This window comes from Coregonus lavaretus (assembly GCF_964263955.1).
Source record: "Coregonus lavaretus genome assembly, chromosome: 3".
Classification (NCBI taxonomy): domain Eukaryota; kingdom Metazoa; phylum Chordata; class Actinopteri; order Salmoniformes; family Salmonidae; genus Coregonus; species Coregonus lavaretus.
Window position 1 is genome coordinate 30,621,997 of NC_139990.1, and position 72,089 is coordinate 30,694,085.

At 42.4% G+C, this 72,089-nt stretch overlaps 2 protein-coding genes and 1 pseudogene across 3 annotated transcripts in view; all 3 read right to left on the reverse strand.

Moving 5' to 3' along the window:
• Nucleotides 1–2,382: 2,382 nt before the first annotated feature.
• LOC311119413 (lysosomal thioesterase PPT2-A-like) lies at nt 2,383–23,806 on the reverse strand. The gene is made up of 8 exons (XM_084157740.1): nt 23,324–23,806; nt 10,178–10,331; nt 8,879–8,974; nt 8,622–8,729; nt 8,350–8,433; nt 5,199–5,283; nt 3,739–3,793; nt 2,383–3,637 (listed from the first exon to the last, which is right to left on the reverse strand). The coding sequence occupies exons 1-8, from the start codon at nt 23,501–23,503 to the stop codon at nt 3,494–3,496; spliced, it is 906 nt and encodes a 301-aa protein (XP_084013866.1). The 5' UTR covers nt 23,504–23,806; the 3' UTR covers nt 2,383–3,493.
• A 3,313-nt stretch (nt 23,807–27,119) lies between these two features.
• LOC311107068 (carnitine O-acetyltransferase-like) lies at nt 27,120–52,273 on the reverse strand (annotated as a pseudogene). The gene is made up of 10 exons: nt 52,263–52,273; nt 44,632–44,769; nt 44,370–44,388; nt 44,194–44,312; nt 37,663–37,785; nt 36,920–37,051; nt 35,605–35,655; nt 35,392–35,529; nt 29,082–29,279; nt 27,120–27,206 (listed from the first exon to the last, which is right to left on the reverse strand). The product of its transcript is annotated as a carnitine O-acetyltransferase-like (transcript).
• Nucleotides 52,274–59,435: 7,162 nt separating this feature from the next.
• LOC311108848 (uncharacterized protein) overlaps nt 59,436–72,089 on the reverse strand; it is a gene marked incomplete at its 5' end in the record, with an annotated part of 19,843 nt that continues 7,189 nt past the window's right edge. Inside the window, 2 exons of the mRNA XM_084151616.1 lie at nt 59,436–62,195; nt 63,136–63,355. Coding sequence (XP_084007742.1) covers nt 62,176–62,195; nt 63,136–63,355 — 240 coding nt within the window. The 3' untranslated portion in view covers nt 59,436–62,175. The remainder of the gene's footprint in view (nt 62,196–63,135; nt 63,356–72,089) is intronic.

Genomic DNA, 72,089 nt, shown 5'->3' on the forward strand with positions numbered 1-72,089 from the left:
CAAAGGGTTCTGATAGGTGCTCCTCCTACAAAATAAGTGTTGAATACAGAATAAAGCATCTGTATGTCCACTCACCCACATCTACTAATCATAGACCAGGAGGTATATCTGAAGTTATAGAAAGGATGAGGGAGAGAGAGAATTTGCCATCAGAGTAGGAGTGCTGATATAGGATCAGGTCCACTCTGTCCATATAATACTAGTATTCATTATGATACTAGTATTCATTGTTCTCTTGGGTCAAAGTGGACCCTGTACATTAATCAAATATGATTAGTACTGAAAATCCATATGCGCATGTACTAAACTCAGCAAAAAAAGAATCCTCTCACTGTCAACTGTGTTTATTTTCAGCAAACTTAACGTGTAAATATTTGTATGAACATAACGAGATTCAACAACTGAGACAAACTGAACAAGTTCCACAGACATGTGACTAACAGAAATGGAATAATGTGTCCCTGAACAAAGGGGGGATCAAAATCAAAAGTAACAGTCAGTATCTGGTGTGGCCACAAGTTGCATTAAGTACTGCAGTGCATCTCCTCCTCATGGACTGCACCAGATTTGCCAGTTCTTGCTGTGAGATGTTACCCCACTCTTCCATCAAGGCACCTGCAAGTTCCAGGACATTTCTGGGGGGAATGGTCCTAGCCCTTACCCTCCGATCCAACAGGTCCCAGATGTGCTCAATGGGATTGAGATCCGGGCTCTTCGTTGGCCATGGCAGAACACTGACATTCCTGTCTTGCAGGAAATCACGCACAGAACGAGCAGTATGGCTCGTGGCATTGTCATGCTGGAGGGTCATGTCAGGATGAGCCTGCAGGAAGGGTACCACATGAGGGAGGAGGATGTTTTCCCTGTAACGCACAGCGTTTAGATTGCCTACAATGACAACAAGCTCAGTCCGATGATGCTGTGACACACCGCCCCAGACCATGACGGACCCTCCACCTCCAAATCGATCCCGCTCCAGAGTACAGGCCTCGGTGTAACGCTCATTCCTTCGACGATAAACGTGAATATGTAAAGTTTTGTTCCCATGTTTCACGAGCTGAAATAAAAGATCCCAGAAATGTTCCATACACACAAAAAGCTTATTTCTCTCAGATTTTGTGCACAAATTAGTTTACATCCCTGTTAGTGAGCATTTCTCATTTTTGCACAGGTGTGGCATATCAAGAAGCTGATAAAACAGCATGATCATTACACAGGTGCACCTTGTACTGAGGACAATAAATAAAATAAAAACACTAGAATGTGCAGTTTTGTCACACAACACAATGCCACAGATGTCTCAAGTTTTGAGGGAGCGTGCAATTGGCATGCTGACTGCAGGAATGGCCACCAGAGCTGATGCCAAATAATTTAATGTAAATTTCTCTACCTTAAGCTGACTCTGTTATTTTACAGAATTTGGCAGTACGTCCAACTGGCCTCACAACCGCAGACCACGTGTAACCACGCCAGCCCAGGACCTCCACATCCAGCTTCTTCACCTGTGGGATCGTCTGAGACTAGCCACCTGGACAGCTGATGAAACTGTGGGTTTGGACAACTGAAGAATTTCTGCACAAACTGTCAGAAACCGTCTCAGGGAAGCTCATTTGCGTGCTCGTAGTCCTCACCAGGATCTTGACCTGACTGCAGTTCGGCGTCATAACCGACTTCAGCGGGCAAATGCTCACCTTCGGACTGTACCAGGCAGATGGCAGACAGTGTGTATGGCGTTGTGTGGGCGAGTGGTTTGCTGATGTCAACATTGTGAACGGAGTGCCCTGTGGTGGCATCCACCGTCATCACCTCATGTTTCAGCATGATAATGCACAGCCCCTTCTCACAGCAATTGAAGAGGAGTGGGGGACAACATTCCACAGGGAACAATCAACAGCCTGATCAACTCTATGCAAAGGAGATGTGTTGTGCTGCATGAGGCAAATGGTGGTAACACCAGATACTGACTGGTTTTCTTATCCACGCCCCTACTTCTTTTTGAAGGCATCTGTGACCAACAAATGCATATCTGCACCTACCCATTTTCCATGAATAGTCTGTTACTGAATGTATGCAGAATATTTTCAGATTTTGTTATCAACAAATGCGGCAAAAAGTACAGTAACTGTAAAATGCACATAAAATCAAGTGTAACGTTTGGATTCAGTCTTGTGTCAGGTGAACTGTTGTGTACTGACCTTTGGTCTAATACTTTTCCCCATTACCTCCAAACTGTTCCCTTCGAATTGCTACTATGGTTATGCATTTAACATTTATTCTGTAAGAAACATTTCGATCTACCCCTATAGGCCAATTCCCTTGAGTGTAAAGGTTTAACACAACAGAGAAATGCAATGTAAAGAACTCAGAGAACACAGAAAAGTATCCCTTTTTGTAATCTATTGATTTATGCAACGTCAATTTTAAAACTTCCATTAGAAGCAGAACATAAACCAGGAAGAGTCTGTGACAATATTAAAATATATACACATAAAACTGCAATGTCAACGGTAAAAATATTTGTACAAGATACAACAATCTGAGTCTCATTTCAAGTTAACATCTAGTTACATTTTAGCATATTACATTTTCAATCTTTGTGCAATGCTTGCTGTCTTAATTCACATTGTAACTTAGAGTACTTTCACTATAGTGCCACAGCCAATCCCCCTTTTCATACAACCATAATAAAAACACCTATAGCAGTAAAACAAACAGTTGAATTAAAAATAAACCATTCCCTTTCTGACAAAAACAGACATAGGTTTGATCAAAAGCCTGAGATATCTAAATGCAACGAGGGGTACAGGTATGTCACATACGTTATGCTCAAATGGACAGGTAAATTACATCATCGCACTGCCACTCTGCTCTTTCCATCCATTCCTAAACCTTCCTTCCTTTCTCATTTTTCTTCTTTTTTGTCTCCAGTATCTCTTCCCTTTTTTCTATCCACTCCCCCTTTTTAGCACAATCACTAGAGGCAGTGTGCCATAGCACTTCGGTTTGTAAACACATAATGGAACACAGACACATGGGTAACATTATAAATTCTAAAAACTTAAGGCATGATTTCTACTGCAGCGGTCTGCTGGATAACTTAGCAACGACCACCATAAGGATTTACTTTACAGGTTAAAAAGACAGACATTTGTTACCAGGTAAAACCAATGGTAAAAGTCACTTTAGCAATGAGATGAACTGGGCAGTAGGTCTGCAAATGTACCTGATGTCACTCAGTCAGGCACTGTTGTGAGATACGTTGAGGTATGTGTGTTTAAAACACAGATACACATGTAACAGTGTATGTACATGTGAGTTTGAGGGTAATGATGTTTTGAATCACTCACAGAAATGTAAGAGTTTCACACACAGAGGAAATATGAGTATCACACTGCAGAAGTAAAACTTTGTGCATGTAGGTGTGTGCATTTCACTGTAACGATTGTATGAAATATTACTGTTCTTGTAATGCTGTTTGGTGGAGTAGTCAGCTCTAGACAAGCCACTTCTCAATGCAGGTGTTGAACACTGTGTAATTGGAGTGCCAATTGATGTGCTCTACTCCAGCCATGGAGCACAGGAACAGGTCCCCGCGAGCATTTAGGGTCTTCAGACCAAACACATCTCTCAAATATAGCTGGGAAAGAAGGAAAATAATGCAAGGAATCATCATTATAAGATTACATCTAGAATCTTGTGTCATATCTATGCACAAGCATGGTCTAAAATAATACTTACATCCTGGTCCTTTATCTCAACGACAGTCTCATTGTCATTGTAAAATCCAAACTGACTACAAAGTCAAAAAGAAGGGAGGGAACCAGTGAGTGGATGACCTTGAATGAATAACACAGACATACACTATATATACACACACAAAAGTATGTAGACACCCCTTCAAAATAGTGGATTTGGCTATTTCAGCCACACGTGTTGCTGACAGTTGTATAAAATCAAGCACACAGCCATGCAATCTCCATAGACAAACATTGGCAGTAGAATGGTTACCTAAAGAGGTCAGTGACTTTCAATGTGGCTTTGCCATAGGATGCCACCTTTCCAACAAGTCAGTTCGTAAAATGTCTGCCCTGCTAGAGCTGCTCCGGTCAACTGTAAGTGCTGTTATTGTGAATTGGAAATGTATAGGAGCAACAACGGCTCAGCTGCGAAGTGGTAGGCCACACAAGCTCACAGAACGGGACCGGCGAGTGTGCGTAAAAATTGTCTGTCCTCGGTTGCAACACTCATGAAGCTTCATGAAATGGGTTTCCATGGCCGAGCAGCCGCACACAAGCCTAAGATCACCATGCGCAATGCCATGCGTCGGCTGAAGTGGTGTAAAGCTCGCGGCCATTGGACTCTGGAGCAGTGGAAACACGTTCACTGGAGTGATGAATCACACTTCACCAGCTGGTAGTCTGACGGACAAATCTGGGTTTGGCGGATGCCAGGAGAACGCTACCTGCCCCAATGCATAGTGTCAACTGTAAAGTTTGGTGGAGGAGGAATAATGTTCTGTGGCTGTGTTTCATGGTTTGGACTAGGCCCCTTACTTCCAGTGAAGGGAAATCTTAATGCTACAGCATACAGTGCATTCTAGACGATTCTGTGCTTCCAACTTTGTGGCAAACATTTGGGGGAAGGCCCTTTTCAGCATGACAATGCCCCTGTGCACAAAGCGAGGTCCATACAGCAATGGTTTGTCGAGACCCTGTGTGGAAGAACTTGACTGGCTTGCACAGAGCCCTGACCTTAACCCCATCGAACAACATTGGGATTAATTGGAACGCCGACTGCGAACCAGGCCTAATCGCCCAACATCAGTGCCCAACCTCACTAATGCTCTTGTGGCTGAATGGAAGCTTGTCCCCGCAGCAATGTTCCAACATCTAGTGAAAAGCCTTCCCAGAAGAGTGGGGGCTGTTATAGCAGCAAAGGGGGGGACCAATTCCATATTAATGCCCATGATTTTGGGATGAGATGTTCGACAATCAGGTGTCCACATACTTTTGGTCATCTAGTGTATAATCTCTAGGAACAAAATGCCTCATACATTAAAGTGGAGAGAGAAGATTCTTCTTAGAATTGTCCATTTAAAACGAAACATATCTTGTCAAGCAGATAGAATGGAAACAATTCTTTAACAGAATATAGATTAGTAAGAATATTACACTCTTTAGGAAAGAGGAACTAGTTACCTGGACTGCCAGGGTGTGATGACTCCATCGTCTGGCCCCCCGATTAAGACCAGCTTCTTGATACGTAGGAAGTTCTTCTTCCACACTGTGTGAATGAGAAAGGATATGATATTCTAACTACAATACCTTCAGAAATTATTCATGCCCCTTGAATTGTTCCACATTTTGTTGTTACAGCCTGATTTTCAAAATTGATTAAATATATTTTTTAAATTCCCTAAACCACCTACACACAATATCCCATAGTGCTAACATGTTTGAGATTTTTGCAAATGTATTGAAAATGAAAATACAGAAATATCCTTTACATAAAGTATTCAACCCCCTGAGTCAATACATGTTAGAATCACTGTTGGCAGCGATTACAGTTGTGAGTCTTTCTGTGTAATTCTCTATGAGCTTTCCACACCTGGATTGTGCAACATTTGCCCATTATTCTTTTCAAAATTCTTCAAGCTCTGTCAAAATTGGTTGTTGACCATTGGTAGACAACCATTTTCAGGTCTTGCCAAATTGATCAGAAATACAGTGTAGACATTGTTAATGTTGTAAATGACTATTGTAGCTGGAAACGGCTGATTTTTAATGGAATATCTACATAGGCGTACAGAGACCCATTCTCAGCTACCATCAGTCCTGTGTTCCAATGGCACGTTGTGTTTGCTAATCCAAGTTTATCATTTAAAAAAGGCTAATTGATCATTAGAAAATCCTTTTGCAATTATGTTAGCACAGCTGAAAACTGTTGTGTTGATTAAAGAAGCAATAAAACTAGCCTTCTTGAGACTAGTTGAGTATCTGGAGCATCAGCAATTGTGGGTTCTATTACAGGATCAAAATGGCCAGAAACAATTAACTTTCTTCTGAAACTCGTCAGTCTATTCTTGTTCTGAGAAATGAAGGCTATTCCATGCGAGAAATTGCCAAGAAACTGAAGATCTCGTACAACGCTGTGTACTACTCCCTTCACAGAACAGTGCAAACGGGCTCTAACCAGAATAGAAAGAGGAGTGGGAGGCCCCGGTGCACAACTGAGCAAGAGGACAAATACATTAGAGTGTCTAGTTTGAGAAACAGACGCCTCACAGGTAAAGTGTTACGGACAGACTAATCGAAGTTTGAGGTGTTCGGATCACAAAGAAAAACATTTGTGAGACGCAGACCAAATGAAAATATGCTGGAGGAGTGCTTGATGCCATCTGTCAAGCATGATGGAGGCAATGTGATGGTCTGGGGGTGCTTTGGTGGTGGTAAAGTGGGAGATTTGTACAGGGTAAAAGGGATCTTGAAGAAGGAAGGCGATCACTCCATTTTGCAACGCCATGCCATAACCTGTGGACGGCGCTTGATTGGAGCCAATTTCCTCCTACAAAAGGACAATGACCCAAAGCACAGCTCCAAACTATGCAATAACTATTTATGGAAGAAGCAGTCAACTGGTATTCTGTCTGTAATGGAGTGGGCCAGCACAGTCACCGGATCTCAACCCTATTGAGCTGTTGTGGGAGCAGCTTGACCGTATGGTATGTAAGAAGTGCCCATCAAGCCAATCCAATTTGTGGGAGGTGCATCAGGAAGCATGGGGTGAAATCTCTTCAGATTACCTCAACAAATTGACAACTAGAATGCCAAAGGTCTGCAAGGCTGTAATTGCTGCAAATGGAGGATTATTTGACACAATTATTATTTATATTAAAAATCATTATTTCTAACCTTGTCAATGACTACATTTCCTATGCATTTTGCTATATTTCCTATTCAAACTCATTTCATGCATGTTTTCATGGAAAACAAGGACATTTCTAAGTGACCCCAAACTTTTGAACGATAGTGTAAGTCAAAACTGTAACTCGGCCACTCAGGAACACTCACTGTCTTCTTGGCAACTCCAATGTAGATTTGGCCTTGTGTTTTAAGTTATTGTCCTGGTGAAAGGTAAATTAATCTCCCAGATTCTGGTGGAAAGCAGACTGAACCAGGTTTTTATCTAGGATTTTGCCTGTGCTTAGCCCCATTCCGTTTCTTTTTTTATCCTGAAAAACTCCCTAGTCCTTAACGATTACAAGCATACCCATAACATTATGCAGCCACCGCTATGCTTGAATATATGGAGAGTGGTACTCAATAATGTGTTGTGTTGGATTTGCCCCAAACACAACGCTTTGTATTCAGGACAAAAAGTGAATTGCTTTGCCACATTTTTTGCAGTATTACTTTAGTGCCTTGTTGAAAACAGGATGCATATTTAGAATATTTTTTATTCTGTACAGTCTTCCTTCTTTACAAACTGACCCATCATCAGTTTTCTCCCATCACAGCCATTAAACTCTGTAACTGTTTTAAAGTCACCATTGGCCTCATGGTGAAATCCCTGAGCGGTTTCCTTCCTCTCCGGCAACTGAGTTAAGAAGGACACCTGTATCTTTGTAGTGACTGGGTGTATTGATACACCATTGAAAGTGTAATTAATAACTTCACCATGCTCAAAGGGATATTCAATATCTGCTTTTTATTTTATTTTTTACCCATTTACCAATGTGTACCCTTCTTTGCGAGATATTGGAAACCCTCCTTGGTCTTTGTGGTTGAATCTGTGTTTGAAATTCACTGCTCGACTGAGGGACCTTAGAGATAATTGTATGTGTAGGGTACAGAGATTAGGTAGTAATTCAAAAATCAGGTTAAACACTTATTGCACACAGAGTGAGTACATGCAACTTATGTGACTTGTTAAGCAAATGTTTTACTCCTGAACTTATTTAGGCTTGCCATAACAAAGGGGTTGAATACTTATTGACTCAAGACATAATTAATTTGTAAAGAAATTAAAAACATAATTCCACTTTGACATTATGGGGTATTGCGTGTAGGCCAGTGACAACAATATCTCAATTTAATCCATTTTAAATTCAGGCTGTAACACAACAATGTGGAAAAAGTCAAGGTGTGTGAATACTTTCTGAAGGCACTGTATATAATATTGTAATTAAATAACAGCAATACTGCACAATGAGCAAAGGGTTCCTATTAAATGCAGAGTAATACAACCCATGATGACATTGACTCAGCAGCAATAGAGTAGACAGACTAACCCTTCTCTGAAATAGTGGATTAATTTAGAACCCACAGCAATTTCGGCAGAGTTGCTGACCTGTTGAATTGGGATTTGGCCTCTCGCTGTTCAATAAAGCCAGATAATCACTGCCGTTCACGTACATGTCCATGTGATGGGGGTCTGCAAGAGAAAACAAACAGTTTAGTCAAACAAAAACTTCTACTCCAACCACATATCATCAATATATCCACAGTTACTCCTTGAGAAACCTGACGCATAGGCCATTGCATATAGAAAATCCATCTACCTTCAGCGTTGAGGGAGTGCACAACCTTTGTATTGCCCAGTCCTCAGCTCAGCCTACTAACCTTTCCAGAAGTTGCAGATAGATATCCTTTGGCCCACCGAGGTGTAGCAGAAATGGAACAGGTTGGACTTCATGAACTGGGGGAAGAGGTACTTCAGGTAGTCTGTGTCTGAACAGAAACAAGAGAAAAGACAAGTTTCTGTTTAGTTCAGGCCTGAGCACACACTGGGAGCCAGGGTGACAATGTACCATGTTTCAAACAATGATGTTGGCTGTTGAGCACAAAGATCAAGTTGATGGCTTCTAGTGAACGCTTACCTCCATACTGCCCAGCCTGAGGTGAGGACAGAGAGATGAAGGAGTGGACATTGTGATCAGGGAGAGTAGATAGGATTCCTCTGCAAATCAGTCCACCTGGAACAGAATGAGAGTGACAGTAAATACAGGTAAATGCCTAAATGAAGGAAACGCCAACATAAAGTGTCTTAATAGGGCATTGGGCCACCACGAGCCAGAACTCCTTCAATGCACTGTGGCATAGATTCTACAAATGTCTGGCACTCTATTGGAGGGATCAGACACCATTCTTCCATGAACAATTCCATAATTTGGTGTTTTGTTGATGGTGGTGGAAAACACAGTCTCAGGCGCCATTCCAAAATCTCCCATAAGTGTTCAATTGGGTTGAGATCTGGTGACTGATGGCCCTGCTACACTACAGCCATAGGGCTTCCGGCATTGCCATCAGCCATTGAAATCAATGAAAGCTGCTATACTGCCCATGTTGCGCTTGCGTTGCATCACGTCCAACTGCAGCTTCCAAGCTCAATAATTGCAGAGGTTCAATTCTCTATAGCTCAAGAGTGCGTTCATTCGATCTTGTGAATTGAAATAATGAGAAATAAAGTTGATTTTTTGTTGCATATGGCCTCGACTATACACCACTGGTTATCTTACTAAGATCTATGAAGTCAAGAAGCTACTAGCAGAAACTCTAGCTAGCTAGCTACATTGACTATGTTCACAATGTAAACACTTGTTACTTGCGTAATTAGAGGATCATTTAGTACAACCACCAGCAACAATTGAATGAGTACTTGCAAAAAAACTGGACCAAAGCTATTGTACTTACACATAATCTATGAATATGGTCCAGTACAGTAGGAGAAAATAGAATAAAGAAGCTCTCCCCCTCTGCTCCTCTCAAAACAACACTGTCTGTGTAGCAGGTAGAACGTTACATTGACGCAACACTGATGGCAAAGCAACATGACGTGTATAGTGGAGCTGAAGTGTAAGACGTCCATGGCATATGGTTTACATCATTTTCATGCTCATCAAACAGCTCAGTGACCACTTGTGCTCTGTGGATGGGGGCATTGTCCCGTCCAGCATTTTTATATATGACCCTAAGCATGACGGGATGTTAATTGCTTAATTAACTCAGGAACCACACTTGTGTGGTGTTTGCATCCCTCATTTACTCAAGTGTTTCCATTGTTTTGGCAGTTACCTGTTCCCATTTCATTGTAGAAACATGAGGTCAAATGATAGCCCCACGTTAAATGTATAAAGATTTAAAATGGAACCAAACAAATGCAAATCATACAATCAAACCTTGAGAGTAGCAGATGAAGTGGACCCCATCTGCAGCGTTCTGCATGACGGGATAGATGGCAGCCTTGAAGCCCTCCACTTGTTTCCATAGTGGCTGTAGGCTGGAGCTGCGGTCAAACAGGTCAAAGACTGACACATTGGTTCCTGGGTGAGACTGTCAGAAGAAGACGAGGATGGGACAGATTAGAGCACTATAACAAAGATAGCTTTATAGAACACTAATTGAAAAGGCTAGGAGTGTGGGAGAGTCAGACAAATGACTGAAAATATGATGTTAATATTGACAAAATAATACCTCAACTGACAGAATTGATTATGCAAAAACAAAAGCCAAGACGTATTGGTTTTTCAGCAGGGGTCAAACAGGCATACTTATATTGGTTGAAATGCCTCAGCTGTTTAAAAAAAAAAATATTGTAAACAAATATTTCCCTTCATTACTTTCCAACCCCACCACCCCTTCCCTAATTGGAGTAAACTAGTGAACAACAACGCTTAGGCCTCTACTTCCAGCTTATGCATACTAATATAAATATATATATATATATATATATATATATATATATATTATTTTTTTATGGACACAGTCAATTTTACAATAATTATATTTTGTTTGTTTTTACTCCTGAACATCTACCCTCAACCTCTCCGATCATTTTCATGATGTCCATCCGGTTTGCTTCTATATGCCATATCTTTCTAACTGTGCTCTTTCACAAAAGCTCACAACCTATAACCTATATACTTATTATGGACACAGTATGCTTTACATTAGTTATCTTGTTGTTATTAGTTGTTGTTATTTGTCCCATCCTTCAGCTCCATTCAACATCTCCCATCTATCTCCTAACACCATCCACATTGGATTTCTATTTGCCATATGTTTTTCAACTGTACTGTGATGTTTCACAAAAGTTCTGAACCCTTCTATTCTCATTGTTTCTACAGATTGTAAATTGAAAATAAACATTTTTGCTAAAAGTATTATATTATTGATCAATTGACTATGACTTTTCAGATTACCCAGTAGTGCTATCTGCAGGGTTAGCTCCAGGTAAATATTGCAATCCTTCAGCCATTCCTGGACCTGTGACCAGAAACAAGCTACAAATGGACAGTACCAAAACAAATGATCTAATGATTCTGTCTCTTCGCAGCAAAACCTGCGGAGCTGGGAAGATTGTATCCCACATTTAAATAACATTCTATTGGTAGCAAGAATTTTGTATAATCATTTAAATTGAAAAATTCTAAGTTTTGAATCCGGCGTCATTTTGCGTATCAGTTCATAAACCCTATGCCATGGAATAGGTACGTCAAAAATCTCTTCCCAACTATTTTGCAATCTATAATGGGAAGGCTGTCATTCCTTTGGTCCTTAAATGAAACTGGTATACTTTTTTATTTATCACAATTTCTTTAACCAATTATGTTCTTTAATGCAGGGCCGACAGACAAGTTCCTTACTTTTTCCCCCTTCCACTTTCCTTTTCCATTTTTGCAGTAATGATGCAATTATTTGGTTGTAATTTTGGGTAGAGCAGACATTTCCATATGTTTTTGTTAGCTGCATGTGCGACAACTCCACCAGTCCTACCTATGATTTAATTTACAAAGATTATACATAAAACAATAAAAAATTCGAAATATGTTTTTTAAAATCAATTAGTACATTTGAGTTTAACCACAATATTTGTTGCATTATTTGTTCTGTTGTTTCTGGAGTATTCAATTGAAATTGCAACCAACTTTCTATGGCTTGTTTTAGAAATAGTGATATTTGGGAGATGATTTCCTTTTCAAATAACTGAAAGTGAGAGGTTGTAATCTGAATAAAAGGAAAAAGACCATGCTTGAACATGGGGTGAGACAATCTGACTAATTTGCTAGAGAACCAGTTCGGATTTAAGTATAACTTTTGTATGACTGAAGCTTTTAGTGATAGGTCTAATGCTTTAATATTTAATAATTTCTGTCCTCCAAATTAATATTCATTATTTAAATAGGCCCGTTTAATTGTCTGGCTTGCCGTTCCCAAAACATTTAATATTTTTCTCTCATACAATTTTTAAAGAACTGTTCGCTAGGCGTAGGCAAGACCATAAGCAAATAGGTAAACTGGGATAATACTAAAGAGTTAATCAGGGTGATTTTTCCACAAATAGACAGGTATTTACCTTTCCATGGTAGCAAGATCTTATCTATTTTTGCTAACGTTATATAAAAATGTATTGGAGTGAGATTATTTATTTCATTTGGGATATGTATTCCAAGTATATCCACATCACCATCAGAACATTTTATTGGTAAACAACATGGTAATGTAAAAATTTTACTTTTTTGTGATCCAACACGTAATATAGTACATTTATCATAATTTAGTTGTAATCCAGAGAGGTTAGAAAATGTATCTAGATCCTCTATGAGGCTGTGGAGGGATTCAAGTTGTGGATTTAAAAGAAAACATGAATCATCAGCATACATTGACACCTTTGTTTTTAAGCCCTGGATTTCTAATCCCTTGATATTACCGTGGGATCTGATTTTAATAGCTAACATTTCAATGGCCATAATAAATAGATATACCGATAGTGGACAACCTTGTTTTACTCCTCTTGACAGTTTAAAACTTTCTGAGAAATAGCCATTATTTACTATTTTATACCTAGGGTTACTATACATGATTAACACATTTTATAAGAGATTCTACAAAATTGAAATGCTCCAGGCATTTATATATAAGCTCCAGTCGTACTTTATCAAATGCCTTTTCAAAGTCTGCTATGAATAGCAAGCCTGGTTTCCCAGTTTTTTCATAGTGTTCTATTGTTTCCAGTACTTGCCTTATATTATCTCCGATGTTTCGTCCATGTAAAAAACCTGTCTGATTAGAATGAATAATGTCCGACAATACCTTTTTAATTCTATGCACTATACTTTTTGCATCACAACACTGAAGTGTAAGGGGCCTCCAATTTTTTTAAATGGACTGGATCTTTATATTTCCCACTTGTATGCTGTTTCAGTAATAATGAAATCAGACCTTCTTCTTGAGTGTTTGATAATCTACCATTTACATAGGAGTGGTTAAAACATGCTAATAATGGTCCTCTGATTATATCACAAAAGGTTTGGTATACCTCGACTGGTATGCCATCCAACCCTGGATTTATCCCGGACTTAATGTCTTTAATTGCATCTAGAAGTTCCTCCTCTGTAATTTCACCTTCACATGAGTCTCTCTGTATGGCTGTTAATTTTACATTATCAATAGAAACAAAATCTCTACAATTAGCTTCAGTTAGAGGAGATGGAGGCGACTGAAACGAAAACATACAGTTGAAGTCAGAAGTTTACATACACCTTAGCCAAATACATTTAAACTCTGTTTTTCACAATTCCTGACATTTAATCCTAGTAAAGATTCCCTGTTTTAGGTCAGTTAGGATCAACACTTTATTTTAAGAATGTGAAATGTCAGAATAATAGTAGAGAATGATTTATTTCAGCTTTTATTTGTTTCATCACATTCCCAGTGGGTCAGAGGTTTACATACACTCAATTAGTATTTGGTAGCATTGCCTTTCAATTGTTTAACTTGGATCAAACTCTTCGGGTAGCCTTCCATAAGCTCCCCACAATAAGTTGGGTGAATTTTGGCCCATTCCTCCTGACAGAGCTGGTGTAACTGAGTCAGGTTTGTAGGCCTCCTTGCTCGCACATGCTTTTTCAGTTCTGCCCACAAATGTTCTATAGGATTGAGGTCAGGGCTTTGTGATGGCCACTCCAATACCTTGACTTTGTTGTCCTTAAGCCATTGCCACAACTTTGGAAGTATGCTTGGGGTCATTGTTCATTTGGAAGACCCATTTGCGACCAAGCTTTAACTTCCTGACTGATGTCTTGAGATGTTGCTTCAATATATTCACCTAATTTTCCTTCCTCATGATGCCATCTATTTTGTGAAGTGCACCAGTCCCTCCTGCAGCAAAGCACCCCCACAGCATGATGCTGCCACCCCCGTTCTTCACGGTTGGGATGGTGTTCTTCGGCTTGCAAGCAACCCCCTTTTTCCTCCAAACATAACGATGGTCATTATGGCCAAACAGTTATATTTTTGTTTCATCAGACCAGAGGACAATTCTCCAAAAAGTACAATCTTTGTCCCCATGTGCAGTTGCAAACCGTAGTCTGGCTTTTTTATGGTGGTTTTGGAACAGTGGCTTCTACCTTGCTGAGCGGCCTTTCAGGTTGGGTCAATATAGGACTCGTTTTACTGTGGATATAGATACTTTTGTACCGGTTTCCTCCAGCATCTTCACAAGGTCCTTTGCTGTTGTTCTGGGATTGATTTGCACTTTTCGCACCAAAGTACGTTCATCTCTAGGAGACAGAACACGTCTCATTCCTGAGCGGTATGACGGCTGTGTGGTCCCATGGTGTTTATACTTGTGTACTATTGCTTTTACAGATTAACGTGGTACCTTCAGGCATTTGGAAATTGCTCCCAAGCATGAACCAGACTTGTGGAGGTCTACAATTTTTTTTCTGAGGTCTTGGCTGATTTATTTTCATTTTCCCATGATGTCAAGTAAAGAGGCACTGAGTTTGAAGGTAGGCCTTGAAATACATCCACAGGTATACCTCCAATTGACTCAAATGATGTCAATTAGCCTATCAGAAGCTTCTAAAGCCATGACATAATTTTCTGGAATTTTCCAAGCTGTTTAAAGGCACAGTCAACTTAGTGTATGTAAACTTCTGACCCATTGGAATTGTGATACAGTGAATTATAAGTGAAATAATCTGTCTGTAAACAATTGTTGGAAAAATTACTTGTGTCATGCACAAAGTAGATGTCCTAACCGACTTGCCAAAACTATAGTTTGTTAACAAGAAATTTGTGGAGTGGTTGAAAAACAAGTTATTGACTCCAACCTAAGTGTATGTAAACTTCCGACTTCAACTGTATGCTTAAAGTACTTTGCTTTCTCCTTCAAAATATAATTTGGTGAATCATGGGTGACTCCGTAATTTGTAACCAGTTTCAGTAAATTATTTTTGGTAGCATTTCTATGTTGAAGATGAAAAAAATATTTGGTGCATTTTTCCCCATATTCCATCCAGTTTGCTTTATTTTTATAATATATTACACTTGATCTTTATTGAATAAGTTTCTCCATTTCTTTTTGTTTTTCCTCTAATTTATTCTGAGCCTCTATGTTACAGTTTTTAATGCTATCTATCTTCTCTGTTAGACCTTCTATTTCCTTTGTTAGTATGGACTCTTTTGACCTAAATTGCTTTTGTTTTCGAGATGAGTACTGAATTGCATGGCCTCTAAAAAGGCACATTTAAAAGTGTCCCATACAATAAGGGGATTTGCTGTACCTATGTTGTCAGAAAAAAAGTGTGGATCATCATTATTTGGTCCGTAAAGGTTAATGAGCCATATCTGTTTATGGTCCAATAACATATTTAAAATCCTCCATCTATGGGAGAAGCATATTTTGCCCCCCCCCCCCCCAGTCCCTTTTCCACACAACTTAATCTAGAATTGTTGAATGAGTTTCCTGTAAACAATATATATTATATTCCTTCTCTTTGAGCCATGTAAATATTGTTCTTCTTTTGTTATTATCTGCCAAGCCATTACAATTATAAATGGCTATACTTATTTTACCACTTGTTTCAAATCTATTTATCATAATATATGTTTGTAAATTTACCAATAAAAAATACCATGGTGATTGAGTGTCCATATAGCTGTACCATGATATTTGCATTGCTACCAAGTAGCAGAGTCCCCAGAGATTGGAAAGCTGCCGCGGTCATCCCCCTCTTCAAAGGGGGTGACACTCTAGATCCAAATTGCTACAGACCTATATCCATCCTGCCCTGCCTTTCGAAAGTATTCGAAAGCCAAGTTAACAAACAGATCATCGACCATTTCGAATACCACCGTACCTTCTCCGCTATGCAATCCGGTTTCCGAGCTGGTCACGGGTGCACTTCAGCCACGCTCAAGGTCCTAAACGATATTATAACCGCGATTGATAATAGACAGTACTGTGCAGCCGTCTTCATCGACCTGGCCAAGGCTTTCGACTCTGTCAACCACCGCATTCTTATTGGCAGACTAAATAGCCTTGGTTTCTCAAATGACTGCCTCGCCTGGTTCACCAACTACTTCTCAGATAGTGTTCAGTGTGTCAAATCGGAGGGCCTGTTGTCTGGACCTATGGCAGTCTCTATGGGGGTGCCACAGGGTTCAATTCTTGGGCCGACACTTTTCTCCGTGTATATCAATGATGTCGCTCTTGCTGCTGGTGACTCTCAGATCCACCTCTACGCAGACGACACCATTTTGTATACATCTGGCCCTTCATTGGACACTGTGTTAACAAACCTCCAAACGAGCTTCAATGCCATACAACAATCCTTCAGTAGCCTCCAACTGCTCTTAAACACTAGTAAAACTAAATGCATGCTTTTCAATCGAACGCTGCTGGCACCCGCCCACCCGACTAGAATCACCACTCTCGACGGGTCTGACCTAGAGTATGTGGACAACTACAAATACCTAGGTGTCTGGTTAGACTGTAAACTCAACTTCCAGACTCACATAAAGAATCTCCAATCCAAAGTTAAATCTAGAATCGGCTTCCTATTTCGCAACAAAGCCTCATTCACTCATGCTGCCAAACATGCCCTCGTAAAACTGACTATCCTACCGATCCTTGACTTCGGCGATGTCATTTACAAAATAGCCTCCAACACTCTACTCAGCAAATTGGATGTAGTCTTTCACAGTGCCATCCGTTTTGTCTCCAAAGCCCCATACACTACCCACCACTGTGACCTGTACGCTCTTGTTGGCTGGTCCTCACTACATGTTCGTCGTCAAACCCACTGGCTCCAGGCCATCTATAAATCACTGCTAGGCAAATCCCCGCCTTATCTTAGCTCATTGGTCACCATAGCAGCACCCACCCGTAGTCTGCGCTCCAGCAGGTACAGTGGGGAAAAAAAGTATTTAGTCAGCCACCAATTGTGCAAGTTCTCCCACTTAAAATGATGAGAGACGCCTGTAATTTTCATCATAGGTACACGTCAACTATGACAGACAAAATGAGGAAAAAAAATCCAGAAAATCACATTGTAGGATTTTTAATGAATTTATTTGCAAATTTTGGTGGAAAATAAGTATTTGGTCAATAACAAAAGTTTCTCAATACTTTGTTATATACCCTTTGTTGGCAATGACACAGGTCAAACGTTTTCTGTAAGTCTTCACAAGGTTTTCACACACTGTTGCTGGTATTTTGGCCCATTCCTCCATGCAGATCTCCTCTAGAGCAGTGATGTTTTGGGGCTGTCGCTGGGCAACACAGACTTTCAACTCCCTCCAAAGATTTTCTATGGGGTTGAGATCTGGAGACTGGCTAGGCCACTCCAGGACCTTGAAATGCTTCTTACGAAGCCACTCCTTCGTTGCCCAGGCGGTGAAAAAAAAAAAAAAAAAAACAGCCCCAAAGCATGATGTTTCCACCCCCATGCTTCACAGTAGGTATGGTGTTCTTTGGATGCAACTCAGCATTCTTTGTCCTCCAAAGTTATATTTTGGTTTCATCTGACCATATGACATTCTCCCAATCCTCTTCTGGATCATCCAAATGCACTCTAGCAAACTTCAGACGGGCCTGGACATGTACTGGCTTAAGCAGGGGGACACGTCTTGCACTGCAGGATTTGAGTCCCTGGCGGCGTAGTGTGTTACTGATGGTAGGCTTTGTTACTTTGGTCCCAGCTCTCTGCAGGTCATTCACTAGGTCCCCCCATGTGGTTCTGTGATTTTTGCTCACCCTTCTTGTGATCATTTTGACCCCACGGGGTGAGATCTTGCGTGGAGCCCCAGATCGAGGGAGATTATCAGTGGTCTTGTATGTCTTCCATTTCCTAATAATTGCTCCCACAGTTGATTTCTTCAAACCAAGCTGCTTACCTATTGCAGATTCAGTCTTCCCAGCCTGGTGCAGGTCTACAATTTTGTTTCTGGTGTCCTTTGACAGCTCTTTGGTCTTGGCCATAGTGGAGTTTGGAGTGTGACTGTTTGAGGTTGTGGACAGGTGTCTTTTATACTGACAACAAGTTCAAACAGGTGCCATTAATACAGGTAACGAGTGGAGGACAGAGGAGCCTCTTAAAGAAGAAGTTACAGGTCTGTGAGAGCCAGAAATCTTGCTTGTTTGTAGGTGACCAAATACTTATTTTCCACCATAATTTGCAAATAAATTCATTACAAATCCTACAATGTGATTTTCTGGATTTTTTTTCCTCAGTTTGTCTGTCATAGTTGACGTGTACCTATGAAGAAAATTACAGGCCTCTCTCATCTTTTTAAGTGGGAGAACTTGCACAATTGGTGGCTGACTAAATACTTTTTTCCCCCACTGTATATCTCACTGGTCATTCCCAAAGCCAACACCTCCTTTGGCCGCCATTCCTTCCAGTTCTCTGCTGCCAATGACTGGAACGAATTGCAAAAATCTCTGAAGCTGGAGACTTATCTCCCTCAATAACTTTAAGCATCAGTTGTCAGAGCACCTTACCGATCACTGCACCTGTACACAGCCCATCTGAAATTAGCCCACCCAACTACCTCATCCCTATATTGTTATTTATTTTGCTCTTTTGCACCCCAGTATCTCTATTTGCACATAATCTCTTGCACATCTAGCATTCCAGTGTTAAAACTATTGTAATTATTCTGCACTATAGCCTATTTATTGCCTTACCTCCATAACTTGCTACATTTGCACACACTGTATATATATTTTCTGTTGTATTTCTGACTTTATGTTTTTTACCCCATATGTAACTCTGTGTTGTTTTTTATTGCACTACTTTGCTTTATCTTGGCCAGGTCGCAGTTGTAAATGAGAACCTGTTCTCAACTGGCTTACCTGGTTAAATAAAGGTGAAATAAAAAATAAAATAAAATAAAAAGTAACCCTCCAATTGTTCTCCACTATTCCCCCCGCTAAAGCCCCTCCCCATCCCAAGTTGGGTTGTCATCCCAGTGATCAGCATACCACCCCCGTCCCCCCGGATCCCTAGGCCCCCGAGAGGCCAGGACCCATCCTTCGAAAACAGCACACAGTGCCACCCACAAAACAGAAGCAGGTCAACCACCAAAAGCATTTCCAATGCTCTCACCTCAATATGTATATAGCTATTAAAAATATATATCTATTCAAATATCTTGCATCTTAATTTCTATCATTATCAATTAATATGCGTAATAATGTTGGCAGCTCATGCAAAGGATTGTTACCTATAACCCGGATTGCCATTGTATTACATTACATTTTTGTCAAGCAATTATTATTTTAGCAAACAATTGTGGTTCATCCTATATTCTCCCTAACATCCTTACCCTCTTGCAACAGATGTGGGATACACACACACATACTCTTACACACTCAACCCCTTTCCTCCACAATCAACCATAAGCTCAGATGCTCAACAGTTGTTACATCCCAGAGCCCAACTCAAGAAAGGATCTGATTTACGAATGCATATACAGTTACAGCTGTTTGAGAAAGCATGCAAGATTGAGCAAAAATTGTCAATTTTTAGATTTGATTAATCTATGTCAAGTCCTAGGTGATGGAGATCATATCCACCCTCTTCCCCTGAAACACAAACATTCTGGTCCCCCGTTGTAACCATTTTTCCCAAGCATCTCCGTGCAGTCAGACCTTTGATTATTTTGTGCCACCAGGGCCACAATAATATGCCCCCTCTCTGATTGTCCGAGTGTGACCACCTCCCCATGGGTTACACTGCAAAATTGAAAGCGCTCTCTCACAACCCCTGCTCACAGACACACGTAGGTTCTGGGATATGCAACCATTTCCTTTCTCACTCACTTAACGCCACACTTTTCCAAACACAAAAACGCACACCACACCTTCCATCACAATTCATCCACACATACCCACATACTGTGCCTTCTATGTCTTCTGTTTGCTATGTTTTTATCTCCACTATGTTGATTGAGTACTTGTGTTCTAATTAGTTATATATGAAGATGTATTATTTAGCTTGTTATCCTTTCTTGTAATGCCGTCTTATCCCTTTATAAAATACTCTAAATGTGTTTTATTATTACAATCCCTACCATGGCTAGTATTGGGTTTATCGACTACGTGAGCAACATGCTTCCCTTTTAATCTATTTTCCTTGAAGATTGGGTACAGAACTTTGCGCCGTTCTGCAATCTCCCTTGGGAAATGATCATTAATGCCTATTTTCGTGCCTGCAAGTCTTTCACCTAGGCTTTTAACTATTACTTTATCCTTAAAGAAAGCACATTTGGCAACGATTGGACGCTCATATCTCTGTCCTCTTTGTCCGAAACGGTGTACACGTTCGAGTTGGATTTTATCGACAGCATCGAGTGGGATTTGAAGGGCTGTAAGAAAGAAGTCCTTCGCAATTTTTTCGGTAACCTCTCCTTCTTTTTCTTGGATACCCGAAAGTACTAGATTTTCTCTCATCGATCTAGTCTGTATGTCTTTTAAGGCTTCTCTCAGAAAGTTGTTCTCCTTTTTAAGTTCCTTAACGTCCGTTTCTATCTTAGTGACTGTCCATTGTAGCCTTTTGTATCTTTCGCCATTATTGCTGCTTTTTCGTCATTCAACTCCTTTACATCCTTACTGACCAACACTAGTATGCCCAGTTTGTCATTTATCGACTTCAACAGATCGCTTTCCACACTTACCAGTCCCAGTGGTGAAAAGCATAAATCATCTGTATCCGTCGAGGAGTCGCGTTTTCTCTTGGAGATTGATTCTCCTCATTTATCCTCCGTCATGTTTGAGTGTTGCTTGTTGTTGTAATATTTGTCGATACATTTCTCTAGCCTTATGATTTGTTTTGTGTTATTATCCAAATTGAATGTTATTACCCACGAGTATATGAAGTGCTAATATTTAGTCTAACTTAATGATATTGAATATTACGTTTTTATCTTGAGGTGATTTGCACCGCTGTGTGTTCAATACGCCATCTTGTCACGTCTGCCTCAGCTTGTTGTTTTATCACATAGGTCTATCCTTTGGAAATGTATTACTACATTACTAATTAATAGGAGGCTATTAAGGTGATGTTTTCGAATATTGATCGTAAGGCAGTTTGGAAGTAGTGGGTGCACTTCGTTGGAGTGTGGGTGTATGTGAGAGGGAAAGAGACGGACACTTCAATCAGTTTTTGTATGATATGTGCCTTTCTGAGTGCTCAGAATTCAAGCTGTAGAGAAGCTTGTGCCTCCCGAGTGGCGCAGTGGTCTAAGGCACTGCATCGCAGTGCTAGCTGTGCCACTAGAGATCCTGGTGCCACTAGAGATCCTGGTTCGAATCCAGGCTCTGTCGTAGCCGGCCGCGACCGGGAGACCCATGGGGCGGCGCACAATTGGTCCAGCGTCGACCAGGGTAGGGGAGGGAATTGTCAGCAGGGATGTAGCTCAGTTGGTAGAGCATGGTGTTTGCAACGCCAGGGTTGTGGGTTCGATTCCCACGGGGGGCCAGTATGAAAAAAAATTAAGTATGAACTCACTACTGTAAATTGCTCTGGATTAGAGCGTCTGCTTAATGACTCAAATGTAAAATTGAACAAGCATGGGAAACAATGTTTAAACCCTTTACAATGAAGATCTGTGAAGTTATTTGGATTTTTACTAATTATCTTTGAATAATAAAGTAAATATAGTATGAATAAAATAAAAAAAATATTTTAAAAATAAATGTATGCACTCATTTCTGGATTAGAGCGTCTGCTAAATGACTAAAATGTAAGCTGATGTGTAAAAGCAGAACTTGATATGACCTCACAGTGTATCAAAAAGCCCCTGTGATACCTTGTAAATTCTCACACCTGACATCCAGTGTGTGTTGCCATCAAGTTACGTATTAACTTCTACTTACAGTAGTTCCCTCTCTGACATTTAAGTTATTTATAGTCATAAAATGTGGTCAGAGGGTTGGGAACCACTTAAACAATGTGGGAGCCAGGAAGAGATCATCTTCAAGGAGAGGGGAAACGTGAGATGATGCTATGTTGAAAACTGCAAGAGCATGCATATCTCCTGTTTAGTCTCCTCCCCATTTTACAACAGTCAGCAAAAAAATTCCCCCCTGCAGCCATGTAAAGTATTTTCAGGTTCAATGAATTGCTGATCTTAAAAAAAGGAGAATGATCCTAAGGATCATAGTTTTCTTGTGCGCTTACCAAGGCCAGGGGTGATGATTAGGCAACATTATGCCAGGAACATTTTGCTCTAGAATCTGGCAATAATCAACAGCCTATTTCCCTTGTATTCATGAAGAGCTCAGCTGATAAGACTGGTGACAAACTGCTGATTTCATATTATAAACTGGGTGGTTCGAGCCCTGAATGCTGATTGGCTGACAGCCGTGGTATATCAGACCTTATACCACTGCTTTGACAAAACATTTATTTTTACTGCTCTAATTACTTTGGTAACCAGTTTATAATAGCAACAAGGCTCCTCGGGTGTTTGTGGATTATGGCCAAAATACCATGGCTAAGGGCTGTGTCCAGGCACTCCACGTTGCGTCTGCTTAAGAACTTGTACCAGCCCTAACGAAAATGGAAACATTGTAGCGAAGTTCTTATAAACCCCCCATGGTCTCCTGCTATTCTCAAGCAGACCACAGTAATGTTTGATATGAGTAAACTGAGGCGTGCGCCCAGGTTCCTGCAGCACAATGGAAACACCATGTACAAACACGGAAATTACCCAAAGATCGCCAGTTTAAGATACTGGTATTAGCCTCCTGTAGCTTAGGTGGTAGAGCATGGCGCTTGCAACGCCAGGGTTGTGGGTTCGATTCCCACGGGGGGCCAGTATGAAAAATGTATGCACTGACGCTCTGGATAAGAGCGTCTGCTAAATGACTAAAATGTAAATGGTATGGGCCTTACACATACATTCTACATAATTCAACCTGCCATATCTGTTCTGTTGTTACATAGCATAGCAGGCGTATATTATTACCCATACCCAATCTTTCCTTAGTTAGATTTGTGGACCGTGGTGATATCTTTTCAAGCACTCACCTGATTGATGAAGCGAAGCAATTCCACAAATTCCCCGGAGCTGTCGAACAACCCATGGACTATGACCACTGGTTTGTACCCGATGACAGCAGCAACAAGGCAGGCACCAAACAGTGACCACAACAGCCTTGTCGCCCCGCTCTTCCTTCGACTAGAAACTGCAGAAGAGGGCCCTTTCATAGTTATAAAAAATAAAAATAAAAATAATAATCTTTGTAAAACCAACGAATACTAAAATATCTTACACTTTTCAAAATTTCCTACGAATCCGGTTAAAATCTTGTTCCTTGCTTTGGCGGTATTCCCTAACCTTTAGACAAATGTAAAAAAAAAAAAAAAAAATTGCTATCTCATGTGCTACTCTTTACTCTCGTTCACCATCATAAATCCTGTTCTAAATTAAACGAACACCCTTGCTGAACGTCTGAATATGACTGGGGTTGCTTAACCAAAACACCGCTTGATATTTGCTTTGTTTGTTCCGGTTCGTGATCAAAAACGCGAGACGACATGAAGTAATTTCCGGTTTCGATAGCTTCTCAAAGGAGCCGCCTGCCACCAGAAGACAGCAAAATATAACTATACTGAAAAAATACAGCATGCACCTTTTCCCAAAATAACACACTCAGGACAACATATCCATTGTAAACAAGGTTGCAACTTACAGTCAGGACATACTCAAATGATAATTCAAGTTATGTTTCACTATATTGGATCACTCCAATATATTGGTATCACTCCGCGGCGGAGGGATATATCCGAGGTCAGGATTTACAGATTTTACCTTACCTGTGTTACGGCTTGGGTCCGCCCTTATATATAGACCCCATGGCCGCGACACACGTCCTCTTTCATTTTCTCGGCGGACGTCGTTATGGTTTGAGGTACAAACTTTTTGAAGTTCACTTGGTAAGTCACTGTTAAGTGTAATATCTTGCGTGGAAGTATACTCACTGGCTGTTTGCAGCCTGGAGCAGCTGGCCTTGTCCTTTCCCCTGCAGAGTGTAAGAGTATCCTGGTGGGCTTTCCACTATGTTGAGACATTAACTTTGGAGTTCCTTAACGGGGTTACTTTGTCATATGGTGTTGGTTTTACTGCTTGGATATTAAACCGGCAAGGTAATATTGCAGTTGCGTAAACCAAAAAACCAAAAAATCATTAACTGGCTGCTGTTTTTTTGTCTGCCTGTTTTTCCCCAAACGTTCTTCCCCGGTTTTTGCAGAGGTACTGGGTAATTTATCCCTCACTGGGTTCCTATTCCTCCAAGCGAGTCACGACCCTTTGTGACAGGTGTGATGGTGGCATCCCCCCCTGGGGATCCGCATACCTCGTGTATGCACTGCCTGGGTTTGAGCCACGCGGAGAGGGCGTGGAGCGCCCTACTGGATGCCTGTTTTGTGTGGTGTTCTCAGCACGCCTGCGCCAGATGCGATTGGAGGCCATGCGCGAGTGGGTCGGCCAGGCTCGGGCTCAGGCTGGGGAGCTCCCTCCCTCAGGAGTGGTGCGCCAGCAAGCTGTTAGTCCCTCTACTGAGCCCAGTAGCCCTCCCAGGAAGCGTGGCCGGAGCCACCGCAGGCAGAGCCCATCTGCTGCCAGTCCGGATGGGGGCAGGAGTCGGACCGCTGGGACCACCTTGAACGGAAGGCGCATGCCCTGCGTCAGGAGGCTGATAGCTTCGGTGGCAACGACAGCTGTTCCCTGTTGGCCAGTGATAGGCTGTTCCTGGGGGACGATGCTGGCACTGTTCACCACTGTGAGTGGGGATACCAGGCTGACAGGCCATCAGAAGCTGGCAGCGGGGCTTCATCGCCCCCAGTGGCTCGAGAGGCTATGATGAACCTACTCACTCGGGCAGCCACTGCACTGGACATCAAACTGGTGGACAGTGATGACTCTCCATCTGTCCCCATCTCTGCTGAGTTCCGCAAGGTCTTGCAGGAGAGCTGGGCCTCTGCCAGGGGGCACTTCCGACTCACAGCAGAGACTGGACCATGGCGTTATGTTGCGGGCGCGGAGTCATTCGGCCTCCGGGAGTACCCGACCATGGACACCATGATAGCTGCCATGGTCCCCCCGGACCGGGAGATTATAGGGTGGAACCCGCGACTGAAGCCGGGTAGCTGCCATGGTCCCCCCGGACCGGGAGATTATAGGGTGGAACCCGCGACTGAAGCCGGGACCCCCCAGAGTCTTTGATGTGGACTTGAAAGCCACATATGGGTCCCTCTGCTCTCCTACCAACGCGGCCATGCTGTTGCAGGCCTACATGCAGACTCTGTTGCCCCGGCTGCAGGAGGGCACAGAGGAGCTCCTCCGGGAAGCGATGGAGGTGTCTCGCCTGCTGTCCCTGCTCCAGAGGGATGTGGCCCGTGCCAACGGATGGGCCATGGTGCAGGTGGTTACCTCCCGGCGCCATCTCTGGCTGGCCCAATCCCGTCTGCCAGCTGCTCTCCAGAGCACATTTGCCACTAACCCCATTGCTGACGTTTGGCCCAGGGGTTGATGACACTCTGGAGCAGACCGATAAGGTTCGTAGGGACCGGGAGACCCTAAGACGGTTCATGCCGCCTCCTCAGGCCTCGGGTCCAAGGCAGACGGACCGTTGCCACCCACCTGCACCCGAACGACGGGGGGTCCCTCTCCTGCCCCATCGCCTCGTGCTGAGGGACGACAGCGGGGACGTGCCATAGAGACGTGCCTGGGGGACCCAGGCGCTCGGGGCACGTGAGGAGAGCCGGGCCCCGGCAGGACCCCTGACACACCCTTCCTCGGCCGCTTCTCCCGGACTCGAAGGGCAAAGTGGGAGGAGGGTGTGGAGTCCCCCTGGGTGTTGTCCACAATGCTCGAAGGATACCGACTCCAATTCCAGTGCCGGCCCCCGTCCTTCAGGGGCCTTCCTGTCACTACGGTGGCCGATGCTCTGGCTCACGATTGGCCAGGGCTGGAGCTTTACGCATTACCCCCTTTTCCCCTGATCCAGGCTGTGCTGGATAGGCCCAGGATGGCAGAGCATCGTCTGCTGCTGGTGGCCCCATACTGGCCCAGACGACCCTGGTTCAGCCTTCTCCTGTCCCTGTTGTCTGGGACACCTTGGCAACTGCTCCTGAGACCCGACCTGCTGTCTCAGGCTGGGGGAACTCTGTGGCATCCGAGAACGCACCGCCTCAGTCTGTGGGCTTGGCTGCTGAACGGCACCAATGGTCCATGTTAGAACTACAGGCTGGCGTAATGAACACCATGCAGAGTGCAAGGGCACCGGCTACAACCGCGGCATACCAGTTGCGCTGGCGGTTGTTCTGCTCTTGGTGCACTGGTATTGAGGTTGTGCCGGAGTCATGCGGAGGGCAGTATGTCCTCCAATACCTGCAGTCTCGCTTGGATGAGGGCTTGGCAGCCTCTACACTGAGAGGGTATTTGGCCGCTATATCTGCCTGCCATGGGGGGTGGATGGACAGGCCAGTGGGGTGCCATCCCTTGGTCTCCAGTTTTATGAAGGGGGTTCGTCGCCTGCGTCCAGCTAGAATCCGCTCAATGGCGAGCTGGGATCTGGATGTGGTTTTGGCAGCTTTGGCAAAGCCGCCTTTTGAACCATTGGAGTCTGCCAACCTGAAACACCTCTCTATGAAGGTGGTTTTCTTGGTAGCGATTACTTCCATGAAGAGGGTGGGTGAGCTCCATGCTTTTTCTGTAAGTTCTGAGTGCTACCGGATGTACCCCGGTGGGAGGAGTATATCTCTCCGCCCAACCCTTCATACCTCCTGAAGGTTCTGTCAGACAGGCATGTGAACATCCCTTTTATCCTGTCTGCTTAAGACCCCCGGCAGTGGCGGGGGAGTCTGGGTCTCCCTCCGGCATGCTGTGCCCTGTGCGGACACTGGCTGCCTATGTGGAGCGGACACGGTCAGTGAGAACAACAGACCAGCTCTTTGTCTGCTATGGTGAGAGAGTCCTGGGGGCTGGTCTATCAAAGCAGAGGCTCTCTCACTGGATCGTGGACACGGTTACGACAGCATACCGCCTGGCTGGCAGGCCAGTGCTGGGATCTGTGGTAGCACATTCAACACGAGGTGTGGCTGCGTCCTGGGCTCTACTGAGAGGAGTGCCCCTCGCTGATATCTGTGCTGCGGCCAGCTGGGCTTCCTCTTGCACCTTTGCTAGGTACTATCGGGTAAATGTGGCACCTTCCTCTGCGGTTGGTTCAGCGGTCCTGGGTGTCGCCTCCCCTTCCGGGGACTGTGCCGGAACCCCCCTTCCACATTGACGGCCCCTGCGTCTCAGTTCCGCGCTGGGACTTCGCCGCTGGCTGGCCAGGTCCCTCTAGCACCGACTAAATCTGGAACAGGTATACCAATATATTGGAGTGATCCAATATAGTGAAACATAACGAAGGTTACATATGTAACCACGGTTATGTGAGCTATATGGATCACTCCAATCCTCTACGGTGCTAGAGGCGCTTCAAAAATGATGTAGAGAACGTGTGTCGCGGCCATGGGGTCTATATATAGGGGCGGACCCCAGCCGTGACACAGGTGTACACATGAGTAAATCTGTAAATCCTCACCTCGGATGTATCCCTCCGCCGCGGAGTGATACCAATATATTGGAGTGATCCATATAGCTCACATAACCGTGGTTACATACTTACCAAATCGATCTGCTGAATGTTCCGGATGTAGCCAAGGCCTGGTCATCATACCAAAGTACAAGTATTGAATTATGTTTTGCTTGGTTACTATTCAGCTCACCCACAAAATCACATTTGCAACATAGTATTTCTATTTAAAATGGGCTTTACTAACAAAACAGGACAAGCTGGGGCATGAATAATAGAGCTCTGCTGAACAAAATAGCTGAATTACATTCATTTTAAAGTGAATACAAGGAATTAAATTACAAAAGCACAGGAAGAACTACAATGCCATGGATACTTCCCCATGCCATAGAGATGACACATCCAGTGGTGCAAGCAGGGGAAGCTCAGCAACAATAATCAGAGTACCAGCTAAAGCTTAAGCATCAGGCATGTATAGACATATAAGCATGTTAACATTTGGTCCTTTTTCAAGAATCTGCCCACAAAATGAATAAGTAATAGCCAGATTGGACATACAGTAAAATCATCCCATGGCATTAAAGAAATATGCATACCATACAGTAAAATAAAACATCTCATGGCGTGTCAATAATGCATTACATTTTACATTTTAGTCATTTAGCAGACGCTCTTATCCAGAGCGACTTACAGTTAGTGAGTGCATTCATTTTTCATACTGGCCCCCCGGGGAAACGAACCCACAACCCTGGCGTTGCAAGCGCCATGCTCTACCAACTGAGCTACAGGGGACCTCTAGCCAGACAAACCTAGCTTATAAAGTAAAGTCTTATGGCTTTAGATTCTCCTTAAGTAGGTACATAAAAGTGTTCTAACAATAATATTAAATTGCCCTTAAGTACAATCAATAGCTTAAACCTATCAGCAAATTAAGCTAATGCTAGCACATACAACAAAGGCCACATATTCCTTTAATCAAAACATTAATTGGCACCTCTGACTCATTGTTTTTCATAGCAGTCCTGGGTTATATTCATTAGGGCACACAACTGAACACATTTTGAAAGCGTTTTAAACAGAAAACGAAAATGAGCGTTTCTTATTGGACAAGACCTGGTAGTCCCTCCCAGTTTTAGTCTCTTTTCTTATATTTGGTGTCTAATGAATATACCCCTGTTGTGTCTGACAGCACAGCACCATACAGTAGGCTGCAGTAGCTCCTGGAGCTGGCAGAGGGTGCTGTGCAGTGTGGCGGCCAGTGTCTCACCCTGGGTCTCCTCACAGCAGTTGAAGGCTGTTATGGAGAAGTGGACATGTTCGGACTGGGGGTTGTGGCACACAGCGTATCCGTCGGGAACGAGGGGTCCGAAACACATCACACTGTCCGTGTTTGCAGGCACCTAGTGTAGGGGGTTTAATGTAGTTCGAAGTGTGGGAGAAGAAGGAAGACAGGGTATTAAGTTACTTTCACATGTCGCAAAATATGTTTTTTTATAGTTTTACTGACGATTTCTTTACTTTAAATTGGTATTCACAGTAGTTTCCTAAATGTGTGTCTTGCAGATTATCTGAAAATCGTAGACCATAAATGAGGTGTTGATAACCAATTTAAAAAATAAATTAGGAAATACTTTTTTATATATATTCACTGATAAAAAATATAAACACAACATGCAACAATTTCAAAGATTTTACTTAGTTACAGTTCATAGATGGTAATCAGTAAACTGAAATACATTCATTAGGCCCTAATCTATGGAATAGATATGCATCTGTTGATCACAGATAAGTAGGGGCGTGGATCAGAAAACCAGTCAGTATCTGGTGTGACCACCATTTGCCTCATGCAGCGCGACACATCTCCTTCGCATAGAGTTGACCAGGCTGTTGATTGTGGCCTGTGGAATGTTGTCCCACTCCTATTTAATGGCTGTGCGAAGTTGCTGGATACTGGCGGGAACTGGTACACGCTGTCGTACACGTCGATCCAGAGCATCCCAAACATGCTCAAAGGGTGACATATCTAGTGAGTATGCGGGCCATGGAAGAACTAGGACATTTTCAGCTTCTATAAAATGTGTACAGATCCTTGTGGCCGTGCATTATCATGCTGAAACATGAGGTGATGGCGGCAAATGAATGGCACGACAATGGGCCTCAGGATCTCGTCACGGTATCTCTTTGCATTCAAATTGCCATTGATAAAATGCAATTGTGTTCGCTGTCCGTAGCTTATGCCTGCCCACACCATAACCCCACCGCCACCATGGGGCACTCTGTTCACAAAGTTGACATCAGCAAACCACTCGGCCACACGACGCCATACACGTTGTCTGCCATCTGCCTGGTACAGTTGAAATTCGGGATGAATCCGTGAAGAGCACACTTCTCCAGCGTGCCAGTGGCCATCGAAGGTGAGCATTTGCCCACTGAAGTTGGTTATGACGCCGTACTACAGTCAGGTCAAGACCCTGGTGAGGACGACGAGAACACAGATGAGCTTCCCTGAGACTGTTTCTGACAGTTTGTGCAGAAATTCTTCGGTTGTGCAAACCCACAGTTTCATCGGCTGTCTGGGTGACTGGTCTCAGATGATCCCGAAGGTGAAGGAGCCGGATGTGGAGGTCCTGGGCTGGCGTGGTTACACGTGGTCTGCGGTTTTGAGGCCGGTTGGACATACTGCCAAATTCTCTAAAACGACATTGGAGGTGGCTTATGGTAGAGAAATTAACATTTCATTCTCTGGCAACAGCTCTTGTGGACATCCCTGCAGTCAGCATGCCAATTGCATGCTCCCTCAAAACTTGAGACATCTGTGGCATTGTGTTGTGTGACAAAACTGCACATTTTAGAGTGGCCTTTTATTGTCCCCTGGCACAAGGTGCACCTGTGTAATGACCATGCTGTTTAATCAGCTTCTTGATATGCCACACCTGTCAAGTGGATGGATTATCTTTGCAAAGGAGAAATGCTCACTAACAGGGATGTCAAAAAATGTTTGCACAAAATGTTTGAGAAATAAGCTTTTTGTGCGTATGGAAAATGTATTTCAGCTCAAACATGGGGACCAACACTTTACATGTTGCGTTTCTATTTTTGTTTAGTGTATTTGCAGATCCAAAACCTTGTAAGCAAAATGTTTAGCAACTTTATAACTCAGTCCCACTCCAGTACTGTGGACACTTCTGATACAAGGGCTCAATCACAAAGCTAAGATCGCTTCTATCTATTCCATTATTTGCTCTATGCAATCTGCACCCATTGTGAAAATCAAACACAATGGGAACAATACCTAGATTGTACACTGTCATATGAGGAATGGAGTCAAATTCTGTAAAAAATACACTCTTCCTCTAGCTGCGCTAGACAGTCTCATTTAACTTAAACTAGTACATCGTATGCCAGGCAAGGTTATTATAGTTTTGTGATTTTCTATTTAAAACATTTTTAGATTTGTATTTGAAATTTAGTTTCAGTTAGTTCAGACTTGATTTACTAGTTTTTATTCAGTTTGATAAAAACATTTCTATTTCGTTTTTATATTATTTAGTTTCTGTTTTAGTGTTAGGGACAGAAAGTATTATGCATGGGAGGCTAGGAGCCATTTAGACACTGAGTGTACAAAACATTAGGAACACCTGCTCTTTCCATGACAGACTGACCAGGTGAATCCAGGTGAAAGCTATGATCCCTTATTGATGTCACCTGTTAAATCCACTTCAATCAGTGTAGATGAAGGGGAGGCGACAGGTTAAAGAAGGATTTTAAAGCTTTGAGACAAGGATTGTGTATGTGTGCCATTCAGACGGTGAATGGTCAAGACAAAATATTTAATTGCCTTTGAACAGGGTATGATAGTAGGTGCCAGGCGCACCGGTTTGAGTGCGTCAAGAACTGCAACGCTGCTGGGTTTTTCATGCTCAACAGTTTCCTGTGTGTATCAAGAATGGTCCAATACCCAAAGGACATCCAGACAACTTTTTTTGTGTGTGTTTTTTTGTTGTTGTCATTTAGCAGACGCTCTTACCCAGAGCAACTTACAGTTAGTGAGTGCATACATCCTTTTTTTTCTTCATACTTGACACAACTGTGGGAAGCATTGGAGTCAACATGGGCCAGCATCCCTGTGGAATGCTTTCGACACCTTGTAGACTCTGTGTAATCAGGTTAGTTACAACTGGGGTTTAATTGAAAACCTACAGGAAGGTAGCTCTCCAGGAACAGGGTTGGAGATCCCTGTCGTATGCACTGAACCAAGTATAGACTATCTAAGATGTACCCTGCTTGGACCCCACCTGTGACCTCTACAAGGGCGGAAAATCCACTTTACTGCACATATTCTGGTCGTGTCCCATGATCAAACCATACTGGTTGTATATACTGTATTTCACTCTGTCAAATGTTTCTGGGATGACTATCGAACCCTGCCTCCTAGTGGCCCTCTGGCTTAACTCCAGGCCTCGACAAGGTTATTCATGGGAAACTCAACATAGAGTGCATTCGGAAATTGATTTAAATAAAATGTTTTCCTCATAAATCGACACACAATACCCCATAATGACAAAGCGAAAAACAGGTTATTAAAAATAAAAAACAGAAATACCTTATTTACATAAGTATTCAGACCCTTTGCTATGAGACTCGAAATTGAACTCGGGTACATCCTGTTTCCATTGATAATCCTTGAGATGTTTCTACAAGTTGATTGGAGTCCACCTGTGGTAAATTAAATTGATTGGACATGATTTGGAAAGGCACAAACTTGTCTATATAAGGTCCCACAGTTGACAGTGCATGTCAGAGCAAATACCAAGCCACGAGGTCGAAGGAATTGTCAGTAAACCTCAGAGACAGTATTGTGTCGAGGCACAGATCTGGGGAAAGGTACCAAAAAATGTCTGCAGCATTGAAGGTCCCCAAGAACACAGTGACCTCCATCACTCTTAAGTGGAAGAAGTTTGGAACCACCAAGACTCTTCCTAGAGCTGGCCGCCCAACCAAACTGAGCAATCGGGGGAGAAGGGCCTTGGTCAGGGAGGTGACCAAGAACCCGATGGTCACTCTGACAGAGCTCCAGAGTTCCTCTGTGGAGATGGGAGAACCTTCCAGAATATCAACCATCTCTCCAGTACTCCACCAATCAGGCCTTTATGGTAGAGTGGCCAGACGGAAGCCACTCCTCAGTAAAAGGCCTGTGACAGCCTGCTTGGAGTTTGCCAAAAGGCACCTAAAGGACTCTCAGACCATGAGAAACAAGATTATCTGGTCTGATGAAACCAAGATTGAACTCTTTGGCCTGCAAAGCGTCAAGTCTGGAGGAAACCTGGCACCATCCCTATGGTGAAGCATGGTGGTGGCAGCATCATGCCGTGGGGATGTTTTTCAGCGGCAGGTACTGGGAGACTAGTCAGGATCGAGGGAAAGATGAACGGAGCAAAGTACAGAGAGATCCTTGATGAAAAGCTGCTCAGGACCTCAGACTATGGCGAAGGTTCACCTTCCAACAGGACAACGACCCTAAGCACACAGCCAAGACAACGCAGGAGTGGCTTCGGGACAAGTCTCTGAATGTCCTTGAGTGGGCCCAGCCAGAGCCCGGATTTGAACCCGATCTAATATCTTTGGAGAGACCTGAAAATAGCTGTGCAGCGACGCTCCCCATCCAACTTGACAGCGCTTGAGAGGATCTGCAGAGAAGAATGGGAGAAACTCTCCAAATACAGGTGTGCCAAGCTTGTGCCAACCCCCCCCCCCCCCCCCCACCCCACAGCGGAGTCACTCACCACCTCCCGGAGACATTTGAAACCCCACCTCTTTAAGGAATACCTGGGATAGGATAAAGTAATCCTTCTACCCCCCCCCCCCACACACACACACAGCGGAGTCGCTCACCACCTTCCGGAGACATTTGAAACCCCACCTCTTTAAGGAATACCTGGGATAGGATAAAGTAATCCTTCTACCCCCACCCCACCCCACAGCGGAGTCACTCACCACCTTCCGGAGACATTTGAAACCCCACCTCTTTAAGGAATACCTGGGATAGGATAAAGTAATCCTTCTACCCCCCCCCCCCCCACACACACAGCGGAGTCGCTCACCACCTTCCGGAGACATTTGAAACCCCACCTCTTTAAGGAATACCTGGGATAGGATAAAGTAATCCTTCTACCCCCCCCCCCAAAAAATTTTTTTTTTGTAAAGTGGTTATCCCACTGGCTATAGGGTGAATGCATCAATCTGTGAGTCGCTCTGGACTAGAGCGTCTGCTAAATGACGTAAATGTGCTCTTGAGCAAGGCACTTAACCCTAATTGCTCCTGTAAGTCGATAAGAGCGTCTGCTAAATGACTAAAATGTAATGTAAATGTAAAATGTAATCATACCCAAGAAGACTCAAGGCTGTAATTGCTGCCAAAGGTGCTTCAACAAAGTACTGAGTTAGATTTTTTTATCAATTTGAAAAACCTTCTGCAAACCTGTTTTTGTTTTGTCATAATGGGGTATAGTGTGTAGATTGATGAGGAAATAATCCAATTGAATCCATTTTAGAATAAGGCTGTAACGTATCAAAATGTGGAAGAAGTCAAGCTGTATGAATACTTTCCGAATGCACTGTATTTCATAAAAATCTGGAAACACTGAACAGTTACTTTAAAGTCTGTATTTCATCATGGCAACACTACAGAAACTCATTTTGTTTTCTGTTTCTTTTGTATTGCTTATTATTATTCCTTTCTAAAAATCTAGTAGGTAATGTGCTGGACATTGGCCTTGTTTGGCTGGGCTACCTGGCCCTCTTCCGGGGGACCCATCCCCTTGCGGCTCTCTGCTCCGGCCCTGACCCAATGCACCTGACAACCAACAGCTATACAAGGATACATATTAATTGTCTGCCTGGGGTTGGGAGCCGGCTTGGGGGCTTCTGCCATTTGTAGGTAAAAATGCTTGATTTTGCTGCGGCAATTCCGACATTTTACATGGCAATATGCAATGATTTTCTCCAATCTTTCGCGAAAATGCACTGTTTAGGGAAAATGTTTATTGAAGTGTGGTTTGATTGAACCATATAATGCGGTAAAGTTGCAGTGATTGGATTAAATTGCGAGTCCACTTTTTGTACTGTGGCGATGGGTCAGTTTTTTTGTGATAATATTAAGATGATTTGACAGTTTTATGCGGAAATAGTGCGGTGATTGGTCAAATTTGCTCTCGCATACTATGTGGGGCATTGTTGATTTTGCTACAAATTTTCTAATCACGGAATCCTGGAGGGACTGTACAAGGACAACAAATACCTGACGTAAACATGTTTATCTGGCTAGATCGATGGCACTGTGTTGACTTTGATAAGCTACAAGTGAGCACAAAAAGATAATACTAAACTACATGTAAATGGAGAGGGACACATTAGACACAATATAACATTGCATTATCTGACACTCACCTTCAGATTACATAATTATTTTCTGTCATTGCAATACTGTCAACCTCCACTGGAGTTGTACTTTACGTGTCCAGTTCTCAGTTTCCAGTGGGTGGCCAGCCTATAAGCAGTGTCCATGAACAGTCTGGGCACGCTCAGTCCCTCCTCAATGGCCTGAAGTTTCAAGCCCAGCAGGTGGCGGTCGATGGATTGTCCTTTGAACGCCTGATTAGAAAGGTAGTTAGGTGACAGAAAAGTGACACCTAAATACTGAGTATGGCAGCAGAAGCATTTAGTTACCTGATCAGTAAGAGTGACGTAGGTCTCTACGGCCTTTCTGAGTAATTCCAGCTTTGAACAAACACTTTTTTTCATTGCAAAGGCGCTGGGGCGAAAAGTGGCACCGTTTCCCCAAATGCGGAATTAATATTTAAGCTCAGTTACATTTCGAATTTAGTCATATAGTAGCCACTCTTATCCAGAGCAACGTTACAATCAGAGCATTCCACTAAGGTAGTTAAAACAACCACAGATTGGTTGACAATGGTTAAACCGCTATTAGTATCAGGGCTCAACATTAACGCTTGTCCAGGACAAGTAAAAAAATAAATACAAAAAAAAGAATCCGACAAGCAGAATATATATATATATATATTAAGTTGTCTGAATTGATTTTTTATTTTTTTATAACCCAAAAATCACAATATCAAACAATTACTCCGATCAGAATTGGATCAGTGTCTTCTGGATGCAATGTTTTGCGACCCGCTATCCTAATTTCTGCAGAGCGCAACGAGTAGAATTGTATTGTATTGCATTGACCGGCAACAAGTATTTTTGAATCACCTGAGGTCGCGAGATGCGCTTTTGAGATCAATAGGAGATAATGTGCACATATGCTGATATTCGTTGCTAGTTTGTGTTATTTACCCAGTTATAGCTAATTTATGGTCAGCAACCAGGGTTTGTGCGGTCATGAAAATCCTGGAAAAGCCATGGTGTGTCAACCACCTGACCGCAAATAAACCAACGCTACATACTCCTATTGTAAAATTCTCTCTCAAGTGCTCAATATTGGGACTTGAGAAATAAACCTGACACTGTTGGAAAGCTGTGATTCCACTCTATTCAACATTGTGACAAATATTCTAGCCTAATTGACATAACTCACATGCTGTCATCTCCTCAATATTTTATAGCCTTACAAGGTTATAGACAAAACATGCCTTAGTTAGTTACCTTGCTTTGAAGTAGCCTACCTTAGTCATTTGATCCATAATTAATTGAATGAGAGAATTATTTTATAAAGACATAAAAAAAGTATTTGCTTGTAATTGTAATGTTGCAATATTTTATAGGCTAGTAAGGGGGCCCAACCACCCTCCAGGAGTGCCTTAAAGGGGCAGTGTTGTAGGCTTGAATATGCAAAGAAGCCAATAGGCAGAGGGTAGCCTACACTTTTGTCTGATTCCCTATGGTAATAATAATGTATTTTATTTGGTAAAGTGATTCCTTGCATCATACAATGATGTAAAAATAGTGTGTTAGAACATATTTTAACTAACTTAAGCTTTCGGACAACTGAAACAAGTCAAGCCCTGAGTATGATTCTCACCGAGATAGAGGGGTCGTCAAAGGCAAACACAAACTTGAGCATTTGATTGGTGGGAGAGCGGATGTAGTCTGTGCGGCCCCTCAAATCCTTTGGGAGGCGATGTCACAGGAGGCACAGACCTCATTGTGAACTCTGATGGAGAGAAGGAGAAGGGGAGAACAGGGGTGCGTTCAGTTTGCTACGTTGCGTGACGCTTGGAACTGAATGACACGTTTCCCCAAAACGGTGCACAACGCTCTTCATCAGCCTTTTGAGGTATGCCTACTCCCGTTTGGTGGGTGTGTTATGGCCTTATCAATATGGGTGTGACCATCTGAACTCTCAAAACTCTTGCAGCACCTTTTGTGCCACCATAATCACAACGTTTTTAAACCGGATGTTCAGTACAGTACTGTTTCGGTTGAATTCAATGTTGCACAACATTGTGTCGTACTGAACGCAATTCAGGTATTGGTTATGGACACAGTGATTGCTGCTAATCACAATTTAATTTACAGAAATTTGATTTGAAAATGCAGATATTCCACATTTTCAGAAGGTTGGCTGCCAAGAACATAAATCGACTCATTTATTAACCATGATAATATAATGCTTCTTGTATTAACATTTACTAGCACATCTATGAAAATCAGTACCACAAAGTGTGAAAACAACATCAACTGCACACAGATTATCCTTATTATTGCATACAGTATCCTAGTTTGAGGCTGAATGCCCTTTGTAAGTGATTCCTATGAGCTCACTTGTAGTAGGCCAGCTGCAGTGCCACCTGGATGAAGGAGTTGGGACTCTGGTTGTGCCGTTTGGGCAACTCCTTCCCAAACCTCTGAAAGTTGAAGCAGCGGATATCCAGGTCGTTGATCAGTCTTGGGGGAACAGTATGACAAAATTAAAATGACAAAGCATCAAAGTGGGAGTGCTGATCTAGGATCCGTTTTTGCCTTGTAGATTATAATGAATGGACCTGATCCAAGATCAGCTCGCTTGCTCTGAGACACTATGAATACGGGCCTAGGCTAGCTGTTCAATTCAAATTATAAAGATGAATCTTCACTCCATTGGGATACAAATGTATTGACAGTTGTCAATTTGGCCACAGGATGGCAGCACATGGTCTGAACCCAGGATAACACCGCCAGCTCTGGGTCACAAACAATTACTTAAAATAGAATGAGGTTGTTAGGGGGCACTAAAGCCAACCAGAGCCTTCTTACGCTTCTGACCGTGTTTTGTAAAGGTTACATCAACACTGAGAGCAGATAATCGTGTTACACGCCTCCATTTGCTTTGGTCCGTGTCACTTTCATTTCAGCTCAGAGCCGTGTTGAATTTCATAGCCAAGCAAACATCGACTACACGGAGGCCAAGTATTTTCTTTATTATTGTCATTGTAGTATCACCTACTACACCAATGCAATCAACAGTGTTAGTACTGTAGTCTGTGTTGAACCAGTCAATATCAACCCAAATATCACTATTTCTAAAACAAGCCATAGAAAGTTGGTTGCAATTTCAATTTCATCCACTAGAAACGACAGAACAAATAATACAACAACTATTGTGGTTAAACTCAAATATACAAATTGATTTTAAAAAACATTTTTTTATAAAAAAAAAATAGGTATAATCTTCGTAAATGAAATCATAGGTAGGACTGGTGGAGTTATGTCGCGCATGCAGCTAACAAAAACATATGGAAATGTCTGCTCTACCTAAAATTACAACCAACTAATTGCAGCATTACCGCAAAAATGGAAGAGGAAAGTGGAAGGGGGAAAAAGTAAGGAACTTGTCTGTCGGCCCTGCATTAAAGACCATCATTGGTTAAAGGAAATTGTGATAAATAAAAAAGTATACCAGTTTCATTTAAGGACCAAAAAATTGACAGCCGTGCCATATAGATTGCGAAATAGTTGGGAAGATATTTTTGACGTACCAATTCCATGGCACATGGTTTATGAACTGATACGCAAAACGACAGCAGATTCAAAACTTAGAATTGTTATATTTAAATGATTATACAAAATTCTTGCAACCAATAGAATGTTATTTATATGGGGGATACAACCTTCCCAGCTCTGCAGGTTTTGCTGCGAAGAAACAGAATCAATAGATTATTTGTTTTGGTACTGTCCATATGTAGCTTGTTTTTGTTCACAGGTCCAGGAATTGCAATATTTACCTGGAGCTAACCCTGCAGAAAGCACTACTGGGTGATTTGAAAAGTCATAGTCAATCGATCAATAATATAATAATACTTTTAGCAAAAATGTTTATTTTCAATTTACAATCTGTAGAAACAATGAGAACTTTTGTGAAACATCACATCACAGCACAGTTGAAAAACATATGGCAAATAGAAATTCAATATGGATGGTGTTAAGAGATAGTTTGGAGGGGTTGAATGGAGCTTAAGGTTGGAACTAATAACAACAACATAACTAATGTAAAACATACTGTGTCCGTAAAACGTATATACAGTTGAAGTTGGAAGTTTACATACACCTTGACCAAATACATTTAAACTCAGTTTTTCACAATTCCTGACATTTAATCCTAATAAAAATTCCCTGTCTTAGGTCAGTTAGGATCACCACTTTATTTTAAGAATGTGAAATGTCATAATAGTAGAGAGATTTATTTAAGCTTTTATTTATTTAATCACATTCCCAGTGGGTTAGACGTTTACATACACCCAATTAGTATTTGGTAGCATTTCCTTTAAATTGTTTAACTTGGGTCAAACGTTTCGGGTAGCCTTCCACAAGCTTCCCACAATAATTTGGGTGAATTTTTGCCCATTCCTTCTGACAGAGCTAGTGTAACTGAGTCAGGTTTGTAGGCCTCCTAACTACACGCTTTTTCAGTTCTGCCCACATATTTTCTATAGGATTGAGGTCAGGGCTTTGTGATGGCCACTTCAATACCTTGACTTTGTTGTCCTTAAGCCATTTTGCCACAACTTGGAGTCATTGTCCATTTGGAAGACCCATTTGCAACCAAGCTTTAACTTCCTGACTGATGTCTTGATGTTGCTTCAATATATCCACATAATTTTCCTTCCTCATGATGCCATCTATTTTGTGAAGTGCACCAGTCCCTCCTGCAGCAAAGCACCCTCAACCTGCTGGTTGGGATGGTGTTCTTCGGCTTGCAAGCCATCCCTTTTTTCCTCCAAACATAACAATGGTCATTATGGCCAAACAGTTCTATTTTTGTTTCATCAGACCAGAGGACATTTCTCCAAAAAGTACGATCTTTGTTCCCATGTGCATTTGCAAACCGTAGTCTGGATTTTATATGGCGGTTTTGGAGCAGTGGCTTCTTCCTTGCTGAGCGGCCTTTCAGGTTATGTCGATATAGGACTCGTTTTACTGTGGATATAGATACCTTTGTACCTGTTTCCTCCAGCATCTTCACAAGGTCATTTGCTGTTGTTCTGGGATTGATTTGCACTTTTCGCACCAAAGTACGTTCATCTCTAGGAGACAGAACGCGTCTCCTTCCTGAGCGGTATGACGGCTGCGTGGTCCCATGGTGTTTATACTTGCGTACTATTGTTTGTACAGATGAACGTGGTACCTTCAGGCGTTTGGAAATTGCTCCCAAGGATGAACCAGACTTGTGGAGGTCTACAATTGTTTTTCTGAGGTTTTGATTTTCCCATGATGTCAAGCAAAGAGGCACTGAGTTTGAAGGTAGGCCTTAAAATACATCCACAGGAACACCTCCAATTGACTCAAATTATGTAAATTAGCCTATCAGAAGCTTCTAAAGCCATGACATCATTTTCTGGAATTTTCCAAGCTGTTTAAAGGCACAGTCAACTTAGTGTATGTAAACTTCTGACCCACTGGAATTGTGATACAGTGAATTATAAGTGAAATAATCTGTCTGTAAACAATTGTTGGAAAAATTACTTGTGTCATGCACAAAGTAGATGTCCTAACCGACTTGCCAAAACTATAGTTTGTTAACAAGACATTTGTGGAGTGGTTGAAAAACAAGTTTTAATGACTCCAACCTAAGTGTATGTAAACCTCCGACGTCAACTGTAGGTTATAGGTTAAGAACTTTTGTGAAAGAGCACAGTTTGAAAGAAATGGCAAATAGAAATCAAACTGGATGGACATCAGAAATAGATGGGAGAGGTAGAGGAAGTATAGGAGTAAAAACAAACAAAATAGAACTAGACTGTGTCCATAAAATGTATATAGTATGTATAAGCTGGAAGTAGAGGCCTAAGCGTTGTTGTTCACTAGTTTACTCCAATTAGGGGAGGGGTGGTATGGTTAGAAAGTAATAAAGGAAAATATATTTTAAAGTGTGTGTATATATATATATATACAGTACCAGTCAAAGGTTTGGACACACCTACTCATTCAAGGGTTTTTCTTTATTTTTAATATTTTCTACATTGTAGAATAATAGTGAATAATAGTGAAGACATCAACTATGAAATAACACATATGGAATCATGTAGTAACCAAAAAAGTGTTTAACAAATCAAAATATATTTTAGATTCTTCGAAGTAGCCACCCTTTGCCTTGATGACAGCTTTGTACACTCTTGGTATTATCTCAACCAACTTCATGAGGAATGCTTTTCCAACAGTCTTGAAGGAGTTCCCACATCTGCTGAGCACTCTTCGGCTGCTTTTCCTTCACTCTGCGGTCCAACTCATCCCAAACCTCAATTGGGTTGAGGTCGGGTGATTGTGGAGGCCAGGTCATCTGATGCAGCACTCCATCACTCTCCTATGTCAAATAGCCCTTACACAGCTTGGAGGTGTGTCTTGGGTCATTGTCCTGTTGAAAAACAAATGATAGTCCCACTAAGCGCAAACCAGATGGGATGGCGTAAAAAATATATGGGGGATTGGAAGTGATGCAGACAATTACATTGATGGAAGCTACAATCTATCTGCAATATTAAAGCTGATCTACCCTCAAAAAAAAGAAAAAAAAGGCTAGGGCTGATTTACTTTTAACCTAAAAAGGATTGCATGGACTTGCTCCTACTTATCTCTCTAATATGGTCCTGATGTAAATACCTACACGGACGCTAAAGTCACAAGACGCAGGCCTCCTTGTTGTTCCTAGAATATCTAAGAAACCAGCTGGAGGCATGGCTTTCTCCTATACAGCTCCTTTTTTTATGGAATGGTCTGTCGATCCATGTGAGAGAAGCAGACTCGGTCTCAACGCTTAAGACTTTACTGAAGACTCATCTCTTCAGTAAGTCCTATGATTGAGTGTAGTCTGGTTCAGGGGTGCGAAGGTGAATGTTAAGGCACTGGAGACTAACCAACATTGATGTCTCTGCCTGGCCAGCTCCCCACTCTCTACTGGGATTCCCTGCCTCTGACCCAATTACGGGGGCTGAGTCACTGGCTTGTTCGCGCTCTCCCATTCCATCCCTAGGAGGGCGCATCATGTCATGCCAGGTCTTTTTCGCCATACTCCCCTTCCTTGGGTGGGTTGAGTCACTGATGTTGAGTCACTGACCTCCTTGGGCTCGTGCGGTGTGGGAGATCTTCGTGGACTATACTCTGCCTTGTCTCAGGGTAGTAAGTGAGTGGTCTGTTGATATCCCTTAAGTGGTGTGGGGGCTGTGCTTTGGCAAAGTGGGTGGGGTTATATCCTGCCTGGTTTGCCCTGTCCAAGGGTAACTCCCCGTCTCCGACCCCAGTATTTATGCTGCAATAGCCTATGTTGCGGGGGGCTAGGGTCAGTCTGTCTTATCTGGTGTACTGTGTGATCTTAGGTCAGGGTTTGCGGTTGCCAGTAATAGCCGGCTTTTGGCCGATAAAAAAAAAATAATAAAAAATGAAAAGCCCATAGCAAAATAATGCTTTTTAGCGTATTAACTGATGGAAATACATTTGACCAGTCATGCTTGTCGGTCTATAGGGACATTTGCATAAATTAGTAGAATATTCGTTAGTCTATGTATTCATCACACACGCACAGCATACAGATACAGAAAATCTGTCAGGCTTCAGTGCGTCACATACCACTTTGCAATATGAGCTGAAGACCATATACATTTTGAAAACATATACTTAACTGTTTGATACCTGAATGTTTTACTTCATATTATGAGGCATGTCTTACCTTGCTTCAAAGTAGCCTAGGCAAAATCCAATCATAGAAACTTGGAGGCAAATCTTTTATAAAGACTTCTATATGCCATTGAAACCAGTAGCCCATTTCTCTCATGTTCTATTGGTTTTCAAATCAACTTTCTTTCATTGTCCAGTAGCCAAAGACACAATCCTAGTCATATTAGCAACCCATGCTAGTTGTTGCATCTTTAGATCTACCCTCTTTCTAAATGTCTAATGGATATTTTCATCTATGTCACATGAAACCACTTGCATGTGCGGTTTACTTTTGACAATGGTGTTTTCCAGCTAATTGCTTTATGGAACAAACATTCGCACATAGCCTACTGCCATGTGCACATTGCTGCGCTTATAATGTGAAGCAATAATAGTTTATCAACATTTTAAGCTAAACATTCTGATCTGTTGCATCAGCCTCATTGCTTTTTAACGTTTTTGTTGATGTACTGGTTGAATGAATTTTGGATCTATCGTCCTACAACTGTCCCAGAGTCTGTTTGGAACTCGCCCAGAACGACAAGCAGACCAATAGAATAGGTAAAAAGTTATACTATAGGGGATTGTAGATTGACAAAGGATAGTGATTTTGCTGTTCGTTACTCATCTTGTTGGCTGAGGAAAAGTAAATATGGACAATTATTCGAACATCTTCAAAGTGCGCATCGGAATTCGTTAAGAAGGATGCACTCCGTTGCATCCTGGAGATGCATGTTCTGTTAAGATGAATTACCATAATCTAAATGTGATTTCTGTCATTCTCAGCACTGTGGTGGATGCCCTAATCAGGTTACGCACCCAATGCATATGGGTCCGGTAAATTTCTCAAATGTCCGGTAAATTAAAATGCTACCGGTTAAATGTCCGGCACCACATTTTCCTAATGGAAACCCTGTCTTAGGCATGCTCTCACTAATTCCCCTCTCTCCATTCCATGTCTCCCCTCCCAGAGGACCTGAGCCCTGGGACCATGCCTCAGGACTACCTGGCTTGACGATTCCTAGCTGTCCCTGTCCCAAATCATTTTCTTTTTTTTTTCAATACTTTTCAATGCAGAAAAAGCCCTTCCCTCTACAGCCACCATGGTTATTATTTGACCCTGCTGGTCATCTATGAACGTCTGAACGTCTTTAATTACCTGGCACTCACACAAGCTGGCCCCTCCAGTCTGAGAAGTCTTGCTTAGGCAGGGAGATGGCTGCGCTAGAATGCACGGGCAAGGGCTGTCTGCTCTCTAGGTACACCCACTGCACCCACCAGTCGGATATCTACAGTAGAGGACAGGGGAGAGGACAACAGCAAAACAACTATCAATCATGCAGTACAGTCCAGAAAGGAAGGCAGCTGTGGAAAGGCAATTTGAGCCATAGAGTGAACTTCAAATTAGCACCATGCATTGTCTGGGTGTACTATCAGGTGTCATCAAAAACTGATATTTTCTTATCTCAGTCTATTTACGTGAAAATCAGTCGGTTACAAATTGTGCACAATTTCCCACATTGTTTGCATACCCAATGGTTTGAGTGTCTAGCTCATCTCTTCTGTCCCTCTTGATGTTGCGGACCGAGTCCCCCCTCTCCACAAAACTTTTGGATCTTCTTGTGGGTGTGGACCAGCTCTTCTTCAGGTATCAGAGGCTCCAGGGCTCGTAGGTACCCCTGCAGAGTCTGGATCAGCGGGGGCACTGGTTGGACGGGCACCGAGGAGTAAAAGCATCGCTCCTGGCTGGATCAAGACACAACCAACATGCATGTCCAGATAAACAATGTTGAGTTGAGTGTAGTCAGAGTAATAAGATGAGTTGATATAATTTTTTTTAATGTAGTTGAGGTTTGAACATTTATGTTATTTGGGGTCACTTAGGGCTATTTCGGGGTCACCCACCTAGGGAGCGTAGGATCAGAAATACCTTAAGAAATTAGGAGATGGGGAAACTCCATTCGATTCGTATTAATGTCCATTCTGTACATTATCCGTACGTTTTCAATGGGCCGCTTGGTGCATTCTGGGTGCACTCCTTCAAGGAGTCAATTGGGTGCTACCTCAAAAACCAACATTAGCATGAATTATGTGAACAAGAAGCACAACATTATACATCTTTTCAGAGATGTGAGATAAACTTCTCTGTAATATCGTATATCTTTGAAATTGTGACATTATGTACATTCAAGGAAAATAGGCAGGTTTCTCAACTAATTTTGTAAATACCAGCGTAAGACTGGGAAAAATCCACTTGAACACCCCTCCAACTGGTAATTACTAGAGGGAAACTCGTCGATCATCCCCGTGCTCCGAGTTTCCCACTTGCACCTCTGACATCATTTGTCAAATAAAAAACGGCAAGCATGGCGGGATCTTCAGTAGTTGTTTTTTATGGTAAGAAAATAATATAAATTGTTGATCCAAAATTGATTCTGTTCATCTTCCTTTTGATTTAGAAAGTGAAAGGAGCTCTGGATATACTTTACACAGTGCATTCGGAAAGTATTCAGACCCCTTGACTTTTTCCACATTTTGTTACGTTACAGCCTTATTCTAAAATGGATTAAATAAAAAAAAATGCTCATCAAACAATACCCCAGATTGCGATATCAGGGTTTTAGAATTTTTTGCAAAGTTATAAAAAAAAAAACATATCTTATTTACGTATTCAGACCCTTTCCTATGAGACTCGAAATTTAGCTCAGGTACATACTGTTTCCATTGATCATCCTTGAGATGTTTCTACAACTTGATTGGAGTCCACCTGTGGTAAATTCAATTGATTGGACATGATTTTGAAAGGCACACACCTGTCTATATAAGGTCCCACAGTTGACAGTGCATGTCAGAGCAAAAACCAAGACATGAGGTCGAAGGAATTGTCCGTAGAGCTCCGAGACAGGATTGTGTCGAGGCACAGATCTGGGGAAGGGTAAGAAAACAATTCTGCAGCATTGAAGGTCCCCAAGAACACAGTGGTCTTCATCATTCTTAAATGGAAGAAGTTTGGAACCACCAAGACTCTTCCTAGAGCTGGCCACCCAGCCAAACTGAGCAATCGGGGGAGAAGGGCCTTGGTCAGGAAGGTGACCAAGAACTCGATGGTCACTCTGACAGAGCTCCATAGTTCCTCTGTGGAGATTGGAGAACCTTCCAGAAGGACAACCATCTCTGCAGCACTCCACCAAACAAGATTCTCTGGTCTGATGAAACCAAGATTGAACTCTTTGGCCTGAATGCCAAGCGTCACATCTGGAGGAAACCTGGCACCATCCCTACAGTGAAGCATGGTGGTGGAAGCATCATGCTGTGGGGATGTTTTTCAGTGGCAGAGACTATTCAGGCTTGAGGGAAAGATGAACGGAGCAAAGTACAGAGAGATCCTTGATGAAAACCTGCTCCAGAGTGCTCAGGACCTCAGACTGGGGCGAAGGTTCACCATCCAACAGGACAACGCAGGAGTGGCTTCGGGACAAGTCTCTGAATGTGTGCTTAGCCAAGCTTGTAGTGTCATACCCAAGAAGACTCGGGGCTGTAATCGCTGCCAAAGGTGCTTCAACAAAGTATTGAGTAAAGGGTCTGAATACTTATGCAAATGTGATATTTATGTTTTTTCTTTTAAAAAAATTAGCAAAAATGTCTAAAAACCTGTTTTTGTTTTGTCATTATGGGGTGTTGTGTGTAGATTGATGCATGATTATATATTTTTTTAAATCAATGGGCAAAAAGAGCAAAACAATCACAAGGCTTCTAATGACCTCCATGTTTGATGGTATTTTCCAGTTCCAAACGTGAATGCACCCAACTCGTACTTAGGCTATAACTTCACAACTGGTAATTACCACCTTCCCACTTGAGCCCTATACTACGAATCTGGTTTGAGGAGGTAACTTTGATAAGCAGTGACATGAAAGTGGCTCACATTTTAGCCAGGTACATTTCTATGGCAACGAATCCTTCAGCACTAAACTGCTCCGGGGCAGGCTAACTCCAGGCTAACTCCATTGTCTAAGCCATGAGTTGAGGACCAATTAAATCAGATCCCATCCCTCTCGCAAAGAGGTAGATGACTGATTAAATATTTTATTAATCAAATGTTGTTTTGTGTGTGTTTAAAAAAATAGTAATGTTAAAATACCTACAGTGAGGGGGGAAAAGTATTTGATCCCCTGCTGATTTTGTACGTTTGCCCACTGACAAATAAATGATCAGTCTATAATTTTAATGGTAGGTTTATTTGAACAGTGAGAGACAGAATAACAACAACAAAAATCCAGAAAAACGCATGCCACCAATTGTGCAAGTTCTCCCACTTAAAAAGATGAGAGAGGCCTGTAATTTTTAATGAATTTATTTGCAAATTATGGTGGAAAATAAGTATTTGGTCACCTACAAACAAGCAAGATTTCTGGCTCTCACAGACCTGTAACTTCTTCTTTAAGAGGCTCCTCTGTCCTCCACTCGTTACCTGTATTAATGGCACCTGTTTGAACTTGTTATCAGTATAAAAGACACCTGTCCACAACCTCAAACAGTCACACTCCAAACTCCACTATGGCCAAGACCAAAGAGCACCAGAAACAAAATTGTAGACCTGCACCAGGCTGGGAAGACTGAATCTGCAATAGGTAAGCAGCTTGGTTTGAAGAAATCAACTGTGGGAGCAATTATTAGGAAATGGAAGACATACAAGACCACTGATAATCTCCCTCGATCTGGGGCTCCACGCAAGATCTCACCCCGTGGGCTCAAAATGATCACAAGAACGGTGAGCAAAAATCCCAGAACCACACGGGGGGACATAGTGAATGACCTGCAGAGAGCTGGGACCAAAGTAACAAAGCCTACCATCAGTAACACACTACGCCGCCAGGGACTCAAATCCTGCAGTGCCAGACGTGTCCCCCTGCTTAAGCCAGTACATGTCCAGGCCCGTCTGAAGTTTGCTAGAGTGCATTTGGATGATCCAGAAGAGGATTGGGAGAATGTCATATGGTCAGATGAAACCAAAATATAACTTTTTGGTAAAAACTCAACTCGTCGTGTTTGGAGGACAAAGAATGCTGAGTTGCATCCAAAGAACACCATACCTACTGTGAAGCATGGGGGTGGAAACACCATGCTTTGGGGCTGTTTTTCTGCAAAGGGACCAGGACGACTGATCCATGTAAAGGAAAGAATGAATGGGGCCATGTATCGTGAGATTTTGAGTGAAAACCTCCTTCCATCAGCAAGGGCATTGAAGATGAAACGTGGCTGGGTCTTTCAGCATGACAATGATCCCAAACACACCGCCCGGGCAACGAAGGAGTGGCTTCGTAAGAAGCATTTCAAGGTCCTGGAGTGGCCTAGCCAGTCTCCAGATCTCAACCCCATAGAAAATCTTTGGAGGGAGTTGAAAGTCCGTGTTGCCCAGCGACAGCCCCAAAACATCACTGCTCTAGAGGAGATCTGCATGGAGGAATGGGCCAAAATACCAGCAACAGTGTGTGAAAACCTTGTGAAGACTTACAGAAAACGTTTGACCTGTGTCATTGCCAACAAAGGGTATATAACAAAGTATTGAGAAACTTTTGTTATTGACCAAATACTTTTTTTTCCACCATAATTTGCAAATAAATTCATTACAAATCCTACAATGTGATTTTCTGGATTTTTTTTCTCATTTTGTCTGTCATAGTTGACGTGTACCTATGATGAAAATTACAGGCCTCTCTCATCTTTTTAAGTGGGAGAACTTGCACAATTGGTGGCTGACTAAATACTTTTTTCCCCCACTGTATTCAGTTTTGGAGAAATTGTTTACCTTCTGTAAGTTTAAGAAATATTGCTTTGTGCACATATCTTTAAGATATTTTCTAATGTCTCTCCCTCATGAGTAACAAGTAATGGTAGACCAATTATTTATAGTGATTTTACTGATATCAATTTTGTTTATGAATTATTAAGTGATTTAAAACTCGCAACTCCGTTACCAAAGCATCTGTCACGGAATAACTGCAACTGAATTGGCTACAACGGAAAATCATAATAGTCACAAACCACAGTTGGGTCACCTGCTACTGTGATCCCTTCCACTGGCATACTTATGTTCAGCTGATAACTGTTATCTTTGTCATCTGGTGGTCAAACCAAGAGTGTTAAAACAGTCTGAGTCTGGACACTCACTCACTCACTCTCAGTCTCCAGTTAATGTCACTTCTCACAGCTCTTATTGACACCTACCCATGAGCCCCCTCTCTTTCCATTTACTTTAACCAGTATCCTAACCCATTGAGCGCCGACCAACACCGGACATCCATGAATGTTGAAAAGCAGTTGTCAGTCCACCCTGGCCTTGATGTTAACGTCCACAGACGGACCGTTTCACAAGTATGTTTCACAAGTTTGTATAGCACAGCACAGTAGAGTACAGTACAGTGAGTAGAGCACAGTAGAGTACAGTCCAATATAATAGTAAAAGAAAATACAATAAAGAAAAGTAGAGTATAGTACATTTAATGTGTACTGTATTGTGGTCCTCTGTAGCTCAATTGGTAGAGCATGGCGCTTGTAACGCCAGGGTAGTGGGTTCGATCCCCGGGACCACCCATACGTACAAATATATGCACACATGACTAAGTCGCTTTGGATAAAAGCGTCTGCTAAATGGCATATTATATTATATTATTATTATACTTTACTGAACTCTACTGTACTCTACTGCACAGAACTCCAATCTACCCTACTCTACTCTGCTTTTCTGTATTGTACTGCACTGTACTCTACTGTGCTGTCCAAACTTGTGAAACATGAGGAGAATGACATTCATATACATAATTATGCTCTTCTGTGTAGTACAGATCAGGGACCCATTGTCACGCCCTGACTTATGGGACTCTAGTATGTTGAGTCAGGGTGTGGAGTTCTATATTATTATTTCTATGTTCTCATTCTAGGTTGTGTGTTTCTATGTTTGGCCGGGTGTGATTCCCAATCAGAGGCAGCTGTCGCTCGTTGTCTCTGATTGGGGATCATACTTAAGTTGCCTGTTTGTTATCATTAGTTGTGGGATCTTGTTCCGTGTATAGGCTTGTGTTGTGTTTAGCCTGAGGACTTCACGTTACGTTGTTTTGTTCGTGTGTTTATTTAGGATAATAAACATGTATGCATTTCACGCTGCGCCTTGGTCTGAACCGTCCTTCAACAAACGTGACAGAAGATCCCACCAAACAGACCAAGCAGTGTGCCCAGGAGCAAACACCCTGGTAACAGGTGGGGAAGATTTGGTCTTGGGAGGAGATATTTGCGGGGAAAGGACCCTGGGCGAAGGTGGAAGCCCAGGCAGGAGAGGAGCAACGGCAACACAGAAGGCGCCGGCCGAGGAGGAAGCCCGAGAGGCAGCCCCAATATATTTTTTTGGGGGGGGCTAAAGGGGTGGTCGGGGAGCGAGAGAAGAACCCCGACCACTGCACCCGGTGGGTTTCCAGGTTGAGTCCCTACGACCATGGGAACAAGAGTGGGAACAGTTTTATACTGAGGAGTCGGAGGATGACGACGTTGATGAGTTTCTGTTCCCTAACTCGTGGGGGCTCCCGGAGGAGTCCTCACTGGAGGAGGATTGCCGAGAGAGAGCGAGAAGGATCGGATCTGCAGGGTAAGAGAGGAGGCCACCACATTACGGGGGCTGATAGCGAGAATAGAGCGGGAGAGCTCCATTCAAGAGGAGGCACTGCAGGAGGCTCGTAGGGAGAAGGAGGTAGTAGATGCATGGAGAGAGGAGCTGGTCAGACAACATAAGGAGCGTGGATTAATTGAAGAACCCAGGTATGCGGAGATACGCACTGTATCGCCAGTGCGCATGCACAGCCCAGTGCGTTCTGTGCCAGCGCCCCGCACGTGTCGTGCGAAAGTGGGCATCCAGCCAGGATGGGTTGTGCCAGCTGTACACTCCAGACCTCCAGTACGCCTCCAAGGTCCAGTATATCCTGCTCCGGTTCTACGCACTGTGTCACCAGTGGACCTCACCAGTCCTGTACGGCCCGTACCTGATCCTCGCACCAAACCAGTGGTGCGTGTATCCAGCCCGGTACGCCCCGTATCTGCTCCCCGCACCAAGCCAGTGGTATGTGTCGCCAGTCCGGCCCGGCCCGTTCCTGCTCCTCGCACCAAGCCAGTGGTACGTGTTCCTAGTCCGGTCCAGCCCGTGCCTGCTCCTCGCACCAGACCAGTGTTGCGTGTGTCCAGTCCGGCCCGGCCCGTTCCTGCTCCTCGCACCAGACCAGTGGTGTGTGTGTCCTGTCCGGCACGGCCCGTGCCCATTCCACCGGGGTCCAGTCCAGCTCCGGTCAGCTGCTCAACTCCGGAGCTAGAGCACTCCGCTCCACTGGTGCCCAGTCCAGCTCCGGCCAGTGGCTCCACTCCGGAACCAGAGCAGTCCGCTCCACCGGGGTCCAGTCCAGCTCCGGTCAGCAGCTCCACGCTGGAGCCAGAGCAGTCCGCTCCACCGATGCCCAGTCCAGCTCCGGTCAGCGGCTCCAGTCCAGACCCAGACGTCAGCCCTGCTCTAGGTTCGGGGTCTCCCACACCAGGGCCCAGACAGGGCTTGGTGCATCGCAGGAGGATTGCCGATCCAGGCCCAGACGTCAGCCCCTCTCCAGGTTTGGGGTCTCCCACACCAGGGTCCAGACAGGGCTTGGTGCATCGTGGGAGGAGGGAGAGGGGAAGCAGCGCGCCGAGGTCCAGACCTGACCAGGGGCGCAACGGGGAGGCTGAGAGAATGTGGTCTTCACGCCCGGAGCCGGATCCGCCTCCGAGGCGGAATGCCCACCCGGACCCTACCCTGTTATGTCAGGTTTGTGCGGTCGGAGTCCGCACCTTTGGGGGTGGGGTACTGTCACGCCCTGACTTATGGAACTCTAGTATGTTGAGTCAGGGTGTGGAGATCTATGTTATTATTTCTATGTTCTCATTCTAGGTTGTGTGTTTCTATGTTTGGCCGGGTGTGATTCCCAATCAGAGGGAGCTGTCGCTCGTTGTTTCTGATTGGGGATCATACTTAAGTTGCCTGTTTGTTATCATTAGTTGTGGGATCTTGTTCCGTGTATAGGCTTGTGTTGTGTTTAGCCTGAGGACTTCACGTTACGTTGTTTTGTTGGTGTATTTATTTTGGATAATAAACATGTATGCATTTCACGCTGCGCCTTGGTCTGACCCGTCCTTCAACGAACGTGACACCCATGATGAAATTCCGTTACCGTAATTCCATTATCGAGTGTAAATCCCCTTCACTTACGGTAGGTAGTCCAAAACCCATATGATTTTTTCAAACTCAAGGTGCCATGTCATAGCTGACACCCCATTCTTACTGCAGACATCTTTGAATCTTAATTTGTAGCAGATATTTATTTTATAAAAACCTGTGGGAGAGAAACCAAAGTCTGCATCTGCAGAGTTCTTCCACTAAACTTGTTTTGTAAATGTTTCAGTGGAAATTGTTGAAAGTAGTCCTTGTGCATAGAGTTGTATGGTTTGTTAAACTTCTAAATCAATGGTTTTTGCTTGGCATTTTAAAGTTTAAAAAAACTGAGTCAAAGCGTTCTGTTACTATGTAATTGCCCCTAGCCAAAATCAGACCGTAGAAATGTATAAACACTTCCTCATAGCCTATGCCATTGAAACCAGCATTTGTGTAATGTTCTATTGACATCGACGGGGCTGCAATGGAGAGGGTAAAAAGCTTCAAGTTCCTTGGTGTGCACATCACAGAGGACCTGGCATGGACCAATCACACTGACACCGTGGTGAAGGCGCAACAGCACCTCTTCAACCTCAGGCGACTGAAGAAATTTGGCATGGGCCCTAAGATCCTCAAGAAGTTCTACAGCTGCACCATCGAGAGCATCTTGACCGGCTGCATCACTGCCTGGTATGGCAACTGCACCGCCTCAACCGCAATGCTCTACAGAGGGCGACTATTTGAGGGGATCCCATCTCCGCTCTACTCACAAACTGCCCGGAACTCCTTGCAGTGTCCCTAGCATTAAAGTAATTTCTCCCATTTCTGGAGGGTCGTCATGTTCTAGTCAGAACAGACAATACTACAGTTGTGGCTTACATAAACAGACAAGGGGGACTGCGATCCCCTCACTTACACACACTGGCACACAGACTGATTATGTGGCCCACGCGTCCTTCTGTATGCATTCCCCCCACTGGCCCCAATTTCCCCCAACCTAGCCAGGGTGCGGGAGAAGGGTCTGTCTCTTATACTAATAGCGCCACATTGGCCAGAGAAACACTGGTTAGCGGAGATCACTCAACTACTATGCGGTCAGCTGTGGCCCTTCCTGCTGCGTCGGGACCTACTGTGCCAGGTGCACGGGGAGATTTTCCACCCTCACCCGGAACGGTTCAACTTGAACACTGCCGGGCTTCCTCAAATGTAATTTTGACTACTCATCCACTAGGTCCCTTTATGATTGTAAATGGTGTGTGACCAACTGTTGTCACCTTCTCACCAAGCTGCTTGGCGATGGTCTTGTAGCCCATTCCAGCCTTGTGTAGGTCTACAATCTTGTCCCTGACATCCTTGGAGAGCTCTTTGGTCTTGGCCATGGTGGAGAGTTTGGAATCTGATTGATTGATTGCTTCTGTGGACAGGTGTCTTTTATACAGGTAACAAACTGAGATTAGGAGCACTCCCTTTAAGAGTGTGCTCCTAATCTCAGCTCGTTACCTGTATAAAAGACACATGGGAGCCAGAAATCTTTCTGATTGAGAGGGGGTCAAATACTTATTTCCCTCATTAAAATGCAAATCAATTTATAACATTTTTGACATAGAATAACAACAAAAGAATCCAGAAAAACCTGTCTCTCACTGTTCAAATACACCTACCATTAAAATTATAGACTGATCATTTCTTTGTCAGTGGGCAGACGTACAAAATCAGCAGGGGATCAAATACTTTTTTCCCTCACTGTACATGGACATGACAAAGGGGTTTAGAAAAGGGGTGATCAGTTGTTTGTTTCCTGGGCAAAACCTTGTACGAGTAAAGCGCTCACTAAACAACGCCTCTCCATCTGGATAGTGGGAGCTATCTCTTTGGCCTACACAAGTAAGGGTCTTCAGTCTCCTGCTGGCCTACAGACTCATTTCACTAGAGGAATGTCTACGTCCTGGGCTTAATTTAAGGGCATATATATCCAAGATATTTGCTCAGCAGCGAATTGGGCATCGCCTCATACATTTGCGAAGTTTTATAGGCTCGATGTCACTGCACCGACCCTGATGCATACTGTTTTACGTGCAGGATCTTCTGAGGGGCAGGGCCCATTTGTGTGATAAGTCGCATAGCACAGTTGGTCGTCAGGATAAGTTTTTCTGGCAATACGGGAGTCAGTATATTCCATAAGTGAAATACCAAAACAAATACTTGAAAGTGAACTTTATGTTATGTCCATAACCTCGGTTCTCTGATAGTATGAGTGAGGTATTTCACCAGACCACCCTCCTTGCGTGAGCGAGGAAGAGGTGTTGCTTATTTTGAATGACTCAGAAACACTGCATCTGACCTTTTATAGGGCCGCCCCTCTCCGACGCTCATGGCTGGCGTAGTGTAATAAAAGCTTCTAACGAATACGCTGGGGGTGTATCCCATAAGTGAAATACCTCACTCATACTATCAGAGAACCGGGGTTACGGACATAACCTAAAGTTTCCCATCTAATTTCTTAAAGTAGCTGTCCAGTGAAAATCATATTCTGTTAACCCATACCCAAATAACTCCTACCCAAATAATGTTCTTGACTCATCCTATACTCGTATGTGGCCAAAGCATAAATTGGAGGGGAAAAAAACACTTCAAAAACCCCACTTCAAACTTAAATAATGCTTGCTATTTCCTCAGAGGTAATGATGATAATCTGTATGGGCCAAACTAACAAGAAGTCAGAGAAATTGGACATCAATGTGAATGCAGCTGAAAGGTTATTGGATCTGCAGGACCTCACGGCCAAAGCATTGCAGGCAATTCTGTCGCAAGATGTGCCCCCCTCTCAGGCCTAGTTGTGAAGATGTAAAAACCAGTTGGATGCATTCACGTGCTCTGAACTCATTGAGAAACACTGACTGGCTAATGGCAAACAAGTTACATCAACCATAAACTAAATGTACAGCCATCATGCTTGTAAACTAATTATTGTGTTGAAAACCATATTAATAAATTAGCTTTTTATGTTGTTGCATTTAACTGGCTTAAGGTAATTTCCTTAGTAGGTGACGTCAGAGGTCAGCATGTGGGAGAAGTCATTACCAGTTGGAGGGGCGTTCAAGTGGATTTTTCCCAGTCTTATGTAGTAAATACCACCTTTCCACTTCGTTATAAAAGTGAGGTCATATTCCATAGAAATCTGGAAAGACTGGACAGTTACTTTAAAGTATTTCTGGTAGGATGCAGGAAAATAAGGGCGTTGGAGTGAGGTGCCAATCAAAACATGACCAGCTAGATCATACCAAAATAGGACGTACGTATGGGGGGAGGTTCCCCATACCAAAACAACTCTCAAATGCCGCAACCGTATTACAATGTAAGTGTTATAGCTATTCCTATGCTTCTTCGTGTAATCAACATTAAGGGGAGATTTGATTATGATCATTGCATCTGCGTGACAGTTAGCTAGATAGCTAACCACTCACCCGAGACAGCCACGCTCTGCATGTTCTCGCAGGTATTTTTCTCAAAATCATCTCGCCTCACTTCAGCTCACAAGCCACTCCTTTACAGGATGAAAGTGCCCGAGTAAGTGTTAGGAAATTTTTTTGCTAGTGTCGTATCAAGTGAGTGGTGGCAATTAGTGCTGATAAACAAAGGAGTCTGCTCATACTGAATCCTTGATCATACGTTTATTCAGATCACAAGCTTCCAGCATAAGTGACAGGTGACATGACACCCGGAGAGCGACGCCTCAGAATGGCTGCTCGTTCTGCCCTCTCCTTCGTTTTCCCCCCTATTTATAAACAATGATGCTCCCTCTTCTGGCCAATCACCAGTCTCCCCTGTCTACAACACACTTCCTGTCTGTTGTATGTGGCGTTACACCTAAAACATTCCCTCTTGATACTAACATAAACAACATTCCATTTCTTCATGAAAAACATTTAACACCATCATAATCTTAATACACTACACTAGTTTACACTTTTCTTAAGTAGATAACCTGCTAAAATGTAGCCAGCAAGCTACTGTAGCTATCTAACATTAACTTGCTAACGACAAATGCCAGGTTAGTTTTCTTCGAGCCCTTGCATTAGTTTTGGGGTGTCAAAGACTTCGTTATTGCCCAACTGATAAAAAGTTATCGTTCCAGGTTTGGAAACTTTGAAGGGCTTTGACATGACAGAAAATGGCAAACACCAGTCGTTACGATCTCCACAGAGCAATTTTAGGACTTTAGTAAAGACTTTGGATGAATTTCTGTAGCACGCAAGCAACACATCTAAAACAACGTGTCCAATGGCTCCTCCCATTTCGCTCTTCTTCTTCGGTGTTGTTTTAGGGCAGACTACATCGAACTATGGTGTATTGCCGCCCCCTACTGGATGGGGTGAAAACTAAGACGTTTAACGTAGAAAGGGGAATTGGGGGAAAGGGTGAAAAATAAAACCAATAATCTTTTTTACAAATTTGAATAAAATGTCAAATGTCTACTCAGATCTCTTCAGGCTCAGGAGCCTGAGAGGGGGGCACATCTTGCGACAGAATTGCCTGCAATGCTTTGGCCTTGAAGTCCTGCAGATCCAATAACCTTTTAGCTGCATTCATAATGATTTCCAATTTCTCAGACTTCTTATTAGTTTGGCCCATACAGTTTCTCACCTGCGAAATGAAGCTACACAATCCCCTAGTCAAAAAAGGATTAGTGATTTTTCCAACATAATACTATAGGATTCTCACAATCCTATAGGATTTTGTGTCACCTCTATCAGAATCTTGTTGGAATCCTATTGGACTAATGTTTTCCAATTTGAAATAAAAAGTAATCATATTGGATCCTATAGGATTCTTGCAATCCTATAGGATTTTGTATCACCTCTATCAGAATCCTATTGGACTATTATTTTCCCTATTGGAAATAAAAAGCAATCCAATTGGATCCTATAGGTTTTTTTTATAATATTTTTTTCAACAATACAAAACACATACAAATGACAACATACAGACGCAAACAAACATCCTCAACATCACTCCTGCCCAGACCCACCATCTCCAGCGCCCGTATCACTCTCCGCCACATGGCCTCAAAACTGCACCATTTTGTTACTCTCCGTCGCCCACGCACGTTCAACATTTATATAATAAAGCACTAGACCTTTCCATTGTGTTGATGATGGAGGATTGGTTGATTTCCAGTAAAGTCATTTTTTTTCAAGATGATTGACGATAAAAGTATCATCCAAAACATCAGGTACTGTATCTCACTGCACCCTCATTTATGCCATGTCTTGAATTATGCAGACAGAGGGATTAAAAGTAAATTTATCCTATAGGTTTTTTTTATAAGGATTTTGTCACCCAAATCAGAATATTTTTTTAATTGAACCCATTAAATTATAGTTTGTTGTCATTAGTTCCAGTACAATACAACAACATTAATTACAACATTTGTTTTGATCGGAAAAAACAGTTCTATATTCATTTCTGTTTTATTCACCTGTAAGAAAGCCTGTCCCTTTAAGAGTGACTGATGACATCCCAGCAAGCGCGAGCTCGCAGTGTTAATTAGCCTCTCAAATTCAAGGTCCCCACCTGTGGCTGTGCAGATAATCTCCGGTTTTCTAACAATATCATTCAAACTGTTTTATCCTTCACTGTGCGTGAATGCAATAACTGTGAGGCCAGTATTTATTTCCAAATGTTTGCTTACGAAGTTGTCAATGTTTTAGTCATATTTTCGTCATTGTACAGCATTTTATGCATTCTTTTTTATGCTAACTACTGTTTGCCACATTTTGCCTGTCAGCTGACGAGCTAGCTAAATTGTAGCCATATGTATGTCGTTTTTGAGTTACTGTATTGTTATAGCAGATGATAAATGTTTTTTCTTGTTTTTATTGCTAAATATGTGCCTTATTATAGGCAAGTCAACTCCGTTTTCAGGATTTCTTGTAGATCCCTAGTAGAAAAATCATATCAGATTTTGGAACCAGTCCTATTCGAGTCCTATGGGATTCTATCCTATATGATCATATAGGATTCCAATACTAGAATCCAATAGAAATATCCTATCAGATTTTGGAACCAGTCTTATTGGACTCCTGTAGGATTCCAATACAAGAATCCAATAGAAAAATCCTATTCGATTTTGGAACCAGTCCTATAGGATAGGTTCCAAAATCTGATAGGATTTTCTATAGGAATTTTTGACTAGGGCACTTTCGTTATGATCAGTGTTTTAGGATCTCAACTTGTGAATGATTTTCTCAGCAGGCTGCGGGACATTCACTGCAATTTCTTCCTCATCTCCACTACCTCCTTCAACACCTTGCACTGCCTCCGCATAGGAGACCTGCTGGACAGCCCTGACCAGTGCTACTGCCCCCATTTCTCACCAATTATTTATATATACACTAGATCAGTGTTTCCCAACCCTGGTCCTCGAGTACCCCCAACAGAACACATTTTTGTTGTAGCCATCGACTAACACACCTCATTCAACTCATTGAGGGCTTGATGATTAGTTGACAAATTGAATCAGGTGTGCTTGTCCAGGGCTACAATTAAAATGTGTACTGTTAGGGGTACTTGAGGACCAGGGTTGGGAAACACTGCACTAGATGACTGACAGGGGGTGCTGTTTTGAAGCCACCGTGCCTCCATCTTGGCTCTCCCCCACCATTGTAAAAAAAAATGTTTTTACACGTTTATTCTATTACAGACACCTTAATGCATACTTCTAAATTATATTATGAGAGCTAAACAAAAATGAAAAAGAAAACATAAAAACATTTTCCTTAAAGTATAATTTTTGGAAAGTACTAATGTTACTGTCCCTACTACAACACACAAAATACTTAAATAAATAAAATTTGGTCATTTAAACATTTAATTGAAATACTGTAGAATTCTATTCATTCCTGTGGATGACTGCGTTTCTGAGGAGTGCCAATATGGCTGACCGGTGGCTTCAAAGCCTCTCATTGATCAATACATAGCAACAGTAATACAGGGTTTATATACATCATTGGTTTGGACAGTGACACTGTAACCTCTGCTATAATTGTAAATTATTGCATCAATGCAGCCACGTTTGTGCACAAGGTGTCCCACTATGACATGACAATATCACATACTCTCTAAATATCATTGAAACATAAATGTATGTATAGTCAGATCTACACAACCCATCATGACACTTCAATTAGTTTCAAATAATTTATTTGATGTTTTTCTCTCATGAAGCCAGCTTCTTCGACCACAATAGAAAACAGAAAGAATAAAACAAAGTATTAAAATTGCACACGTGGGAGCATAAATCAGATATTCTTCATATAGATTCTTTTTCATCAAAAAATAGCACCTAAAATTGAGATTACAGCATCCCAAGGAGCCATTATAACGTTTGTGCCCTTATTTGGGATGTCGGTGATTCCTCACGAAACCAGGACAAAAAAATACCATGATTTGAGGGATGTTCATGACGTTTAATCCATAGAATTCTCCTTTGGAGGAAGGATGGTTAACATATTAGACATTTGTATTTAAAAGCAGAATTGATAATAATTAATCGAAGTTGTCATATTTATTACATTTTGGCCTTACCCAGGCCTCCTTTAAGACGCCATAATGTTTCATTTCATGTCTTTACCACTTACTTTGAAACATGAGTGGTATTTTGATTTCAATAACAATTTTCTTACATTCATTAATGAATATAATATAAACAAGAATATAGAAGAAGAAAATATTGTCACTTTTTTTATATATTGTACATCGTGCAAATCACCAGCAGAGGGCAACCATTTTGAATCAATTTTCACATTCACTCTGTTGTTAATGCTTACAAATTGGATCATAACTCTAAAAGTAGCAGAGATCCCACTCTGGAACTTTGATATGTCCATAAAGTATATTATTTTCAACAATATATAGAAACAATAGCTGAATCAAAAATAATTAACATTATTCTGTATTCATAAATGAATGTAAGAAAATTGTTATTGAAAACAAAATACTACTCATATTACCGAGCAAGCGGTAAAGCTTCAAATGCCACCAATGTTTGCTTTGTAGCAACTACAGATAAAACATTATGGAGTCTTAAAAGAGACCTGGGTAAGACCAAAATGTCATAAATATGCCAACTTTGATGAGTTATTTCTCAATTATGCTTCTAGATACAAATGCTAAATATATGTCAACAATCCCTCCTCCGAATGACAATTTTATGGATTCAATGTCTTAAAAATCCCATAAATCATGGTATTTTTTTCACCCACATCACCCATGTGCTGTAGTCTCACATAGTAACACCAGAGACACAAACATAATACCTTTTCCATTCAAAACTATGCTTTCAAAGTACTATAGATACAGTAGATATACTACTGTTTTTCATTCTACCACATTAATTCCACTAGAGGGCAAACAGTGATACATAAAAAAATATATCATATTAATGTGTATTGGTGATCATTCCATAATGTATCATCAGTGTTTTCAATCATCTGCATTAAGGCTAGCTGAAATCCATTTTGTGGTTCAAACAGAAACAGTAATTGAACAAAAGAGAATTGTCATGATGTTACATATAGCCATATAGCCACGGTTTGCCAGAAACTACATATGAGGGGTGTTCCCAAGGCTCCAAATGCATCTTGGACTTGTAGATTACCTGGGCCCAAATTCACAAATCACATTACGCAAAAACTTAAGAAGCTTCTTAAGAAAAAAAATAAGAAGTTCATAAGATAGTTCGTAAGTGCAATTCCTCAACAATATCTTAAGATTTAATGATTTTCCGACAAACTTCTCAAATATCTTGTTAGAATCTTCTTAAGATGTTTGTTGCTAGGCAACCGGCAATCATGTTAGCATATTTCCTACTGAGATTACTGTTCTAAAACATGTTCTTGGGTTTAAAATAATAAATACTGAAACTTTCAGATTAAGTTTGTGAGTGAATGTTCAATTGCTTTCATGAGCTTATTCTCTCACTGCCCTGAGTTTAAGACAAGGGTTTAGCTATCTTGGAATTAAGAACAAATCCAAAAATGTTATTTTCAAGAATCTAATTTCTTCTTAACTTTTTGCTTAAGGAGAAACATAAGAAATAGGGCAAGAACATTTCCAAGAACCTTTTTCAGGAATAGCAACTTTGCTTAACTTTCTTCATAAGTCTATAGTTAAGGAAAAAATGGCAGTTAAGAAGACATTTCTTAAGAAGGTTTTGTGAATCTGTGCCCAGATCTTTATATCATCTGTATGAGCAAATCCAGCAGGCACAGGGACCAGATGATATAAGCATCATTGAGGATGCGTCCAAAATGACATTCTAATCCCTTTATAGTGCACTACTTTTGACCAGGGCCCATAGGTCTCTGGTCAAAGTAGTGCACTACAGTGAATAATGTGCCATTTGGAATGCAACCTGAATCGTTACAGTGCTGATGCAGAGTTTATTTACAGTAGAGCCGTTATGTTGTTGAACTAAGCTAACTAAAACTAAACTGACCGGACCCTTTTACCATACTTTTGTATTCCACTAACTTGCATAGACATGTGATCATCACCCAACAGTACACACCTGATGGTAAAAATACAACACGCGTATATATTCAAACTTATAGGCTACAATATGTACCATGTTTTCATATTTTCTTTACACTTTTACCATTAAATAGAGGAGTTTATTTAATTTGATTTGCCAGTCATGCTCCGCTACAGGCTCCACCATTCATCTCATAAACTACATAAAACTGTTATTTTTTATTCAAAACCAATAATCCCTGATCCTATGTCAAATAAAACATTGTACTTCAAAAAAGATTATAAACATTAAATCAATCATTTCAAAGAAACAAAATACAGGAAAACAAAAATCATATTGCTAGATAAAATCAAATATTAATCACATAACTTGAGCAATTTGGCGAGCCGACTGACGTCTACCGATGGCAAGACTCATCTGTAAAATAGAGAGATAAAGAGGAGTTATGAGACACAATTCAGACACAGGTATGGATTGGACAACCACATTTCATGACTAACTGAGGGGTGTATTCACTAGAAACCAAACGGATGCAGACGGGCGAAAACAGAGCGGGAATAACCTGGACTTGTCCAATAAGAAACGCTTGGTTTCTTTGCAGAATGTTCTGCAATGGTTTGCACTGATGAATACACCCCATGTATGCAGGTATTTAGCTACACTATACATACAAAAGTATGTGAATACACCTTCAAATGAGTGGATTCGGCTATTTCAGCCACACCTGTTGCTGACAGGTGTATCAAATCGAGCACACATCTATGCAATCTCCATAGACAAACATTGGCAGTAGAATGGCCTTACTGAAGTGCTCAGTGACTTTCAACATGGCACTGTCATAAGATGCCACCTTTCCAAAAAGTCAGTTTGTCAAAAATCTTAACGCTACAGCATACAATGACATTCTAGACGATTCTGTGCTTCCAACTTTGTTGCAACAGTTTGGGGAAGGCCCTTTCCTGTTTCAGCTTGACAATGCCCCTGTGCACAAAGCGAGGTCCATACAGAAATGGTTTGTCGAGATCAGTGTGGAAGAACTTGACTGGCCTGCACAGAGCCCTGACCTCAACCCCATCAAAAACCTTTGGAATGAATTGGAACGCCGACTGCGAGCCAGGCCTAATCACGCAACATCAGTGCCTGACCAGCCTCTTGTGGCTGAATGGAAGCAAGTCCCTGCAGCAATGTTCCAACATCTAGTGGAAAGCCTTCCCAGAAGAGTGGAGGCTGTTATAGTAGCAAAGGGGGGAGCAACTCCATATTAATGCCCATGATTTTGGAATGAGATGTTCGACGAGCAGGTGTCCACATACTTTTGGTAATGTAGTGTATTTGTAAGGAAGTGACATATACTGACCTACTCTCAGGCCAGCCGCTGCCCCCACATTCCTGCTGCTCCTGGACACAAGCACTCCTCTCTCCTCCTCCTCCTCCTCCTCCTCCTCTTCCTCCTGCACCTCCTCCTCCCTCCCTTCCTCCTGACCAGGTAATGGGTAGGGGGTAGAGGCCAGCATAGAGGTCTCTGATGGGTACTCACACACCTGCTCCAGCTGGGTCTCATCGAAGCACACCTTCACCTGGAGGGGGGTGAACAAGACAGACACAGGAGAGAGGCTTAGTGCAGTGCACATAATAGAGCCACACCCTTACAGACAGCCTGACCACATTGCAGTGTTACTTAATAAGGAAGGACATGCTTCAAGAACAATAACAAAAAATAACCTGTACTTTCAGTGTTGCCCTTATTTCGTATGAAAGGGAGATGTTGAAGGCACCCATAAAAACGTCATGATTAGGTTGTACTGAGTCAGACCCTTTCTGACAAAAATGTGTGTAACCTACAGTTTGTTTACTTATCAAGGACACTGAGAGTTCACTTTGGTGTAAACAAAGTTGCTGCCTGGACCCAACAGGAAGTAAAACCTGGCCCCCGTAGAGGTCTGTGTAGTACATTATATTATAGGTCGTTATAGTGCATTATATTATAGGTTGGTGTAGTACATTTACAGTGGGGAAAAAAAGTATTTAGTCAGCCACCAATTGTGCAAGTTCTCCCACTTAAAAAGATGAGAGAGGCCTGTAATTTTCATCATAGGTACACGTCAACTATGACAGACAAAATGAGAAAAAAAAATCCAGAAAATCACATTGTAGGATTTTTTATGAATTTATTTGCAAATTATGGTGGAAAATAAGTATTTGGTCAATAACAAAAGTTTCTCAATACTTTGTTATATACCCTTTGTTGGCAATGACACAGGTCAAACGTTTTCTGTAAGTCTTCACAAGGTTTTCACACACTGTTGCTGGTATTTTGGCCCATTCCTCCATGCAGATCTCCTCTAGAGCAGTGATGTTTTGGGGCTGTCACTGGGCAACACAGACTTTCAACTCCCTCCAAAGATTTTCTATGGGGTTGAGATCAGGAGACTGGCTAGGCCACTCCAGGACCTTGAAATGCTTCTTACGAAGCCACTCCTTCATTGCCCGGGCGGTGTGTTTGGGATCATTGTCATGCTGAAAGACCCAGCCACGTTTCATCTTCAATGCCCTTGCTGATGGAAGGAGGTTTTCACTCAAAATCTCACGATACATGGCCCCATTCATTCGTTCCTTTACACGGATCAGTCGTCCTGGTCCCTTTGCAGAAAAACAGCCCCAAAGCATGATGTTTCCACCCCCATACTTCACAGTAGGTATGGTGTTCTTTGGATGCAACTCAGCATTCTTTGTCCTCCAAACACGACGAGTTGAGTTTTTACCAAAAAGTTATATTTTGGTTTCATCTGACCATATGACATTCTCCCAATCCTCTTCTGGATCATCCAAATGCACTCTAGCAAACTTCAGACAGGCCTGGACATTTACTGGCTTAAGCAGGCGGACACGTCTTGCACTGCAGGATTTGAGTCCCTGGCGGCGTAGTGTGTTACTGATGGTAGGCTTTGTTACTTTGGTCCCAGCTCTCTGCAGGTCATTCACTAGGTCCCCCCGTGTGGTTCTGGGATTTTTGCTCACCGTTCTTGTGATAATTTTGACCCTACGGGGTGAGATCTTGCGTGGAGCCCCAGATCGAGGGAGATTATCAGTGGTCTTGTATGTCTTCCATTTCCTAATAATTGCTCCCACAGTTGATTTCTTCAAACCAAGCTGCTTACCTATTGCAGATTCAGTCTTCCCAGCCTGGTGCAGGTCTACAATTTTGTTTCTGGTGTCCTTTGTCAGCTCTTTGGTCTTGGCCATAGTGGAGTTTGGAGTGTGACTGTTTGAGGTTGTGGACAGGTGTCTTTTATACTGATAACAAGTTCAAACAGATGCCATTAATACAGGTAACGAGTGGAGGACAGAGGAGCCTCTTAAAGAAGAAGTTACAGGTCTGTGAGAGCCAGAAATCTTGCTTCTTTGTAGGTGACCAAATACTTATTTTCCACCATAATTTGCAAATAAATTCATAAAAAAGCCTACAATGTGATTTTCTGGAAAAAAAATTCTCAATTTGTCTTTCATAGTTGACGTGTACCTATGATGAAAATTACAGGCCTCTCTCATCTTTTTAAGTGGGAGAACTTGCACAAATAGTGGCTGACTAAATACTTTTTTGCCCCACTGTATATTCACCACAGACTGACTGACCACACACTCCTGATAATAACCTGGTGTGAGAGAGGTTGGACGAATCAAGCTCAGGCCCAGGAGGCTAATCCCTTACTGAACTGATTAACCCAGGCTAACACAGCAGGGGAGAACATGGAGGAGAACCAGAGAGAGAGAGAGAGGAAGAAAGGACGTGCACTGTGTCAATCGCTAATCAACGAATACTCGTAGAAATGTCTTACACCGGATGTGGGGCAGCCGCTGTCCACAAGAATGATACCTTGGTCTAGTTTGAGAGGAATAGATGCGCCTAGGGAGCCTAGGGATTGAGGAGGGGGAGACCAAAAGATTTGACAAAGGATGAGGAGGAGAGCGTAAGTCACCCCCCTCTGTGAGATGATGCCGCTGCTCGGGGGAGCTGACGACAAACAGTCTCAAGGACAGCAACGTGAGCAACAGGTGGCCAGGAAGCGCCAATAGGCTACGAAAGAGTTACAGCAGGACGACTATAGTAAAGGAGAGCTGTGCTTAACAGCTAGGAGTACTGAGTGGGTGAGATTCATTCAGGTGAATAATGCATCCAATTAGGTTTGGATATATTTGGAATATTTCGGTCAGAGTATGTCCATTCAGTTGCAGCACTGATTATCATGAAATGTAGTCATGATGATGCACATCATCATTGTATTCTCAGTTATAGTCCTGCAAAATAATGGTAAAAATGTCCCTTATTGACCTATTGTGTGCATTAAACAGAGGATGATACTTTGTCATAATCCACATCCTGCATCATAGTCGATTAATAAACATCCACTGCATAATTTATTCATTCAAAACCAAAGTGTCTTTAGGGGAGATCGGGTATGTTGAGCCGCTTTTTTACATTCAGCATCACTACGTCAAGGGAAATATAGTATTCTTTCTAACAAATATATCTCTATATATTTCAGGATGTTGTGTATCCCTGGAAATAATCAGAATTCATGTAAACATAACAGTTTTGAAAACATAGCTTTTCCAAATAAAGTGGTCTCTTGGCACAACTTACCCCGGGTATGGGGTAAGTTGAACATAGGGACACGGGGGGCCAGTATGAAAAATGTATGCACTCACTAACTGTAAGTTGCTCTGGATAAGAGCATCTGCTAAATGACTAAAATGTTAAAAATGTAAGTTGAGCAGCCTTGGGGTAAGTGGGTGATTGTGTCCTGTGACAGTGGGTGATTGTGTCCTGTGACAGTGGGTGATGGTGCTGTTAGGTCAAAGTTTAATTGATGAAATGGGGGAGTGGTATATTGTATATCTTAAATGTATACCTACATTCAGATATTGATCTCACTGTTCAATGTCACTTATCCTCCCAATTCTTGACCAGTTGTCTGGAACAGGGATGTTGTTTTCAATGTGCCAATTTGTAGGCAAGTTCTCTGCACTTAAGGCTACTAAGCCCATGATACTGGTCCGCGAGATTCTTGATATGTTTAGCATCTCAGACTCGATGTCGTCAGATAAGACTTTGTGTGCCTCTGTTACTCTTTCATAGCCTCTCTTTCGCACAGGTACATGTTTGTTTTCTTTTTTTGTCAATGTACCTCTTACATTTACGTCATTTAGCAGACGCTCTTATCCAGAGCGACTTACAGTTAGTGAATACATATTTTATATAATTTTTTTATTTTTATTTTTTATACTGGCCCCCCGTGGGAATCGAACCCACAACCCTGGCGTTGCAAACGCCATGCTCAATCAACTGAGTTACATCCCTGCCGGCCATTCCCTCCCCTACCCTGGACGACGCTGGGCCAATTGTGCGCCGCCCATGAGTCTCCCGGTCGCGGCCGGCTGCGACAGAGCCTGGATTCAAACCAGGATCTCTAGTGGAACTTGGACCACTGTGCCACTCAGGAGCTCTTCAGTGTCATTCAGTAAATCTTTTCATCCCTTGCTGCTGCTCGAATAGACTTCTTCCCTTATCTCAATTCCTTGGCTGAGCTCTCAAGAACCCCTGCTTGTTTTACGTTTTGTAAACATGGGGCATGATTATGTCTGCTCTGTCACAATAAAAATGCACTATATTGAGTTCATATGCATATTATGCATAAAACGGACAAAATGTAATCATCATTTGTATGGAGTATGGTGGCCATTGTTTACCCCAGCGTTTCCCAAACTCGGTCCTGGGGACCCCAAGGGGTGCATGTTTTTTTTTTTCCCCCTAGCACTACACAGCTGATTCAAATAATGAACTCATCATTAAGCTTTGATTATTGGAATCAGCTGTGTAGTGCTAGGGCTAAAACCAAAACATGCATCCCTTGGGGTCCAGAGGACCGAGTTTGGGAAGCCCTGACTTACCCCATGGCCATTGGCTCAACTTATCCCAAGGCAAACATTTTGACTACTATATACAGTGAATACGGAAAGTATTCAGACCCCTTTTACTTTTTCCACATTTTGTTACATTACAGCCTTATTATAAAAGGGATTAAATTATATGTTTCCCTCATCAATCTACACACAATACCCCATAATGATGAAGCAAAAAAAGTTTTTTCAGATTTTTTTGCAAATGTATAAAAATAAAAATAACAGAAAAACCTTATTTACATAAGTATTCAGACCCTTTGCTATGAGACTCGAAATTAAGCTCAAGTGCATCCTGTTTCCATTGATCATCCTTGAGATGTTTCTACAACTTGATTGGAGTCCACCTGTGGTAAATTCTATTGATTTGAAAGGCACACACCTGTCTACAGTTGAAGTCGGAAGTTTACATACACCTTAGCCAAATACATTTAAACTCAGTTTTTCACAATTCCTGACATTTAATCCTAGTAAAAATTCCCTGCCTTTGGTCAGTTAGGATCACCACTTTATTTTAAGAATGTGAAATGTCAGAATAATACTAGAGAGAATGATTTATTTCAGCTTTTATTTCTTTCATCACATTCCCAGTGGGTCAGAAGTTTACATACATTCAATTAGTATTTGGTAGCGTTGCCTTTAAATTGTTTAACTTGGGTCAAACGTTTCAGGTAGCCTTCCATCAGCTTCCCACAATAAGTTGGGTGAATTTTGGCCCATTCCTCCTGACAGAGCTGGTGTAACTGAGTCAGGTTTGTAGGCCTCCTTGCTCGCACACGCTTTTTCAATTCTGCCCACACATTTTCTATAGGATTGAGGTCAGGGCTTTGTGATGGCCACTCCAATACCTTGACTTTGTTGTCCTTAAGCCATTTTGCCACAACTTTGGAAGTATGCTTGGGGTCGTTGTCCATTTGGAAGACCCATTTGCGACCAAGCTTTAACTTCCTGACTGATGTCTTGAGATGTTGCTTCAATATATCCACATAATTTTCCTTCCTCATGATGCCATCCTCATGAAGTCCCCTTTTTCCTCCAAACATAACGATGGTCATTATGGCCGAACAGTTCTATTTTTGTTTCATCAGACCAGAGGACATTTCTCCAAAAAGTACGATCTTTGTCCCCATGTGCAGTTGCAAACCGTAGTCTGGCTTTTTTATGGCAGTTTTGGAGCAGTGGCTTCTTCCTTGCTGAGCGGCCTTTCAGGTTATGTCGATATAGGACTCGTTTTACTGTGGATATAGATACCTTTGTACCTGTTTCCTCCAGCATCTTCACAATGTCCTTTGCTGTTGTTCTGGGATTGATTTGCACTTTTCGCACCAAAGTACGTTCATCTCTAGGAGACAGAATGCGTCTCCTTCCTGAGCAGTATGATGGCTGCGTGGTTCCATGGTGTTTATACTTCCGTACTATTGTTTGTACAGATGAACGTAGTACCTTCAGGCGTTTGGAAATTGCTGCCAAGGATGAACCAGACTTGTGGAAGTCTACCATTTTTTTTATGCTGATTTATTTTGATTTTCCCATGATGTCAAGCAAAGAGGCACTGAGTTTGAAGGTAGGCCTTGAAATAGATCCACAGGAACACCTCCAATTGACTCAAATTATGTCAATTAGCTTATCAGAAGCTTCTAAAGCCATGACATCATTTTCATCAACTTAGTGTATGTAAACTTCTGACCCACTGGAATTGTGATACAGTGAATTATAAGTGAAATAATCTGTCTGTAAACAATTGTTGGGAAAATTACTTGTGTCGTGCACAAAGTAGATGTCCTAACCGACTTGCCAAAACTATAGTTTGTTAAAAATAAATTTGTGGAGTGGTTGAAAAACAAGTTTTAATGACTCCAACCTAAGTGTATGTAAACTTCCGACTTCAACTGTATATAAGGTTCCACAGTTGACAGTGCATGTCAGAGCAAAAACCAAGCCATGAGGTCGAAGGAATTGTCTGTAGAGCTCCGGGACAGGATTGTGTCTGGGCACAGATCTGAGGAAGGGTACCAAAACATTTCTGCAGTATTGAATGTCCACAAGAACACAGTGGCCTCCATCATTCCTAAATATAAGAAGTTTGGAACCATCAAGACTCTTCCTAGAGCTGGCCTCCCGGCCAAAATGAGCAATCGGGGGAGAAGGGCCTTGGTCAGGGAGGTGACCAAGAACCCGATGGTCATTCTGACAGCGCTCCAGAGTTCCTCTGTGGAGATGGAAGAACCTTCCAGATGGATAACCATCTCTGCAGCACTCCACCAATCAGGCCTTTATAGTAGAGTGGCCAGACGGAAGCCACTTCTCAGTAAAAGGCACTTGACAGCCTGTTTGGAGTTTGCCAAAAGGCACCTAAAGGACTCAGACCATGAGAAACAAGATTCTCTGGTCTGATGAAACCAAGATTGAACTCTTTGGCCTGAATGCCAAGCATCACGTCTGGAGGAAACCTGGCACCATCCCTACGGTGAAGCGTGGTGGTGGCAGCATCATGCTGTGGGAATGTTTTTCAGCGGCAGGGACTGGGAGACTAGTCAGGACCGAGGGAAAGATGAACGGAACAAAGTACATCGATATCCTTGATGAAAGCCTGCTCCAGAGCGCTCAGGACCTCAGACTGGGGTGAAGGTTCACCTTCCAACAGGACAACGACCCTAAGCACCCAGCCAAGACAACTTAGTAGTGGCTTCGGGACAAGTCTCTGAATGTCCTTGAGTGGCCCAGCCAGAGCCCGGACTTGAAACTGATCTAACATCTCTGGAGAGACATGAAAATAGCTGTGCAGCGACGCTCCCCATCCAACCTGACAGAGCTTGAGAGGATCTGCAGAGAAGAATGGGAGAAACTCCCCAAATACAGGTGTGTCAAGCTTGCAGCGTCATACCCAAGAAGACTCGAGGCTGTAATCGCTGCCAAAGGTGCTTCAACAAAGTACTGAGTAAAGGGTCTGAATACTTATGTAAATGTTATATTTCAGTTATATATTTTTTATAAATTGGCAACATTTTCTGCAAATCTGTTTTTGCTTTGTCATTATGGGGTATTGTGTGTAAATTAATGAAGAAAAATAACATGTTTATCCATTTTAGAAAAAGGCTGTAACGTAACAAAATGTGGAAAAAGTGTCGGAGTCTGAATGCTTTCCGAATGCACAGCTAGGAGGTACTTTCATGCTACAGTTGAAGTCGGAAGTTTACATACACTTAGGTTGGAGTCATTAAAACTTGTTTTTCAACCACTCCACAAATTTATTTTTAACAAACTATAGTTTTGGAAAGTCGGTTAGGACATCTACTTTGTGCATGACACAAGTAATTTTCCCAACAATTGTTTACAGACAGATTATTTCACTTATAATTCACTGTATCACAATTCCAGTGGGTCAGAAGTTTACATACACTAAGTTGACTGTGCCTTTAACCAGCTTGGAAAATTCCAGAAAAGGATGTCATGGCTTTAGAAGCTTCTGATAAGCTAATTGACATCATTTGAGTCAATTGGAGGTGTACCTGTGGATGTATTTCAAGGCCTACCTTCAAACTCAGTGCCTCTTTGCTTGATATCATGGGAAAATCAAAATAAATCAGCCAAGACCTCAGAAAAATAATTGTAGACCTCCACAAGTCTGGTTCATCCTTGGGAGCAATTTCCAAATGCCTGAAGGTACCACGTTCATCTGTACAAACAACAGTACGCAAGTATAAACACCATGGGACCACGCAGCCGTCATACTGCTCAGGAAGGAGACGCGTTCTGTCTCCTAGAGATGAACGTACTTTGGTGCGAAAAGTGCAAATCAATCCCAGAACAACAGCAAAGGACCTTGTGAAGATGCTTTAGGATACAGGTACAAAAGTATCTATATCCACAGTAAAACAAGTCCTATATCGTCATAACCTGAAAGGCCGCTCAGCAAGAAAGAAGCCACTGCTCCAAAACTGCCATAAAGAAAGCCAGACTACGGTTTGCAACTGCACATGGGGACAAAGATTGTACTTTTTTGATAAATGTCCTCTGGTCTGATGAAACAAAAACAGAACTGTTTGGCCATAATGACCATCGTTATGTTTGGAGGAAACCGGGTGACTTGCAAGCCGAAGAACACCATCCATCCCAACCGTGAAGCACGGGGGTGGCAGCATCATGCTGTGGGGGTGCTTTGCTGCAGGAGGGACTGGTGTACTTCACAAAATAGATGGCATCATGAGGAAGGAAAATTATGTGGATATATTGAAGCAACATCTCAAGACATCAGTCAGGAAGTTAAAGCTTGGTTGCAAATGGGTCTTCCAAATGGACAATGACCCCAAGCATACTTCCAAAGTTGTTGCAAAATGGCTTAAGGACAACAAA

What these genes read in the sequence shown, in the direction of transcription:
- LOC311119413 (XM_084157740.1), bottom strand. Translation starts at nt 23,503, where the DNA reads ATGAAAGGGCCCTCTTCTGCAGTTTCTAGTCGAAGGAAGAGCGGGGCG. An exon ending in TATCTGCAACTTCTGGAAAG is followed by an intron (nt 8,434 to 8,621) that starts GTTAGTAGGCTG and finishes TTTCTCTTGCAG; the next exon opens with ACCCCCATCACATGGACATG. An exon ending in ATCACACCCTGGCAGTCCAG is followed by an intron (nt 3,794 to 5,198) that starts GTAACTAGTTCC and finishes TTGACTTTGTAG; the next exon opens with TCAGTTTGGATTTTACAATG.